This window comes from Magnolia sinica, chromosome 15, assembly GCF_029962835.1.
Source record: "Magnolia sinica isolate HGM2019 chromosome 15, MsV1, whole genome shotgun sequence".
In the NCBI taxonomy this organism is placed as follows: Eukaryota; Viridiplantae; Streptophyta; class Magnoliopsida; order Magnoliales; family Magnoliaceae; genus Magnolia; species Magnolia sinica.
Genome location: NC_080587.1, coordinates 14,188,618 through 14,260,706, shown reverse-complemented (window position 1 = coordinate 14,260,706; position 72,089 = coordinate 14,188,618). Strand labels below are relative to the sequence as shown.

General features: G+C 40.0%; 3 protein-coding genes and 1 long non-coding RNA gene across 13 annotated transcripts; 3 read left to right on the top strand and 1 right to left on the bottom strand.

Annotated features, from left to right (window-relative positions):
* The first annotated feature begins 14,390 nt into the window (after positions 1–14,390).
* LOC131226740 (uncharacterized) lies at positions 14,391–40,565 on the top strand. Of its 8 annotated transcripts, XR_009162001.1 has the most exons (10): positions 14,409–14,547; positions 14,638–14,705; positions 15,158–15,272; positions 22,740–22,859; positions 26,278–26,351; positions 29,765–29,819; positions 37,679–37,780; positions 37,883–37,991; positions 39,771–40,002; positions 40,398–40,565. XR_009162001.1 is itself a non-coding variant. In XM_058222434.1 (9 exons), exons 1-9 carry the CDS (start codon positions 14,523–14,525, stop codon positions 39,889–39,891), a joined length of 708 nt encoding a protein of 235 aa, XP_058078417.1. In that variant the 5' UTR covers positions 14,409–14,522; the 3' UTR covers positions 39,892–40,565. The 8 variants fall into 8 exon arrangements, 7 of the variants coding, with proteins under 7 accessions (XP_058078418.1, XP_058078420.1, XP_058078416.1 ...); XM_058222434.1 differs by having other exon boundaries at positions 15,252–15,321; positions 22,776–22,859; positions 39,771–40,565; XM_058222432.1 differs by having other exon boundaries at positions 15,252–15,321; positions 39,771–40,565.
* Positions 22,855–26,129, top strand: LOC131226743 (uncharacterized). Its single transcript, XR_009162002.1, has 2 exons — positions 22,855–22,979; positions 23,081–26,129. It is a non-coding gene; the product is annotated as an uncharacterized LOC131226743 (long non-coding RNA).
* On the top strand, positions 31,644–33,779 carry LOC131226742 (uncharacterized). Its single transcript, XM_058222438.1, has 2 exons — positions 31,644–32,217; positions 32,454–33,779. The coding sequence occupies exons 1-2, from the start codon at positions 31,890–31,892 to the stop codon at positions 32,489–32,491; spliced, it is 366 nt and encodes a 121-aa protein (XP_058078421.1). The 5' UTR covers positions 31,644–31,889; the 3' UTR covers positions 32,492–33,779.
* Positions 40,566–43,397: 2,832 nt separating the features above from the next.
* Positions 43,398–69,975, bottom strand: LOC131227275 (Holliday junction resolvase MOC1, chloroplastic). Of its 3 annotated transcripts, none has more exons than XM_058223044.1 (6): positions 69,473–69,973; positions 68,691–68,796; positions 63,747–63,799; positions 46,851–46,982; positions 45,083–45,155; positions 43,616–44,152 (listed from the first exon to the last, which is right to left on the bottom strand). In XM_058223044.1, exons 1-6 carry the CDS (start codon positions 69,827–69,829, stop codon positions 44,079–44,081), a joined length of 795 nt encoding a protein of 264 aa, XP_058079027.1. In that variant the 5' UTR covers positions 69,830–69,973; the 3' UTR covers positions 43,616–44,078. The 3 variants fall into 3 exon arrangements, 2 of the variants coding, with proteins under 2 accessions (XP_058079028.1, XP_058079027.1); XR_009162152.1 differs by having other exon boundaries at positions 44,086–44,152; positions 46,856–46,982; positions 69,473–69,974; XM_058223045.1 differs by lacking the exon at positions 46,851–46,982 and having other exon boundaries at positions 43,398–44,152; positions 69,473–69,975.
* Between the last annotated feature and the right edge of the window lie 2,114 nt (positions 69,976–72,089).

The window sequence follows — 72,089 nt, the reverse complement described above, 5'->3', positions numbered from 1 at the left end:
ATTACTTTGATACTTACTCTCCTGTGACTAGAATTACAACTATTAGGGTCTTAATAGCGATAGCCTCCATATATAAACTAGTGGTACACCAGATGGATGTTAAGACAGCTTTCCTAAATGGAGACTTAGAAGAAGAAATATATATGGAACAACCTGAGGGTTATAAGATATCAGGAAAAGAAAATAAAGTATGTTGACTAATTAAATCATTATATGGTTTAAAACAGGCTCCTAAACAATGGCATGAAAAATTTGATGGTGTTTTAAAATCAAATGGTTATCATATAAATGATGTAGATAGATGTGTATATAGTAAAATTTCTAGAAATGATTATGTTATTATATGCCTTTATGTTGATGACATGCTTATTTTTGGAACTAATAGTAAATTAGTTAATACAACTAAGAAATTCTTGTCATCTAAGTTTGACATGAAAGACTTAGGAGAGGCTAATGTAATCTTTGGTATTGAAGTAACCAGAAAAAAATGATGTTATTATATTATCTCAATCTCATTAGATTGAGAAGATATTGAGAAAGTTTAACCATTTTGACTGTTTACCTGTCAGTACTCCTTATGATTATAGTGTGACTCTCATGAAGAATACAGAAAATAGTGTGTCTCAATTGGAGTATTCCAGAATAATTGGTAGCCTTATGTATCTAACAAACTGCACTAGACCATACATTGCTTTTGCAGTAGGTAGGCTAAGTAGATATACACATAACCCTGGAAAAGAGTATTGGAATGCTTTGTCTAGGATTTTAAGATACCTAAAAGGCAGTATAGCCTATGGTTTACATTATAATGGTTTTCCTGCTGTATTAGAAGGATACAGTGATGCTAATTGGATTAGTGATTCAGATGAGACAAAATCCACGAGTGGATATGTCTTCACTTTAAGTGGAGGAGCAGTCTCTTGGAAGTCTACCAAGCAGACATGTATCGCTCGGTCTACTATGGAATCCGAGTTTATTGCCTTAGAAAAGGCTGGAACAGAAGCCGAGTGGCTTAGAAATCTCTTAGCTGATATACCATTGTGGCCAAAGCCTGTATCGGCCGTATCTATTCATTGTGACTGTCAAGCAGCTATAGCGAAAGCAAAGAGTAAAATATATAATGGAAAGAGCAGACATATTAGACTCAGACACAACATAGTGAAACATATGTTGCGTGATGGAGTCATATCTATTGACTTTGTGAGGTCAGAAAAGAATCTAGCAGATCCTCTGACCAAAGGACTATCTAAAAGGTTAGTCAATGATACATCAAAGGGAATGGGGCTGAGCCTAATATATGAGCTGCCAGTGTCGGCAACCCAACCTATACAAGTGGAGATCCCATGAGATAGGTTCAATGGGTAAATAACAAGACACGAGGTAGACGTTTGCACTGAGTTGTATGAGCCCCTTCTATGGTGTACAGTGCGAGCAGCAACGCAGAAGGATGAGTTGTTAGAACTCTTAATGAATCCATAGCCATATATTTGGTGGTGTATACAGTTGCTGCATACACTTGATGGAATTCACCTATATGGTTGTGGAGGTGGAGGCCGCTTTCTATGAGAATTTAGGCGAATTCTCTAGAGCACTCATGAAATACAGGTAATGGTGTATGGCCGAAACGCACCGAACCGCAGAATCACTTGCAGAGGAAGAGTTGTGTGAGTGGCATGTACTTGCGATCTACATTAAAAGGATTCAGGTTCAAGACTATGGTGTCACCTGATTCCTGTAGACCTGTCTTGCTTATTCTAATGTCAGTTCAAGTCTATGGTGACACCGGCACCATTGCACAACTATTACGCTTTAATCCGAAAGGGTTTTATTTTAAAACATGTGGGAGATTGTTGTATTTTGTTTTAAAATAGTATTAAAATTTGAATTTTCAAATTTTCGGTAATTTCCCTCCAATTTTGAAAAGTTGTAGTACTTTTGAGTTGTGGTTTTGTCCCACATCGGATTTGAAAAGGTAAACTATCTTGTATATAAGATAGTCTTTTTGCCTAGGGCTTGAGCCCCTTTCAGGGGGCATGTGAATTTGGTCCTGTGGGGGGGCTATGCCAATAGCTCTAATCTATGCCATTGACCACACGCGCGCGCTCGCCGAGCCGAGCAAAGCCGAGCCGTGCCGTGCCGTGCCGAGCCGAGCCGAGCCGAGCCGAGTCCGAGTCCGAGTCCGAGTCCGAGTCCGTGTCCGTGTCCGTGTACGTGTGCGCGTGCACGACGCGACGGGATGGGACGGGCTGGGCTGGGCTGGGCATGGGCGCGGGTGCGGTGTGTGTACTCGCGTGGGTGTGTGTATGGGTACTCGCAGGACTGTATATGCGGGAGTGTACTCGCATTTGCGCCTTTTCGTTTTAAACTAGAGAGATGCGTCTCTTCCGGTTGGTCGCCTCTGTTGGGTTTAAACCCAACGGACCTAATCTTTTGAAAAGGGTGCTTATGCACCACTTCGGAGTCTATATAAAGACAACCGATTCCAGTTTCATAAATACGAAAAAAAAAATTCTTCTCTTATAAAACGCTCTCTGATATTCGGTTTTAAGCATTTTTCTACTGAGTTCATCGCTGAGTCAACTCAACACTTTCGGATTAAACTGCAAGTGGTTCGAGCCCGTGTACAGTGAGTGCACCGCTGGGACTGGGTCATAGTCGTTGTATCCTGGAGGTCGATTGCTCTGGAAACCTGTTGCACTTGAGACGCTGTCCAAGGGGAGCAAATTCGATTTCAAGCCGAGTGACTCAGTCACGCTTCGACTCATTCAATAAGTTCTTCTTTCTCAAAATTTATTTTCTTTTTTTTTGGTTCTCGATTTTTAATAGTCTATTTAATTCAACTAAATATTCCAACACTTCATCCATCCAGAATCTATCAATGGGTGGGGCTCGGAATATCAATGGTTTAGATACTGAGTCATGTCCTCCAATTGCCACTATATAAACCTCTGGACCAGTAGACTGAGATCATAGTTTTGAACCTCACAGGGCTACCTTAAAATATTGAAACTGATTGATGAACCTTTCTATCAAATCAGTGCCATACAAAATTGGACAGTTTGGATCCATATCTGATGATCTTCAACGAGATGGTTATCAATATATTCTATGAGGCCTAAGATTTTGATGATCTAAATTTCAAGCACATATGCATGGTTGTATCGTTGATGCACGTTTGTGCCCAGTAGCGATCAGACCATGTAATTAACCAAGTGTGTCCAGCACATTTAGTGATTGTGCTTGAGATATGAGCCCATGTCCAACTAATATAAAACATAAGTGGCTAATCCAACCTCCAGCTCAGCCTCCATAAGAAAATCAGAGAACTTGGCTTGATCCGACCAATTTATTATTCAGCTGAAACTGAGGCTTGGCTGGCCATAAAGGCCAAAATATCAGGCCCATTAGATTGTAGCTAGTTAGGGCCTATTTAGAGGGACACACCCTCAAAAGAGGATTTGACACCTTAATGGTATTTTAAGAAAATTTCAGTTTACATTGTGCATTTAAATGTACTTTTGTAAACTCTATCTCACCCGTCAATCAGCAAAAAATTGCTAAATTTTTGTTTTTATTTTTTCAAGTTGCAGGCGTGAGAACCTCTTTCCCATGAACCCTTTTTTGTAGAAGTGCGTCCAAGCTGCCCTTAGTTTTGAAGGCCTACCGAGGAAGCCCACCCTTTTACCAACCATACAATTTAGTGCTCCATTGCATGTACATATTGCAGTCTTTTTTTTTTCTTCTTTTTTTTTTAACACACCCCACACACTAACGCCAGGGGAATTTCACCACCTATGGGTACTCGAACCCTTGACCGGGAGTTGAAACCCCTGAGAGTCTACCACCCGAGTAAGAGTAAGGACCCATGCACATTGCAGTCTAGCTTGTGGTTTTTTTTGGCCTATTTGTATTTGTGCCAGTGGTGGACCATCAAATGGCACTACAAGAGAGCCATTTGTAGTGCAAAACACTCTCAAAGCTGTACTTTATATCACATTTTTGTTAACTTGCCCTCCTTATGAAGGGGGAGTAATTCAGCTAACGGTCTGATTTTGGCAATTAGCCATCTTAATGAATGCCATTTAAGTACAATGTAGATAAAAGAACATCCAAATGCAAAGTTGCTTAAGTGGTATTATGCTTTTTTGCTGAAATTAATATTGTGTTGTACTTGGAGAAGGTCTCAAGTCCAACCAATTGGACCACAATGTATGGTACACCCAAATGGTAAGTCTAGTATATTGAGTACAACATCCAACTCTTCCAATTGATTCCCTCCACCATGAGGATCACCTAGTGCAGAAATCAGTTGTGTCCACTAATCAGGCGGGCCTCACCATAAAAAATAATTTACAGCCATTTGAAAATAGGAAAATAAAAGTGGGGTCCACTCAATGAGTAGATGTGGAGAAGACCACATTTACATGCCCATTTGGCACTTTTGCTTATCGAATGATGCAATTCAAATTATATAATGCTCCTGCTACATTCCAAAGATGCATGTTTAGTATTTTTTTTTTTCATATATCTCAATTTGATTGTAACCCGAATGCCCATTTAAGAAACAATAGTATAAATAACCAGCTACCATTTCTAAATATTGATTAATAAAAGGTAAGGAAAAGTGATTTTTCCTCGTGACGGTATTCAACTTTCTGAAATTAATGCACATTCTCCAACCAACGATAACTCTAGTCGGCAAGAGTTTATTATTGGCATTGGCTACGATGGTGATTCTAAACTTCTTGAGCTCCACCTGAGTTGGCTCACCCACTGGCTATTAGACATAGAGTAAATGATACCTACTTTCAACAATTTCAACACTCTTCTGCCTTAATCACATCCCTCATATTTAGATTTAATCGGCGTTGTATTTAACTCAATGTTTTTAGATTCTCTTTTAGGTGTGCCAAACCTATTGACGAATTGGATATTACATGCACACCAAATATTGAATGTTACCAACTAAGTGAACCATACATGTGCAACCGATTGGACTTGAGACTCTCTTGTATTATATTGCATGGATATAATATTGTATCATATACTTAATCCTGAATTTCAAAGATAAGTATTTGTGTAATATTTCACTATAGTGCTTTCAATATCCTTGTCATCTCCTAAGAAGTTATTTATTTTTCATAAAATAAAAATCCAACATTTACATATAATCAGTCATTGTACCGGCACCTTCACACTTTTATGTCACATGTTTGTATTTTCTCTCAGTCATTTTACATTTTTTTTCAAATATATTCCCTACCTCATGCATTTTACACTGATTCTTTCTTTGTACTAATCACATGTTATTACTCATTAAAAATATATATACTAGAACATTTGGTTATCTATTTTCAATATGACATTTGTTTGTCTATTTTATTTCAAAGTTATCAGCTCTTCTCGCATTTCTTTTAGAGTACCTAGAATATTGATTAATGACCTCTTGAAATTATTACATTTAATATTATATGATTGAGATGTTGGAGTGGACTGAATGATTTAATTTTTTTTAAAAAAAAAATCTTCCTGTTTTAAGAGTAAGATTGAACAATTTTAGGCGCCGATAAGGGAGCGACTTTGTATAATACATTTAGGTGGTAACTATGGTATCTTTTGTGCGCTTGAGCTAAATATACTTGATATGTATTTGATTTCTTAAACATGTGAAAATATACCCAAGCAAATTGTAATGGCATTGCCAAATTTGCTTCAGTTTGGTCAAAGATGTTGTTGGTTGTCCCTATTAAACAGATTAATTAAATAGTTAGTTATATACATTGCTAACTTCGTAATTTCCGAACATTCATAATGCAATCACTCTGATCTACTTTAGCAAGATACACATGCATGCCGCTTCAAAACATCCAACGTTTGAATTAGGGGTGTACACCGAGTTGAACCGAGTTGAGCTGGCCTCAGCTCAACTTGGCTAGGCCACTAGCTGACCCCAGCTTCAAATTGGCTCGGTCCTCGAGCCTGATTGGCCAGTTCTACCGGAGTTCGCCTGTGCACCATTTTCACAAACGCATAAACTACACCTTCAAAATCTCACTGTATGTAAAACAACAGCAGTGGTTTTACAGGTATTTTATCAAATACCTTCTAAGCAACATAAAAATCAAGAAAAAGAAAAGGTATTTGTTTCATATACATACCTTCCTTGCCACCAGCCACACTTCGTTGAGTCATTTCATCAAACAGTTAGTGAGCAACATCAATATCAAAGTAACCAAGTCACCGAACTAGTTCGATCCGAGTTCGATTCGAGTTGGGTTCGATCCGAGTCAAGTTGAGCTGGGGCCAGCTCGAACTCGGCTCGAACTCAGCTTCGAATTGAGATTTTTTGAGTCGAGTCGAGTGAGCTAACCGAGCTAGCTCGGTTCGTGTACACCTCTAGTTTGAATGGACCACAGCTAAAATAATACAAGTTGAGTGGTCTTTAACCATATGATTTCATTCAGTAATCACTCACTGAAACCATCCATCTTCATGGCTAGAAATGAAAAGCCCAGTTACGTCAATATTATTTTCAAGATTTGCTCTCTCATGATAAGCCCACTATTTTTATTACTTGCAACAACATGGCCCACTCAAGTTGGGTTTCAATGGGTGATTAATCAGGTTAAAAATAAATATCTAAACTTAACACATTTGTAAATTGGGTAATGAGATTTAAGCCCAGTTGGTAGAATGAAAGGAGCTAAAATAGGAAATGTTATCAAACACCTGGCTAAACCATGCCCGTTTACAATACAAGCTCAGCCGTGCTTGCAGGCGACCAAAAATTCATGCCCAAGCCCATGGCTATTAGCCTTTGAAGGTATGTGGAAGTGGATTCCAAGGCTACAATGTTTTGAAAAGAGAAAAGAAAAAAAACAAAAAATAAAATAAAATGAACTCTGAATGCCAAGCTTCTCAACATCATGGACGATATGATTGTTGATTTTGTCATCACGAAGCTAGGAAGAAATGGTTACCTACCTATGATAGTTTATCCCATCTTGAAAATAGTGGTAACTCTTCATCTGTACACAGGTGCAGACATCCCACCCGGACCGGCAAGTTGATTAGATTAGACTAACCCAACACCATCAAATTCAATGGTTGAACCAAAACCCTATTCCAAAACCCTATTCCAAAACCCTAATCCAAAAACCCTAGTCCAAAACCAAAGTTCAAATCCTAATCCTAAACCTAAATCTTAAAGCCCTAAAGGTCTATAACTTAGGAACCCCTAAGCCTAACTCACCAAGTCAACTCACTAAGTCATACCGAGTCAACTCACTAGGTGAAAACCAATCAACTCACCTAATCAAAGTCACACCCTAGATTAATTCAAAACCAAGCCTAAGTATAATCCCTAAGGCCCACTAGAGGTCTGAGGCAAATCTAGCACGTGAACTCTAAAGTAATGAGAGCTCCCGCACACTTGTAAGAGACCACTTGCCAAAGCAGGAGGAGGGTTGTGGCCTTGGCCATGGGTTGCCTGCCGCCTACCACTCAGAATTACAGTTTTACCAACTGATCCAGCTAACTAGATCACGCCATGTGGCAATCTAAATCCCAGCCATTCAAACCTTGAACTTTTCTAAAATTATCCCAAAAAAAAAAAAAACAACGACTAGATTTGGGGGCTATAAATAGCCCCCTCCCCTCCTCATTTCCATCATGGGGTAATTCCAAAAAAACCCAGATCATTTAGTAGAGTAAAAAATCATTAAGCTTCTCCACTTAGCCACATTTATCTCTACACCAAGGAGTAGTGAGAGCAATACAAAAAAATCCAGCCCAGGCCAAGCCCAATCTTCAGCCACTTAAGCCATCCAACATCGATCCAAGCCACTCAACCCAATCCCTGCGACATTACGTCTAGTCTTTGATTAGCTTCATTTATCACAGCATTAGTGCGCATTGTACAACATCCATTCCCTTCTCAACCCATGCTCATCTCATCCATCAGTATCGCATCACATAGCATTGCACACATAAACACCTTGAGCGTATGTTTTATGGCTTGCTGATATAATCAAATCCTACCCATCAAAAACTCTGGCCGATTAGTTTATTCTTCGACAAGTGGAGAAGTCAGGGTAGATATATCCAACCTAAACCAAAGCTTGTCGTAAACGTTGCATCACACACGCCACATCACCTATGTATCGCATCGTATCCCTATCACTCAACACTCAATTAATACAAACATATACTCTGAGGTGTGCCAACATAATCAAACCCTACCCATCAGAACTTTAGGTTGATTTGTTTATTGCTTCAACAAGTGGCGAAGTTGATCAATGCGGATTTATCCATCCTGAACTAAAGCTTGTCATAGGCGTTGTGTTTCACAAAACATTCACTGTTGCATCATCATTATGAAAGAACCAATCTCATCCCTCAAAATTAGTACGATCCTGCGAAATATATACTGTATATTTGTACGAGCAAATTAGGTGTCTAACACCTTCTTTCTCAGTAACCGTAGTCCCTTACCCAAAATATTTAATCATAGATCAAGGAATCACTTTAGGACTGAAATCTTCAAATCCTCTCTCCTAGCATTTGTACAAGGTTTAGCAACTGTAGAGACCTAATAGTTAGTTAGTGGTGACTCTAGTTAGTGGCTATTAGCCTTTGAAGGTATGTGGAAGTGGATTCCAAGGCTACAATGTTTTGAAAAGAGAAAAGAAAAAAAACAAAAAATAAAATAAAATAAACTCTAATGCCAAGCTTCTCAACATCATGGACGATATGATTGTTGATTTCGGCATCACGAAGCTAGGAAGAAATGGTTACCTACCTATGATAGTTTATCCCATTTTGAAAATAGTGGTAACTCTTCATCTGTACACAGGTGCAAACATCCCACCAGGACCGGCAAGTTGATTAGATTAGACTAACCCAACACCATCAAATTCAATGGTTGAACCAAAACCATATTCCAAAACCCTAATCCAAAAACCCTAGTACAAAACCAAAGTTCAAATCCTAATCCTAAACCTAAATCTTGAAGCCCCCTATAACTTAGGAACCCCTAAGCCTAACTCACCAAGTCAACTCACTGTGTCATACCGAGTCAACTCATTAGGTGAAAACTAATCAACTTGCCTAATCAAAGTCAAACCCTAGATTAATTCAAAACCAAGCCCAAGCATAATCGTGTCTGGGCAGTCGGATTAGAAAGGATTGGGTGGGATGGGATTCATCTTGCCAATTCCACTCCACTCCATGTTTGGGAAGAATGGAAAAGCTTAGAATCAGAATAGATGGAATTGCAGTGGTCCTGGCCCGTGCCAATTTCACTCAATTTTAGCAAGTTGTATAGGTCCCACTGTCCACCCATTTTCTGAGATTATTTTAGAGCATGGGCCAAAAAATCAGGTAAATCTAAAGCTCAAGTGGACCCCACCATAGAAAGCAACGGGGATTGAATACTTATTGTTGAAAACTTCTTTGGGGCCACATAAGTTTTGGATCTACCTCATTTTTAGGCTCATGCCATAAAATGAGGTTACAAAACAAATGAACGGTTTAGATATAACACATGTGTGTTATTCTAGTAATTTCAAATGATGGTGGGTATATCTATTCAATGTACCACCGTATTATCAACAAACCATCGAATCAATCTCTTCCCACGACAGACAGGCGACAATCTCTGCCATGGTAATAATTATGTTTTTTTAATCCCATCCCACCTTATCCCTTCTAATCACACGCCCTAAGGCCTACTGGATGTCTGAGGCAACTCTAGCAGGTGAACTCCAAAGTAATCAGAGCTCCCACGCACTTGTAAACGACCACCTGCCAAAGCAGGAGGGTTGTGGCCTCGGCCTTGGGTTGCCCACCGCTACCACTCAAAATTACAGTTTTACCATCTGATCCAGCTAACTAGATCATGCCGCGTGGCAATATAAATCCCGGCCATTCAAACCTTGAACTTTTCTGAAATTACATAAAATAAAAAAAGAAAAAAAAAGATTTGGGGGCTATTTAACCCTCATTTCCATCATGGGGTAATTCCAAATAAAACCCAGATCATTTAGTAGAGTAAAAAATCCTTAAGCTTCTCAACTTAGCCACATCTATCTCTAAGCCAAGGAGTGGTGAGAGCATTAATACGAAAAAATTTAGCCCAGGCCAAGCCCAATCTTCAGTCACTTAAACCATCCAACATCAATCCAAGTCACTCAACCCAATCCTTGCGACATTACCGTCTAGTCTTTGATTAGCTCCATTTATCACAGCATTAGCGTGCATTGTGCAACATCCATTCCCTTCTCAACCTCATGCTCATCTCATCCATCAGCATCGCATCACATAGCATTGCACACCTAAACACCTTGAGCGTATGTTCTATGGCTTGCCGATATAATCAGATCCTACCCATCAAAAACTCTGGCCGATTAGTTTATTATTCGACAAGTGGAGAAGTCAGGATAGATTTATCCAACCCAAATCAAAGCTTGTCATATACGTTGCATCATACACGCCACATCACCTGCGTATCGCATCGCATCGCATCATGTCCCCATCACTCATCACCCAATCAATACAAACGTATACTCTTGAGGCGTACCAACATAATCGGACCTTACCCATCAGAACTTTGGGTTGATTTGTTTATCACTTTGACAAGTGGCGAAGTTGATCAATGCAGATTTATCCAGTATGCGCACGACAAGGGCATCTTGCACAATTATGCCAAAAAGAAAAAGATTTACTTTTGTGAAAACTATGAAGGATTAAGGCAATTAAACGGAAAGTTCATCCAAAATTAGAATAAAATCATATCATAATGGTACAAAAAGTACGAACTTTATTAGGACAACCAATTTAATATATGAGGACCAGTAAGAAAGCCCTAGCATGACCACACCTCTCTAAGACTATATAAGTAGCATTCAACAAATAGCCTTAGGTCCTCCACATACATAATCAATGAATTTTTATAGTGGAACATTGCTTATCTTAGTTTTAAGTTTCTTAGCTTAGATATTTCACTTTTGTCCAACCACGCTACCTAAAGTCTGAAATCTATAAATTTGTTTATATCAGCATTGTCCAACGTCATCATTGCAATACACATATTTTAAATATCCATGAATTCCGTCATCAGATTTTACTGATCACTAACTTCTTACTTGACAGATCACACCAGTCACGTTTTGCAGATTGTTCACTTCAACTATTTTGTCCACACAGTCAGTCATGGATAATTTTTATTTTTTTGTTTATTTTACTTTTCCTTCTATGATTGTAATGTTCATATTCTTTAATAAAAAAAATTAGTAATCAACCTTATTTTTAATCTTGCAAATTCATTATTAATTTACTAAGAAACTTGATACACTATCACCATTGAAATAAAATCCATAATGCAAATTGAAAAGATACCGTTCTAAAGGACTAACCCACCCATTCTTAAATCACCTGATCGCTATGACATCGGTGGGTAAATGGTCAAAACCTTTATGGGTTTGATTCTAATATGGCTAGTTTAGCACGGTGATAAACATTCAATTAATTCAAGTCGAGTATGACTCTAACATGTCCACACTATTCCTAATTGTACATGCTTGACGGAATTTAAGCCATTCATAACATGTGTGACCACATGTCCGCATTAAACATCAACATAGGTGTATTTGATTATGTGGAGTTTAAACATTTGAAAATATACCCAAGCGAATTGTCATAACGTATGCAAAGGTTGTCACTTTAAATATATACTATCAACCCTAATAGCGGGCAATTTGCTTCTGCCATGGAGCATGACCTAAAAATTACACCAAGAAGAGGTTATCGACCATCTTAGTCATTGAAAATTGGGTTATTCACTGTTTTACTTTTTAACCATCAATGGGATATTGGAATCGTTTCTTCATATGCTGGTAACCCTTTTTTCATATCTTCATGATGGAACTTAGGAACGATCAAATCAACAATCATATGGTCCATGATATTGAAATCCATTTTCATGGGGTTTTTTTTTTTTTCCTTTTCTTTTCCAAACATTGCGGCTTTAGAATCCATTTCCACGGCCATTCCTAGGCTAATAGCGATAGAATTGGGCCTGGTTTTTAGCCCCCTGCAAGTTAAGGCGGAGCTTGTATTGCATCCTGAACGGGCCTGGTTTACCCTGTGTTTGATGACATTTCCCATTTTGGCTCGTTTCATGCTACCAAATGGGCTTAAATCTCATGACCCAATTCACAAATGGGTCAGGTTTGGATATGAATTTTTATTTCAATTAATCAATAGACCCATTAAAACCCAACCAGATTAGGCCATGTTGCTGCAACTAGTAAAAATAGTGTACCTTATAGTGGATAGAGCAGATCTTGAAAGTAATATTAATGTAACTAGGCTTTCAGTTTCTATCCATAAAATGGATGGTTTCGGTTGGTGATTATTAAACAAATTCATATGGTTAAGACCACTCAACTTGTCTACTTTTAGTTGTGCTCCATTCACACATTTGATGTTTTGAACCAATATGCATGTCTACCTTGCTAAACTGAGAGATTGCATTATGAATGTTCAACAGTAATAAAGTTAGCAATGTATTCTATTACAATCAATAACCTTTTTTTATCACCCACCAGGTAATCAAGCATTCACGGTTGAAGCAAGCATATTATTAGCAATTAGAGCTGTACATGAGTTGAACCAAGTCTCGGCTTGACCAGTAGCTGACCCTGGCTTGGCTCGGTCCTCGAGCCTGACTGGCCAACTCAACTCAGTTCGGTCAACAGCTCGAGAGCTCGAGCGAGTTTGAGCCTTTGCGACATTCTCAAATACATGAAGTGCACCTTCATTTTATCACAGTATGCAAAACTGCACCAACAATTTACAAGTATTTCATCAAATACTCGATGGGCAACATCAAAATCAAAATATAAGGGCAGTTTTATCATGTAAAGTTTTTTGTTTTTTTCGTAGTGATTTATTTGGCATCATACCTTCCTCGCGCACCAACTCCGTGGAGAATGTATGCACTCGAAACAATACTTCATTGAGTTATTTCATTAAACATGTGGTGAGCAACGTCAATATCAAAATAACCGAGTCACTAAACTAATTCGATTTGAGTTTGATTCGAGTTGAGGTTCAATCGGAGTCGATTCGAGCTTGGACAAGATCGAACTCGACTGGAAATTTTTTCAAGCTCTTAAAATCAACTAGACTCGGCTTAAACTCAGTTTCGAATCGAGTCGAATCGAGTTTTTTCGAGTCGAGTCTAACGTGTTAATCAAGCTAACTCGGTTCGTGTACAGCTCTAGTTTTGGACAGTAATGTACCTCTGCTAGAGGTGTACACAAGTCGAGCCAAGCCGAGCTTTGCCCAGCTCATGCTCGACTCGGGCTGCTTGAGTCTCAGCTCGTGCTTAGTTCGGCTCGGCCTTCGAGCTGGGAATAGCAGCTCGTGCTCGGCTCGGCCAAGTTCGAGAAGAGTTCGAGCCGAGTTTTTGAGTCAAGTTCGAGTTCGAGTCTTCGAGCCTATTTCGAGTCTTCGAGCCAATAGTCACTAGTCGAAACTGATCGAACTTAATATACATTCAATAGGTCCGTCTAGCCAGTGGTCACTGGTCGGATGGGTTTGTCTGGCCAGTGGTCACTGGTCGGATGAGTTCTGCTACTTGGACGGCCGGAAAAAATGAAAAGAGTGGAGGTCGGAGGATAGGACTTACTTTCGAAAGAAATGCCGTTGGACAGACATTGGACGAACGAAATGCTGCCGGACAGATGCTGGGCAAACGAAATGTAGCCAGACGGACGACCGATTTGGACGATTTGGAAGGAGAAATGGGGCGATTTGGGGCGATTTAAGTGAAAGGGAGGGAGAACAGGTAGGGCTCGCTGGTTTGGGCATACGGGTAAGGTCGAGTGACTAGATAAGGTTTTTTTTTAAAAAACTTTATATATAACTTAAAGTCGAGTCAAGTCGAGCCTAGTCGAGCTACGTCAGCTCAAATTCAACTCAAAATGTTCCGAGCACCCAAAATATAGCTCGTCTCAATTAGAACAGCGTTTCGATCCAAGTCGAGTCCAGCTTTTTCGAGCTAAGTCGGGCAGTCACCGAGCTTAGGCTGCTTTAGTTTCCCATCGTTTAAATAATGTTGGTAACTCACCTTCATGTGGCACCGGGCCATAAAAATTGTAGGTCCCACGTCATATCTCTACAATCACATGATCAAGCAATGATGACCATCCAATGAATGTCTATCAAATGAATGGTCGAAAGTAAACTAGAAAGTGCTCCAATTGTAAGGGAAGAAAAATCAAACCGTTAGCATCACGTTCTCAGTGTGGTTTTTGACTACTGCTCCATCCATAGTGGGGCCAGCGATTTGGACGGTCTGGATTACGTTACAACTATGTCATGCGTACGTTTGAAGAGTCACCACCAACAGCCGAGTCTAGCCCCAAGCCCTCATACAATACAGTAACATAGAGAAAACCTTTCAAACCAGAAAAACATGCAGGAAGCGAAAGAAGAAGAAGAGATTGTCTGTCTGGATGAGTCTTTTTTCATCAATTGCGAGTAATAATCATAAAACAACAGAAAAATAGAGAAAACCCATTTTTTGTTTGCAATTTCTCTAATCATATTTTCAATTTTTATTTCTTGCAGTTATCAGCTCACCTCTTTCACATTTGGGTCCCATGTTCTTCAGCTCTTTTGCCTTCAATCTTCTTCTAGTAAGTGTTTCAATACAAGAGGAGTCTTTGTACAGTTTGCTCCTGCTTCCTACCCTGACAAGTGCTGCCTATGTTTTGATAATCCAGACCCTTGGTATTGTGTGTCCAAAAGTTGATGGGCCGTGCCCCCAAAATCTCCCAGATAGGGAGATCCTAGCCACCAATATTGGGGCCTTTTTTAATTTTTTTTTAATTTTTTTAATTTTTTTAAAATTTTTTTAATTTTTTTTTTAAAATACCTGAATGTGGACCCTCGATGTGTTTCTCTTCTTAATATTCCAGTTGTTGTCTGAAAATTGAATGGTTAGGATTGTATCATCAGAGAGGTTTCTGGGGCATTGACTGTCCATGGTGTGGCATACTTGTCAGGATTGAGAACCCATGTATATTTTTAGTAAATGCTAAGAATCTTGATTTGGGTGTTCTTATAGAGGTTATTTTGTATTGATCAGACTCCGCGTTGGGTGATTGGGTCATCCATGTGTGGGGCCCCTGCATGGTTGGATGATCCGACTGACCGTCTGGTGGGTCATGCTGTGGATGCAGATATCCAGACCATCAGAAACAGTAACAATCAACATTCCAAGTTCAATAGACAAGTCTGCTTATTTCTGGAGTAAGATTGTCATGTTGTTAAGATTTGGTAATGTGGGTCGTTCGAGTTCTGGCCTCCAAGATGGATGGCTTGGATCGCGTCACCTTTTCAGCCATGTGGGTACCATCTGCCAGTGGCCCGAGTATCTAACCTTAAGCATGATTAACCGAGAATGACCTCTTTTCCATACAACTTGATCAGTGGTGAGGAAATCTTATTCTGTATTAAGCAGAATTTCTCATTGTAGGTGACAACAACTGTTTGGTTGAAACTGGAAACCTCAAACGAAGGTTTATTTCTAGATCAAGCTAATAAGTGGATAAATCAGCCTAGAGTGAACTTTGACAGATTGACAACCATAAACATAGGAATCTATTTATTCAACTCGCATGATAGAATTTATATGCAGCTCCCGTCTTGTGGTACACATGGAAAGCTATAAGTTGATTGGGATTGTTACTCTGGTGGGCCGCCATGTGGAGTGGGCTATATCCCAAAAGCGAGGGGATTGGTCTATGGCAGCCATCTGATTAGTGTCCTGCAATCAGAATGTTAGATGTTCTAATAGCAAAATGCGCAAACCCTAAACTTGATTGCCAGAGTTGTCCAATCACTGGCATATTTGGCATACAGCCATCCACACCGTGGCCTATCATATAAACAATCCCGATCATCACGCATGTTTCATGGGGATGGAGCTGCGTGGAACTTGAAAACATGAGGTACATGACAGTATTCCTTGAAATAGAGTAGAGTTGGCAAGGGACAAGCGCAAATTATTCCAAGATCTATATCTTGACTAAAATGGAATGTGTCTTCATGATTATGGGCCTTAGTTATAGGAACTCTCCAGTCTCCACCTGAGGTGCCACTGCCGCTCCCTCCTTAGAAACTCCCTCCCAGTTCTTAGGTATCCATGCTTATTGACTTTTTGTGAACTGTCACTTTGTGGCCCCTGCTAATGCTCTCCCTTTGTGTGAGTAAATCATGAGCTCCTTTGGTTTTCTCATGTTGGGGGAGGGGTGCATGACATTGCTGATTGGCAATCTTCCCTTTCTTTACTGGACATCCTTCTTTCTATTTAATAAATTTCAGTTATCAATTAAAGAAAAAGGAACCATGGCCTCTTTTCATAGAGGAGAGAGGATCTATGTTTTACTTGAGTAACACTTATCGGTATCAACTGCGAAGAAATTCATGGGCTCCTTACATAGAGTAGTAAGTCAATCATACGTAAGGTATTGAGACTGGAAAGATGATACATGAGAATCACTCTAAATCCCAAATTCTAGAGATACAAATACAACAAAGATTTGGTTTCAATTTATAGTATAATCATGTCAAAGTACTTTTCCAATGGACTTGTTCCTATCCAATAAAATTCAATCTAAACTTTAAATAATTAGCAGGCATGGAATTCAAAACTCAATCTAAGTTTGGGAAGGAGGATCTGTAATCCTCATCCGAGTAGATACCCAAGTTTCTTAAAGAATCTGAGCATCATTGGCCTTTGATACTCAAATCTTTCAAGTGTTTGGACTATTAGAGAAGGGATTCCCCATCCTTGAAACTTAAGTTCCACATTTACTTTTTTGGTTAAAGAGAACGGTAATTTTATTAAGAAATGTCGAAGTGAAAAGAATAAAAATACAACACCTAAAAAACTCAAAAAGGCATGAGAGTTGAAGCCTCCTTAACGTACACCTCCCATTCAGACGTAAGCTTTTTAATCCTATAGATCACTTCATTCTCCCCTTCTATGATGTTGCGAAAACACCGGTCATTCCTAGACCTTAGATGGCCCACAAGATTGCCATAACAAGCAAACGCCACACAACTTTTTGCACCTTCCCTCCACCCCCACCATGCCAGACCCAGAGAAGCTCCTCCACAGACTTAGGCATTACCCAAGCCGTACCCAACCACGATAGGAAGAAATCCCATATTCTAGAGGCAAAAGGGCAATGGATAAAAATGTGATCGATTGATTCCTCATTTCCCATGCACACAAGGCAAATGTTTGGCAACACAAGCACTCTTCTTTGAAGATTGTCTATGGTTAGGATTCTCTTCCGGCCTACCATCCAAACAAAAGCTGCAACTCTAAGGGGAGCTCTGTAGAACCAATGATGAAATGGGTGATTTGGCAGAAGTTGCAAAGATGAACCTGAAGATTACTTTAACTAAGAGCTGGCATGATTTACTCCCTACTCACACCATATTATCTTCTTGGGAAGGGAGCAACTGAATCAAGAAGCTTCAACAACAATAAAAAGTCTTCCACCTCAGTATCCGACAAGAGGGGCACCAAACAAACTTCCCCCCAACCATTGAGTATCAATCCACCATGCACACATGCCTTTCCGGTGCTAGCCTGGCAAGTCTAGGAAACATGCCCTAAAGCGCTTGCGAGTCACGCTAGATTTTCGCCCAGAATCTTATTCGAGAACCCAATCAGACTTTGAAGGAAATGCCCCTGGTCACCATATGATGCGTTCCGATAATTGCTTTCCAAACACCTGAAGCTTTGTCGAAGGATGAGACCTTAACAAACCAACCTCCCTCCTGCACCCCATACTTGGCTGCAATCAAATTTCTCCATAACCTCCCCTCCTCAACGTTGAATCTCCAAATCCACTTCCCAATCAAAGCCATATTCATAATATGTAGAGGCTTTATACCTGCTATTGGCTTGCAAACCTCCTCCCATCTTAGAAGATGGAACCTTCTCCCTTCACTATCCCCATGCCAAAGGAAATCCCTCCCCATCTTCTCAAGCTTATCCAACATTGATTTTAGGCATTTAAGTAATGACATAAAATATAACGGCATATTGGCAAATGCCGACTTGATCAAAGTAATGTGGGCCCCCAAAGACATATACCTACGTTTCCACGTAGCAAGTTTCCAGTCAATCCTTTCAATCAACTTGTCCTAAAGGTACTTTGCTGGTTTCCCCAAGCGAAGAGGCAAGCCCAAATAAAGAGTCGGGAAGTAATCGGTTTGACATTCGAAAGCAAGAGTCATCCGATGTAGATCCTCAAGATCTATGTGCACACCCAACATTTTTGACTTCGCCGCGTTTATCTTCAACCTTGAGACTGCCTCAAAACACACTAGGATCTTTCTCAAGTTCCAACATAATCCATCTTCGCCTCGCAAAAAAGAAGCGTGTCGTCTACGTATTGGAGATGAGATATGCTGCACATCTACTGCTGTTTTTTAATCATAGACCTATTAACTGTTTAGAATTTATAGGGCACCATACCAATTGGGCTACAAAATCAGCTTACAATATTTTGGGGGAATATTTTGAGTCTTTGACATGATTTTGAGCACATTTGGGAATAGTGCAGTATTCTGGCATGTTTCCTCTACAGCATTTAAAATGTTATTATTAATTTTCCAAGAACATCAGATGGGTGCTTTAAACTTATAAGAAGAAAGGACACATGCAAAGCTGTACTAACTATTGTGGGATTAAACTTATGAGCCATATTATGAAACTTTGGGAAAGAGTGATTGAGCAAAAGGCCAAGGTATGAGACATGTATTAGAATATCAGTTTCCTTCCACGCCAAGAGATCTACCATTGAAGCTATTTTCCTACTTAGGCAATTAATGGAGAAATACAGGGAGAGGAGAAAGGATCCCACATTGTCTTTATTAACTTAGGGAAAGTTCATGATATGGTCCTTAGAGAGTTAATCTGGTGGATGTTGGAAAAGAAAGGAGTCTCAAGAGGATATATTGACATGATTAAGGATATGTATGAGGGAGCGGTGAGAAATGTGAGGACCACTAGTGGAGAGACAAGTGAGTTCCAAATTATTGGAGGCTTAGACCAAGAGTCAATATTAAGCCCGTACCCTTTCACATTGGTTATGGATGAGTTAAGAAGGCATTTGCAGGAAGAGATCCCATGATGTATGTTGTTTGCAGATACAGTTTTGATTAACAAGACGAGGGAGCATAAACACAAAGCCAAATTTATAGAGGGGTGCTTTTAGAATCTAATAATTTGAAATTAGTCAGACTAAAATAGAGTATGTGGAGTGCAATTTTAGTAACAATAGGAGTAGAAAGGAGGAATTAGTTAAGATTTTTTACCAAGAAGTTTTCCAAAATGACCACTTTTGATATCTTGGGTCTATAATTCATGAAAATGGAGAGATTGAAATGGATGTTGCCCATAGAATTCAAGCTGGGTGGAAAAAATGGAGATTTGCCTTTGGATTTTTTTGTGATTGTTGTGTGCCACTCAAACTGAAAGGGAAATTTTATAGGTTAGCTACAAGACAAACCATGCTTTATGGGCAGAATGTTGAGCAATTAAAGAACGAGATGTTTATAGGATGAGAGGCAAGACAATGAAGGCTGGGATTAGAAATAAATGCATTTAAGGGAACTTAGGAGTGGCACTGATATGTAATAAGATGATGAAAGGTAGGCTTACGGGTTGTTTGGCACTGCGGATTTGGGGGGATTTGAAGGTATTCTGAATTCGTTAATCGTTTGGTAGGGTGGATTAGAGGGTATTCCAAATCCAGGGGATTTCAAATCCACACTTTTGGTGAGCTTTGCAATCCCTCCTTTGTGCTTGGATTAACAATCCTCTCCTTTTTTGTGCTCATTTTAAAGGCAAGAGAGTTGCATATATAACATGTGCCACTAGGCTACTAATTTATTGTACACGTGGTTTGATGATGATATCTTAAAACAATCAAGTTATTTACTGCATCACTAACATTGCATCAATAGAATGATCTGAGCAATTCAAACATTGGCCATGTAAATCAACGGTAAAAAAAACATTGGTTAGTCGCTTGGTTGTGATCCTATGCTTGTGGCCCATCCGGGGGTTGGAATTTCATCATTTCTGGCCAAAGTATATATTTCAATGGGCTTATTACAATCACTGTATGAAAATTACATATGTACACTAATTAGGGATATTAAAGTCGATTTAGTAATTAAATTCAAACTCCTGTAAATAGACTATATAATTTAAGCGCATAGCTATTTTTGGATTACAGGGGATTCTGAATCCAGAGTGCCAAAAACAACTAGAGAATTCTGAATCCAAGGTATTCCAAATCTGGGGGATTTCCAATCTAGGTATTCCAAATCCACGGTGGTTTAGTCATGGGCAATGGAGACGAAGAACTCCCTCGGTTGGAAGGAGTGAGTTGGTACAAGTTGAAGGTTGTAAATGCGCAAGGGGAAGGCCTAAAAGGACATGGGTGGAGGTAGAAAGAAAAGAGTTGATGACCTATGGTCTAACTAAAGTTATAGCCCTTGAGAGTTGAATGGCGGAACATGATTCATGTAGCTGACCCCAATATTTGGGCCAAGGCTTAGATGATGATGATGACCAAATGGAGGCTTTAGCAGTGTAAAAAGAAAGATACTACGATTTTTTTAACATCTATCTCAGGGGTAAATATGTTAGCATTTTATTATTTCGGCAGGAATTAGGGCCAACTGAATTCATATAGCATGTCACAAAATAGTTGGGACAAGGCTATAATGACGATAATGATTTTTGCATAAGACAAAAACATTATGGTTCCCAGTATGGTATTAAAAAATCTTTACGTTATGACAACAATGACTGTTATATAATGGCAACGGTGGTGCCAATTATGCGATATGGGGCTGTAATGCCCGATTTGGGAAAAAAAAAAAGAAAGAAAAAAGAGAGATCCCGTAACGGGCTAGTAATGGCTGTTACGGCCTTGTAATGAGCCAGTATGGGTCTATAATGGGCAGATATACTTTTCTCTTTTAAAAGAATTTCAACTGTTATAGGGCCGTAATGGTTGTTACGAGGGCCATAACAACCATTACGGCCCATTTTGTCATGACCGTAAGGCTGGCTGTTACAACCACTGTTACCGTTATTGAATACCTTACTACATGGCTTCAACCAAATTGCCATATGTTTTAATTAATCCTTGAAATTTTGGATTTTGGAGGATCCACCATTTCCAATCCTTGTCAGACTCAATATCTATAACCACACTCAGGTAACATAATAATAAACTACATTTATACAATGTCCAAAACAATATAGGATTAATCCCAGTTAACATCACTTAGGGCTTGTTTGGGAGCGTGGATTTGGAACCCCTTGGATTTGAAAACCCCTGGATTTGGAATCCTCCCATTGTGTTTGGCACCCGGAATTTAGAATCCCATCTAATCCAAAAGTAGCTATGCATAGTATATTTACAGGGGTTTGAATTTAATAACTAAATCAACTTTAATATCTCTAATTAGTGTATGTATGTAATGTTTGACACAATGGTTGTAACAAGCCCATTGAAATATATACTTTGCCTGAAAACAATGAAATTCCAAGTCTTGGATGGGCTACTAGCACAAGATCGCATCTGAGTGACTAACCAACGACTTTTAACTGTTGATTTACATGGATAATGTTTGGACGGCTCAGATCATCGCATTAAAGTAATTATAGTGATGCAATTGATAATCTAATCGTTTTGGGATATCATCAGTGGGCCATGTGCCCAATAGATTAATAGTCTAGTGACACACATGTTACACATGCAACTCTTGGAAGGATTTTAGATGTAATCCAAGCTTTCACCGTGGATTTCGAGGGGATTTGAAACCCCCAGTTACTTTATGGTGTCAAACATACCAGGGGATTTGAAATCCCCTCAAACCCCCCCAAATCCATGGTGCCAAATGACCCCTTAGTGGGTGGACTTCAGAAGCCATTGAAATTACCAAGATGATGAAATAACAGCTGAATTAGGTCCTGTCATTTGGTATAAGTAGCAACAACCCCCACCCCATGATTTAAATAGCGGTTTAGGAATTTAACTACTGGTACAACTTGCCCTGACATGTCTGTATTAGTTCCAAATCTGTGAACATCATCTGTTGACTTCTTTTTTTTTTGCAAACCAAACCATATGATTCAGTCAAAACCAAGTCATACTGCAAAATGTTTTGAACCACATGCCCTTCAATTCTAATTTATGTTTCAATGTTGGCGTGTCAGAGAAATCATAAGGTCTTCATCATCAGAGCTTCAACAGTGTCCTTCATACGCCAATCAATGCATGTGGGGCCCAAGGTTAAATAATAGCTCCTTGGTTAGGTAATCCAGACCATTGATATGATGAGCCCCATGTGGATGGAGGATGCCCTAACAATGTCCAAGGTTGGGAGATCCTAACCTTTGGTTAGGGGGCTACAAATCAATAGCTAGGATCTTTCATCTGGAATATTTTTAGGGCAGCTGCCATCCATCTGAGGTCCCTATAGTTCAATTGCTTGGATCATGTAAACCATGAGCCACTTGCACAGACTGGCACATAGGAATGCTATTCATGTTAGCGTTGCATATGGTTTCTTCTAACACCTTCCTGTTTTATATTGTCTACTAATCATTATTTGTGTGGCAGCTGACTATGATCTCACAGGGCAGTTGGTATGGCCAGGTGCTTTGCTGCTGAACAATTACCTCTCCAAGAATGTCGACATACTTAAAGGATGTTCAGTTGTCGAATTAGGCTCAGGTGTCGGTAAGTTGTATGTAGGTTGTATCTACATCTCTCCTTTATTCCATCAAAATTCATATATGTAACAGTAAGACATGGAGGAATCCATGGTGAATTCAACATTCAACAGGAAAGGTACGAGGAGTTTCAACATGAGGTCTTGGGGTCGAAACCCATAGGTGGTGAAATCCCACTGCGGCGTGCGTGGGTGTGTGTGTAAAAAAAGAAGAAGAAGAAGAAGTGAGAATTGGCAAATTTAAGTTGTTTAGATTCAATGGGTATGCAGTCAAGGAGAAGAAAGGAGGTAAGGGGTAAAAAAGATTTACAATGAAGGTTGTGTGATGGAATGTGAGGGGCTTGGTAACCCCATTTGTTGGTCTGTTCTTAAAAAATTGCTTAGAACGAGAAAAGTTGTTATTGTTTGTTTCAAGAATCAGAATTGGCCAGTGTTAATGGCAATGTGATTTATGAATCTAAATCAATAAAGGTTTCGCATTTTTACTTGCCACCAGGTCTGTGGGGCAATTTTTATGATGTGGAACAATGACACAGTTATGGTCAATGTTTTCAAGATTGGTATTGATGGATGTATTACACCCTTGGGATACGGAAACAGTGAAACATTGGGAAATTTGGTCGAATTTTTCAATGAAACTTCAAGAGATGTTAAAAAATACATAATTACACACTTAAAACTCAAAATATCACAAAAAGCAAGTGCACGCAATAAGTTTCCTTTGTATAAGGTCCTAAACCATTGTGCTATCTCAAAGAAGTGATGCAACTGTATTCAAAATCAATTCGTATCATTTATAAATCTAAGAAATGAATTAAAAGTGGAAGACTTGACATAGAAATGGAATTTTGTAAGTTTTTTTTTTCCTGAAAACCCAAGTGTTACTACTATCAATATCGTTGTATTGACAATACATAATCAATACAATGTGATCCATTGTGATTCATTACAATAATATCGTCGATATCCAAAAATCCCACAACTTCCTGCAAGTTTCATATCACTGAGGTGCGATATCAATAATATCGGCTGATGTATCGGCCAATATTGTTGATATCGCAAACAGTGGGTTATGGTTGAAGACAAACAGGTGGGTTTTAGTTTCCTGTCTCGATTATTTGTGCTGTAGGGGAAATTTTCAGGTAGACGATGATGGTAGTTTACGGCCTTTATAATCCAAGCTTGCAGTCCCAGTTTTGATCAAAGTGCTTATGCTAGATGGAATCTCCTGTGGTGTGTGTAGAGTGATCTTAACACAATCATATTTTCTCCTGGGCAGGAGGGGGGTGTTGGTGGGAGTGGGGGAGGAGGGATCAGGTCTATATGATTCTATTTGAAATGAACAATCTATCTTATTTGCCTTTATGTACTTTGTCAAGAAGGCATTGAGAGATGGGAATTGGGATCTCCAAGTGGTGGTGGATGTTTGAGGAGAAACCGGACACTTTTTGGAGGCATGTGAGTGGGGGAAATATGGTGTTGAAGGGAAGATGGTTTCCCAGGATTGGTGCTAGCTAGTTCAAGAAGTTTCGAGGTGTGGAAAGCTATTAGCTAGGTGGGGCACTAGTCCGATGGCTCCAGCAGAGTTAGTGTGGAAATCAGGAGGGGTGTTCGTTTTCTGTTTGGTAGAGGAGACAAATCTGGTTTTGAATGGATGCTTGGATGGATGATGTGCCGCTTGCAATGTTCTATCAGGCTTTGTTCACTCTTGTGAATATCAACGATGAATCGATGATAAGGTCCAGGACATTAATGGTGGGGGATGTTGTAGTCTAGAATATCCAATTGCATAACATTTTGTTGGACACAATCAATTTGTTTGCTGATCGATTTGGCTGGTTACAAGAAGTTCATATAGATAGTTTGACCAGTGACAGAAAAGTTTGAAGATGGGCTCCAAATGCCAGTATTTTGGCAAGATCATTCTTGTTGGTGTTATTTTTGAGGGTGGTTAATTCTTCTCCTCGTGTAAAGTTTGGAAGGCCCCATTGCTTGGGAATGACTACAAATAAAATTCTAATGTTGGACAACCTAAATGAGTGCAACATGGTCTTACCCAACATGTGTTTCAAATGTACAGAGGAAACTGTTGATTGTCCATTCATTCATTTCTCTTTGGTCCTCATTTGTTGACCAATTTGGGACCTGTTGGGCTTTTAAGAAGTCCATCAATGAAGTGCTGTTGGACTGGTATGGTGGTCTGTTCAAGGGCTGATTAGAGATTTTGTGGAAGATGATCTTCCTTTCTGTACTCTGGGGGTGTAGAAGGAGAGAAGAATGTTCAAAGATGAGGCCATACCGATAGTCTCCTAACAGAATCCTGCTCATGGCGATTAATTGGGCACTGAAGAGACTAGGGTTCAAGGGGGTGCTGATCAGCAGATCTGTTAGCGAGTCTGTCTTTAGTGATGTTGAAGTTTCTAGCTGCAGTTTTTGCTGGTGGGGCTGGCTTTTTTTTTTTTCTTTTTTCTTTTTTCTGTTGTTTCCCTTTTTTGTTGGCCTGATAGCGGAGTGACAAGAGGGTAACTTGCTGGTTTGCTATCTTTGTTTTTGTTTCTCTTTATTATTGGAATCGTCTCCTTTCAAAATAATAATAATAATAGGGGGGATGTTTGGTGGGTCCCTATTTTATGCAAGAGAGAGATTCTTGTCAATTATAGAGCTACAGTTGTTTTAGATGCGTATTCCATTGCTATGAATGTCATTGTGATGCATTGGTACTTGAACTGCTGAGGCTTCTCACAAGAGAAGGATTTTCTGTCCTTCCTCTGAGATCTTACCCATTCACTGGGGGGACTACACCGTGTATTTTTCAAGGCCCGATTAACAGGCCAGACTGGTCATCAGGTGGGCCATGCATGTATGTCGATTGTGGGCTGTTAGTAAGTTCCTTCTAATCATCCATTTGTTTTATACATGTGGCCTACTGGATACCAAACTGAAGTGACTTCCAGGCCACAACACATATGCTATTGGCCCTACCTAATAAATGGCCTAGACGTCATACTGTGTGGGGAGAGTGGGTCTTGAAATCCTACTCTCAGAAGTAGCCTCTGCATTTTCCTGTCTACTACCATAGTGATGTCTATGTGCATCTATATTTCTCCTAAAAAGCTACATGCACATGCATACAGCCAAAGAGGTGTTCTTAAGAATCACATCGGATGGGTTTGGGCCCATAATTCAGTGGTAGACAGCCTGCGTTTCCAGCTTGTAATCTCGGGTTCTATCCTAGCTTCTCCCCAAAAAAGAAAAAAAAGAAAAAAAGAAAAGAAAAGAATGAATGCACTCAAAACATGACCAGATATTCATCACATATGGATGTGCGGAGCTTGTTCTGATAATTAGCACATGCTTTCTCCTAACTGCTGACCTGTTTTTCCATTTTCATAAAATGATGCCTTAGAACTCCATTCTTGTTTTCAGGCATTACAGGTATACTGTGTAGCAGATTTTGTCGTGAGGTGGTCTTGACTGATCATAATGAAGAAGTTCTCAAGGCATGGTCTAATATCATCTAGTCTCTTTCTTCTTTTCATTTCCCATTACTTGTGTTAGGAATGCTTACACATTGTCGAGTTCAAATTTCCATTTCTGGACCAGCAATTGTGAAAGAACTACATGTTGGATTTTTATCCAATGTTGGATGTGTGTAGTATAGGGGTTTATGTATTGGACTACTGGATACAATAACCTATTTGGTGGCTTGTGGAACCCCACACCTACCTAAATTGTGACAACCTGATCACTGTTTCACTGTATATATGGGGATTACTACTGATGGTCAGAATTGTTCATCTGATGGCACCATCATGGACATACCACAGTATAAGAGATCTCATTGGTTAGACTATTCTAACCACTGCACTAACCATCCGATTAGCACCATGCAAAGCCATGCAAGCATGATAGAGCTTTCATCTTCATTTGGATTGGTGGAATCTAAAAAGTAAAATTGGAAAGAAAAATGTATCTGAGAAAAATAGTGGACAAGGAAATATGTGGAAAAGAATCCTTAAATAGTTGTCTGTTTTAGTTTTCCCGATTCCATGGAAATGTGGGATGTTCAATGGTCAAAAATTGAAATGTCTTAAAAAGTGTGTGTGTGTGTGTGTGTGTGTATATATATATATATATATATAAGGAAACTGTAGATAGGAAAGCAAATTTCCACAGATTACTTTATTGTTGCAAGCGGCGGAAAATGTTTTCTTTTCCATGGTTAGCTTTTGGATTCCACCAATCCAAACAGGCTCTTAGTTCTGTCGTTTAGCCTAGTAATGGCAATCCAAGTAGCTCCACTATATCACTGCATGGAATGTAAAATCAACTTACATTCTCAATTATTTGTAAAAGAAGACTGTAACCAGTAAACTCTAATTTGAAGAGAATCCATCTTCGAAAAGTCATTTAGATGGAACCTAGTATCTGTTTTTCATTGTTTCCTAATCTCTTTATATATTGATTACAAGACTCAAATGTATTTTAATCTAGCTACATATGTTTTATACATTTAATGCCTGTGGCTCTAATATAACTAAATAATTAATAATAGATTTTTAAATATTCTCATATAGCAGTATTGAATTATCAGCTTATAAGGTTGTTAAAAGGGCCGTACCCCACACCACATGCACCCACAAAAAATGAAAAGGACTAGCAAGTGATCAGAACCATTTGGACTCTGGGATTGTGGTGATGTTGAAGTGGATCAACAATTTATGTGCCTTGAGCCATTGAAGTTACTGTATGAAAATCCCGAAAAGTGGATAGGTTGATTCTGATTTCGGTGGAGGGGAAGCTCTATCCCACTAGAATTGTGGAGAACATGTTCGCCAATGGGTTGAGGAAGGATGTTAATATTGGGTGCTTGGTTGGAGAGGATGATGCCAATCTATAGGGGATGGTTTTGTTTGATGGAGGGATGTTCTTTCCAGGGAAAAAGACAATGATGCGTCTGAGAGGGGCCCAGGGTGTTGCGGACATTGATCAATTGAAACCCAAGGAAATGGAGAATGCAAGGTTACTCATTCATCAAGAAGAGTGGGGAGCATGTACCAGTGGGACCCAAGAGTATGAGGTCTCTATTCTGCCGGTCTTTTATGGTGGCTCACATGCTTTGGGAGGTGCTCATTACTTGGACATGTTGCTGAAGAGTGACACAATTGAAGCTGATCTTGTTTCACATCATATTTTTACATTAAAAAATCATGTCACTGCAGCAGAGATTGTTTGCCAAAACGACCTTGTAATAATGCAATTTACAATCTGTTCAAATGATGAAGGACCATCTCGCCCTTCTACAATGCTTTATTTTAAAACTGGATTTTGTCATCTTTTGGTACTGAAAATTCCCTCTTTTTTTTTGTTGTCTTTCTTTTTTAACATTCAACACTTTTCATACTAAAAGTGTTCTTTACAGTATCCCCTGTTGTTGCCAAAAGCTATTCTTTTTCCAGAAAAAAAACGCAACATCTTCCAGTATTATTAGAAGGATTTTCTGTTGCTTTTCCTATCGGTAACAGATTGAAAGGAGTCTCTTTTCTGGATTCATTTCTAATGAGAAAATGATATTGGATGGTCATCCTGGCCAATGGGAATCAGTGTCATCTAATCGCACCCAATGTGAATTTAATAATTCATAAATACAAATATATCTTGTTTTATAAATTTGAATGGCTAATGTGGAAGCCAACTCTTGAGCTAAAGGCGTGATGTCAGTCATTCAATTATAATGTCTCCCTACCTCTTTTGTAGCTATGGTTTTTTCTTTTAGTAATCCTATTACTCACCGAAAAAATGAAGATTCAAATTGCTATTATTCAAATCAATAGAGTGAACATAATCAAATTGGGGCTAGCCCACCTGCATTCATAAAGAGGAACCAGCTTCCAAATCATTTTGAATTGCAATTATTGGTTGTTCATCCTCATGAAGTAGAAAGATCCTGCATTCACTTCTGTTTTTACCTCTATATTTAATTGGACTACGGCAATTTAGTTCAAATAAGCATCCAACAAACCCTAAATTGCCCAACTTTCTAGCTTATCTATACTATAGTCTATATGTCATGTGAGCAGCATTTGGCCAATGTTACTACTGTAATTAGTTGTGGGGTGGGTAGAAATATTCAGTTTTATCATCTGCGTAGCCATTCAACCCAAGGGCATGTTTGTCCTTTCAACTCCTTTGGAGTAGCCCACATCAACTCCTCTTCTTTGCTTGTAGCCCACACCAAAGAAATCCCTCCCTCGCCGCACCCTTTCCCTGAGTGTCTCCCCCCTACTCTCTCCACATGCACTGCATTTGCCATACCCATAGTGTCTATATACAACATGCCCATTAATTTCTTACATTTCCTTTCTTTCATTACCCAAATCACAAGTGAATCCACCTTTCTCTGGGGTACAAACCATGTTATGAGCAGTGTGTTTGTGGCTACATGGAAGCTGGATATGGTAGCATAAGGAATTCTATTTTTCTGCCTTTTCCTGCCCCATATTATTACTTGATGCATTTCATGTCTGTCCTAAGATGCATTGTATAATATTTGGGTGAGAAGTAACATCCCCCACCCCAAACAATGAAGGACCTACAAATGGACATGAGTGCATTTTGAAGTTAGTATATTTGTATTGAACAAAATAGCCGTTGACCCAAACGGCACGATTGCTTCATCTGTTTGAGGAAACGAGTTCCCTTCCCATTTGAAGCTGGTTTGACAGACTTTTCCATTCTGCTCCCATGCATTCCAAATGAAGCGCCAGTTTCAATGTGAAGTTGGGCCTGTTTAAATAGGGCACAACTGCCATTTGCACTTCTTCTTTCTTCCAAGCAGTACCCAAGTTTTAGTCAAGTTCTTTAATTTCTTTGTTTACCTTGTGTGTTTTCTTTATACTTTTTCTCTTATCAGATCTTGAACAAAAATATTGAGCTACACCAGCCATCTGAAACTCCGGATTGTGTTGGTAAGAGATTAATTTCTCAAGTTCTGGTCTTTATTGCAATAAACTAATATCTGATTTTATTTATGGGAGTATGGGTGCTTTGCTAAGCCCAAACACATGTACAAGTCGGTTAATGCACACGCCACTAAGGTGAAATGTCCAACCCATCCATCGCATGGACCTCGCCAATCGCCATATTGATGCTAATGCTTAAAGATAAAAGGTGGTCCACTTGGTGTGCCATGATATTAGAAATAACTGGACAGGCTAGAAAACTTTGATCTTCACAACCGTATATTTGTTCGGTTATTGTGGACCGACCTAATTCTTGGGATAGGGAATCTACATAGGGCTACCTTCTGGTGGATGGCTTGGACATTACACCTATTATCCAGGCTGGCATATGTGGCGGCGTATTAGCTGACTTGTACTATAGTACGTGCCTATTGGCATCGAGCCGAGTCGAGTCTATAGAGAATGCTAGTGTATTGTATTTATTGTGTGTCCTTTTAGTGTAAGTGCATGTGCACACTTCCCTATTCCCCTGCAGTGTACTATATGCTTTTTCATAATAAAATATTATGTGTTAGGACATGCAAGCCTAACACATTATCTCTCCCAAACTCTTCTCCTCCTTCTCTCTCAATATTCTCATCTCTTCTTCACATTATTCTCATTAAATCTTTTTCTACTTGGTATCAAAGCAAGTTCCAGGCATTCCGCATCCAACAGGTTGAGAGGCGACACGTCACCTTGCTGACGTCAGCGTTGTACGGACGCATGGGCTCTATTTGAGCTAAAAGTTTAGGGGTTTGATAGATCTTGATTTTAGAAGATTTGTCATGATTTTTTCAGAATTTATTGGACCTCATTTCATGGTATTTTGGGCGAAATAGAGAAATTCGAAAATCGGTTCCAGATTCCGTTTTTCTTCGATCTACCTCAAATCGGTAAGCTTTTCTTTGGTTTCTTTGCTCAAGATGGACCGAAATCTTCCTCCCAAGCTATCCATGGTGGATTTTTTACTTAAGATCAATGTTTGAGAGGTTTTTAACCTCAAATGGGCGTGCGGCTGGGCCGTTTTTCACTCGGTCAGGCCCTATTTGACTGCGTTTCGTGGTATTTTGGATGATTGATATTTGTTTGAGGTTTATCTCTTGTTATGTTGAAGGATTGAGTGAGATAGAGTTGTTTGAATCAATCTTTCTTGGCATAGGGGGTCTCTTGGCATAGGTTTATTTCTCTTGGACTCTATTATGGCTGACAAAGGGCCCTCATCTCTTGGCATAGGGTCTCTTGAATCTAACCCCTTGCAGATTACCTCCATTAAGTTGAATGGTGACAACTATCTTCAATGGGCACAATCTGTAAAAGTATTTTTAGGAGCCCGTGACAAGTTGTCGTATATTTTGGATGATTCCCCAAGCTCTACAGATGTTACCTACAAGTCTTGGACAAAGAAGAATTATCAAGTTATTGCATAGTTGTTGAATAACATGGATTCCTTGATTAGCCACTCAGTGATGTTTTTATCCTCGGCTAAAGGCATTTGGGATACGTCTCATGATATGTTCTCGGAATCTCAGAATTTTTTACGGGTATTCCAGCTTATTCAAGAAATTGGTCGGTTTCAACAAAACTCCAGATCCTTAAAAGACTACTATTCGATGCTTCGGGGTATGTGGGATGAGTTGGATATGTATCAACCTCTTCCTTCCAAATGTAAAGAGGATCATGAACATGCTCATAAGCAACGGAATGATACTCGTATCATGCAGTTTCTCGCTGGGTTGAGTTCTGATTATCTTCACGTTTGCGATCAGGTTGTTATGCAGGATGCTCTTCCCCCATTGACGACAGTCTATGCCATGTGTCAGCGTGCTATAATCTCTACTCTTCCTTCTCATTCATTTGTGCCACCCGAGCGTTCAGCACATCTTGTTGGCGATCAGTCCTCCCTTGGTCTTCGGGTACCATCCTTGAGCTCAGGGCGCATTTCTGGTTTTGGTGGTCGTGGTAGAGGTCGCGATCTAGATCGCAGTCGCGGCGGCTGTAGTCTTCGTGGTCGTGGTAGACGTGGACGAGGACGTGATGGTTCCCGCATTTGTTCACATTGCGGTGGAACTAATCACACTATTGATTATTGCTGGCAGCTACATGGTTGTCCTACGTATGCCGCTGCTTCTGTTACTTCCACTGTTACTTCTGAGACACAGTCTTCCACCCCGACAGCTGAGCAGTCTACTTCAGGGGAGTCTTATTATTTCTCGGGCGGCATATGATGCCCTTATGCGGCTTCACATTCGGGATATTCCTGAGCCTTCTCACGCAGCTTCGGCCCAGTCAGGTACCGCCCTTCTTGCGTCATCCTCTCCTACCTCCTGGGTCATTGACTCTGGAGCTTCCTCCCATATGACTGGTAAGTTGCAATTCTTTTCTTCTTATTCTTCTTCTTCTCCCACTCAGTATGTCACAGTCGCAGATGGAACCCAATCTCCCATCTCTGGGATTGGTTTCATCCATCTCTCTTCTTCCTTGTCTTTGTCCTCCGTATTGCATGTGCCTCGTTTTCCATTAAACTTATTGTCTGTTACCTCTCTTACTAAATCACTCAATTGTTCCATCACCTTCTTTCCTTCTTATTGTTTGTTTTAGGACCTACAGACGAAGAGAGTGATTGGTGGGGGGCATGAGCGAGGAGGCGTTTATCTTCTCGATGATACACCTGTTGCCGCTTCTAGTACCCTTTCTCTAGATCAAGAGTCCATGACTCGGTGGCATTGCCGCTTAGGCCACCCATCCATTGCTAGATTGAGACTTTTATTTCCCTCCTTACCTGTCACTAAACCATTATGCTGTGATATTTGTGAATTGTCTAAATATCATCGTGCTACGTTTCCTCCTAGCTCTTCTGAGAGGAAATCTCAACCTTTTCTTCTAGTTCACTCGGATGTTTGGGGACCAGCTCCGGTTACCTCGACTTTTGGATTTAGATATTTTGTTACCTTTATTGATGGTTATTCCCGCATGACTTGGATTTATCTTTTGAAATCTAAAAGTGAAGTGTTTGACGCGTTTAAAGTGTTTTATCATGAAGTGTGCGCTCAATTTCATTGTTCCATCAAATCCCTCCATTCTGATAATGGGAGAGAATACATGTCTGCTGCCTTTCTGTCCTTCTTGCAGGAACGTGGTATTTTATCTAGGACGTCATGTGCTCGCACTCCTCAACAAAATGGTATTGCAGAACGAAAGAATCGTCATCTTCTTGAAGTTGCTCGCACCCTTCTACTTGGTATGCATCTACCCAAACATTTTTGGGGTGATGCTCTTTTAATTGCTACCTTTCTTATTAATCGTATACCCTCACGTATTCTGTCTTATAAATCTTCATTTACTATTTTGTATCCTCATGATAATCCATTTCATCTACCACCTAAAGTTTTTGGTTGTACATGCTTTGTTTAAATTTTGGATGGGAGTAATGATAAACTTAGTCCCAGGGCGATTAAATGTGTCTTTATAGGGTATACTCGGAGTCAGAAAGGTTATAAATGCTTTGACCCATTGACTCGCAAGAAATATGTCTCTGCCGATGTCACCTTCTTTGAGGATCTTTCTTTTTTCTCCTCTCCAGGCCGATCCCTCTGTGATCCTCTTGCGCGTCAGGGGGAGTATAACTCTTATCCTCTTTCCACTAATGATCATGGGAAAACTCCTCTCCCCTCTATTCAGCATCCTGTTGGTGATATGGGTGAGCCTAAGCCTCTGCGGGTGTATCAGCGTCGAGATAAATCTTCACAAGCTCAGTCATCTACCCTTCCGCTTACTTTGGATGTTGGTTCAGGTGACTCTCCTAACTCGAGTTTAGATCTTCTCATTGCCTTGCGCAAAGGGTCACGATCTTGTACTCAACACCCCATTAGTAATTTCGTTTCATATGATCATCTTTCACCGTCTTTTCAGTCACTTGCAGCTTCCCTTTCATCACAGACTATTCCTAGATCTCTTTCACATGCTCTTCAGAGTCCTGATTGGACAAAGGCGATGATGGAAGAAATGTCTGCTCTTGAGAAGAATCATACCTGGGATCTTGTGCCACTTCCTATAGGCCATAAGCCTGTTGGCTGTCGATGGGTTTATACAATCAAGTTTCTTCCAGATGGCTCAATTGATCGCTATAAAGCCCGTCTTGTTGCTAAAGGTTACACCCAGACTCATGGTGTGGATTACTTCGAGACATTTTCTCCAGTGGCTAAGCTTAATTCAATTCGTGTTGTGCTCTCCTTGGCCGTTAATTTATCATGGCCCTTGTTTCAGCTTGATGTTAAGAATGCATTTCTCCATGGGGATCTTACAGAGGAAGTTTACATGCATCAACCTTCTGGCTTTGTTGCTTCTCACAACCCTGCACTTGTATGTCGGTTGAAGAAGGCTCTTTATGGACTCAAACAATCTCCACGTGCATGGTTCGAAAAATTTAGTCAGGCTCTCTTGAAGTTTGGCTTTGTTCATAGTCATGCTGATCATTCTCTCTTTATATGTCGTTGATCGACGGGCATCATGGCTCTCATTGTCTATGTGGATGATATTGTTTTGTCCAGTAGTGATTCTGCTGGAATGAGGGAGGTCAAAGATTTTTTGAAGACCAAGTTTGAAATCAAGGATCTTGGTCCTCTTCGCTACTTCCTCGGAATTGAAGTTGTTCGCTCATCATCCAAATTGGTCTTGTCACAATGAAAATATGGGCTCGATTTTTTCATGGAGACCGGCATGTTAGGGTGCAAGCCTGTTACTACTCCCATTGATACTTCACAGAAGCTTCGACCAGATGATGGTCCTCTCCTTACTGATCCCGAGATGTATTGATGACTTGTAGGCCGGCTTATTTACCTGACTATTACTCGCCCAGATCTCTCATTTGCAGTGGGGGTTGTTAGCCAATTCATGCAAGCTCCCTGTACTTCTTATCTCACGGCTGTCTACCGCATACTTCAGTATTTAAAATCAGCCCCGGGTCTTGGCCTCTACTTTCAGTTGCATGGTCATCTTCATCTTTCTGGCTATTCCCATGCTGATTGTGCAGGTAGTACTTTTGATCACCGCTCTACATCCGGCTTCTGTACCTTCCTAGGTGGCAATCTTATAACCTGGAAGAGCAAAAAGCAGCCAGTTGTTGCCCGGTCCTCGGCTGAAGCTGAATATCGTGCTATGGCTCATGCGACATGTGAACTTGTGTGGCTTCGCAATCTTCTTGAAGAACTTGGCTATCCTCCTTCGGGTCCTATTCCTCTTCACCGTGACAATCAAGCGGCCATCCGTATTGCTCGTAACCCAGTTTTCCACGAGCGAACCAAGCATATTGAGGTTGACTGTCACTTTATTCGAGAGAAAGTCGCTTCTAAGGAAATTGTCACTCCTTTTGTTCGATCTGGGGATCAACTTGCTGATGTTCTTACAAAATCCTTGAGTCGAGATGCTCTTTATTGTGTTCGTGACAAGTTGGGCATGATCAACATCTATGCTCCAACTTGAGGGGGAGTATAGAGAATGCTAGTGTATTGTATTTATTGTGTGTCCTTTTAGTGTAAGTGCATGTGCACACTTCCCTATTCCCCTGCAGTGTACTATATGCTTTTTCATAATAAAATATTATGTGTTAGGGCATGCAAGCCTAACACATTATCTCTCCCAAACTCTCCTCCTCCTTCTCTCTCAATATTCTCATCTCTTCTTCACATTATCCTCATTAAATCTTTTTCTACTGAGTCGATGTGGGCCAAGCTCGGCTCGGCTTGTCCATGCTTTACTCGAGTTCGAGCTCAAGCTCGAGCTCGGCCTCGAGCTCAACATTGAAGCTTGGCTTGTTTGCCAAAGCTGTCGAGCTAGTGGTTCAAGTCGAGTCAAGTTTACCTCGAGTCGAGCTCGAGCTTGTTGGGTGAGAGAGTGATGGATTCTGTTCTTGATCCTCCTCCATTGATGAAAAATTCAAAAATCTTAGGAGAATCAAAACAAAACCCGATGAAAAAACCAAACAAAGCTTTGAATCAGATGAGGAAACTTGTAAGAACCAATCTGTTCTTGATCTTCTTCCACCAGTAGAAATCCAAGTACTAAAAAAGAAACGGAGTAGAACACAGATCAGAAATCCAAGTAAAGAGCTCTAGCCAATCAGATCATTGGATTTCCTTGAAGCTCTAACAAATCTGAGAAGAACCCATCTCAGATTTCTTGGGTTTCTCGCCCAAGAAGTAGATCTCAAGAAATTGAAATCATACTATTGTGGAGCTGAAATGAAAACTGGTGGTGGTGGTCCTGGCGGGTGTGCGGTCAGGTAGAGACTCTAGGGTTTGTTTTCTTCTTTTTTAAAAGTTAAAACTTAAAACTTATATTAATAATAATAATAATATATATATATATATAATATAATATAATATTTAGCCGAGTTGAGCTCGAGTTCGAGCTTCGAGTCAAGTCGAGTTCGAGTCGAGTCGAGTTGAAATGCCCCCTGGTCGAACTCGGCTCGAACTCAACTCGAGCTTTAAATAATTAACTTGAGTCGGACCGAATCAGCCATTCAAGCCGAGTCAATCCGAGCTGACTTGAGCCGAGTCGAGCGAGTTTTTCGAGCTAGCTTGACTCGTGAACAGCCCTAAGCAAAGCTCTTATTTATGAATATTCAATTATAGTGTAAGACTGGCGATAATTCACCAACAATTTTGAAGTGGTGGTGTGACTCATCCAATGTGCCTTTGGCATGCATGTGGAGGAATCAGGACCATCTAAATCAATGATCCCAATGTGGATGGAGCATAGCCCAAAAATCTCGCTGATCAGATGATCTTAATGATCTGATTTTGCATGTTGGACTTGGACTGTTGACTATTTCCTTTTTTAAGTGTCCATTTGATTGCAGCCAATTGGGGCCAGTGGTTTGGACAATCCAGATTGACTTTGCAAATATGCCATGTGTAGGGTGGATTGCTCCCAACTATTTTAATATTGATGTTGTACTATCACCTTATTCTGCCTCAGTGGTGATATAGGTTTTCTGGTGAGAAGAGAGCGTATGAGATATGGAGAACCTACTGTAGCAGAACAATGCATACTGTCACTTCCAGTTAGAAACCCGTTTCATTGAAGGCGTTTGGATAATTTGATCTGCATTGGATAGCTCATTCAAAGGTGGACCGCATGTCAATTAATTGTAGTTAGAGACTGTTCTTTTAGGCTGCATTTTAATGGCACATGAAAATGGATTTTGGATGCGCATCTAAGCTGCTGTTTTGGATGCACAATTGAATTGATTTCCAAACGCTTGAGTCTAATCAAGTGGATATCATAAAGGTTAATAATTTTTTTCAATGGCAACACAAAATTTTATTAGAGCTAACAGGAAAAAAAAAAAACTTTCCAAAAGGAAAAAAATAAAAAATAAAAAATCCAAAAAAATAATATTTAAGCAGGGCTCAGGCCTAAATTTTAAGCCCGTTTATTAACAGGCCGGGCTCAAGCTGGTGTCTAAGAGCCTGTCAGCCTGGCCCAGGCCAGCCTGTTTATGATTTCAAGGGCTCTTTTGTTGTATAGCATGCATAATGGGGCACAATTGATGAACATCCCAGAACTTTTACACACGAGGGCGGCTGGGCTTGGGCTCAGACCTGTTTCTTTTTGCCTGTCATGCGTTCAGGCCGGGCACAGGCCTAGGTTTTACTTCATGGGCCAGGCTTAGACAGACCTTGGCCTGACCTGAGCCTGGCTTGTTGACAGCCCTACCGAAAGTGCACCCTAGCATCTCTCTCACATGGAATTGTTTTTGGCACATTACTAGGTGATGTTGATGAGAACCCTATTGCATTTCCTTTGATAATTTCTTGCAGGATTAGTAGCTGAGAAGCTGGAGTGGGGAAATGCTGATGACATTAGCCGAATCTTACAAAAATATTCTGGCGGATTTGATCTAGTTCTTGGAGCTGACATCTATATCCTAGTTTACCTTCTTTCTTTCTTTTTTTCCCAAGTTTGTTTTCCTTTGTTAGTCACTAATGCTATTTTGCCTTTTAAACTCCTTGACAGTACTGTAAGCTTTCAACAGTCTAGCATTCCTCCACTTTTTGATACTGTAGAGCAGCTTCTCCGTTTCAGAAAGGGTAGCTGCAAATTCATACTGGGATATGTATCTCGAGCAAAGATGTAAGTGACATAAGCTTCCGTGGACTTGTGATGGTTAAGCTCTAGATTAGCTTGCTTTCTGTTAAGAGAATATGGATAAGCTATCTAAAATCCATCTTCCTATGTGTGAGAAATGGGCTGTTTATTAGGCAGGCCCCACCATGTATGCACCCAAGCCATAAAATCCATCTGGTATGCTTGTCAGGTGCACTGCACATGTATCTTGAAGGTGGATGTTGGTTTCGCTAATCTTCTGGTAACTGTCTGTCTTGGCTTTTGGCTTGAGAAAATATATGGTTGGGCCGGCATAACGAATTTCCTGACCTGACCCATTAGGACACACCCTCCGAAGGGGCGTTTGAGACCTAAATGCAATTTTCATCCAAACAACAGTTGAGCTTGTGCGTTTGGATGGACTTTGCAAACCTGTCTCGTCTCCCACTCGACAAAATAGGTGCCAAAATGCTGTGTCAACAAAACCAACCTGATTGCTTTTTGCCGAGTCGACCAGAAAAAGCTGGGTCGAAACCTCCTTTTTAGGAAAGAAGGTCAAAAATTGGACAGACAGGATAATCCAATTTGGAAAAATTTTAGCCTGAACCCATGGGCCACACTTTTACAGACTTAAAACCTGAGATGAGGATCATATTAAGTCCTCAAGAATGAATGTGCTTTAAAACCCAATGTGGAAGTCTCCTGTAAGAGCATCGATGCAAGAAAACTGGTCATGGATATTGGACATGCATAGACAAAAGCATTACAAGTGCCAACATGTCATAGGTGCTCAAGATAGGACCATCACAGAGTGGTCCCGGTGGTGAATGTTCCTAGACCAAAAAATCTGGTCAGCACATATAAGAGCTGGGCTCCACATTCACAGAGACATGGACTGTTGGAAAATGATCACCAGTGTATAAATTCAACATGCATGTGTCACGCACCTTCTTTTTTTTAAATTAAAACACACAACACCCCATATAGGCACTGGAACCCATGACCTCATTGTTGAAACACAGTCTACCACTGAGCCATGGGTTGGAACATGCATGTGTCACTCATCTGATAAGTGGGCCAGCCTGGTTTTTAGGATAGGATCAGACAGTCATGGAGGGGACTGGTTGATGAACATCAAGGATCCTGCCTATATGTGCCACATTGGGACATGTGGGGCATTTGTATTCAGCACTTGAAGATGTGAGTCTGGAAATAACAGTCCTCATGATACTGAATGTAGGTTAACCCTCTTCCTTGGATTCTACCTGATAATCATTCTGAGTCTTTGTTGGTGGTGCATTTCTTATTTCCTCAAAATTTCACTTTGAGATCAGGGAACAACCATTTAGCAAAGGTGGAAACTATTTGAACCTGCTCATGTACACATGCCAGCATTGTACAAATGTGTGAGATCCTGAACGTTCATCACACGTGCGCTCGGGGAATGTCATAAACCCAAAATCCGCCCAGTACACACATCACATGAACAATGAGTTAGACTGCTGGCTATCCATCTTCTAGTTCTAACTGTCCATTTTTATCCTTGTGTATGGTCAACCTTGTGTGGGTCATCCATATTTTTTTTAGATTAGGAGCATTCACTGTGGATTCCTGGTGAATGGCAACCACTCATACACGCCATGTCTGCATTTGTATTCTTGTACCTGGTGGACACAGTTGCTTGGCTTCAAATGCCACCCCGCAGCAAATTCAGACTCGAAAATAGAATGTGTCTCAACACCAACTGTTCTTTTTGAAAACTTGGATTTCTTATCTAATTGATTTCATTGTTTCCTTTTGGAGCAGTATGGACACAATGGTTGTTGATGAAGCTACACGGCACGGAATGCAGATCAGTGAAGTACATGGGACCAGATCAGTGGTCGGAAACCTTGAAGGAGTCATTTTCGAGGTCTCCCTTCATTAAAGCATGAAATATACTGCAAAGGGGGTCTTTGTTTCTATTCAGGACACAAATTTGGGACCTTCCAATCGTGTGGCTCAAGCCCAAGCGCTGGAAGCACAGCCTTATTACCATGTAAGTTTGAGAAATTATAAGATCCTTTTACCAGAGGATAACAGTTTTGTCTGAGGGAGCCTCATCAGTCTAGACCATAGATCTGTTGGGACCTCCTTGGCTAAAATCATGCCTTTAAAATCTCTTTGATAGGACAATCTTAACCTTTCAATTCATGGCCTGAAAATGGCTGGCAAAGAAGTCCACTTTCAACTGGAAAGGGACCAAAGAAATGGTAGTTGGGTCTTCAAATAGGAAGATTTCTGGGGCAGTAGCATCAAACCAATTATCTGGATTGATGAACCTTGGACCCCAGTTTTCCAAACTGTAAAACAATCACAAAGAGCACATCTGTGGGCCTATGATCTTATAATTCCTCTTGAGTTTCGATTTTGTTGTTTTGCTTACATGGACAGGCATGAAGCTTAAGTCCACTGTTGATGGCTGTGCGGAGAGAGCAAATCTCGAATTTTTCTTTCTTTTTCTTTTTCTTTTTCTTTTAAATTATTATATTTTAATGTGATAATCTGTTATCTCTATCCAGAAATGTATTATATGGAGTTATTAAACCATTTCAAAGTCAAGAGACCTTCCAGGTAGAACAACACATTGATGGGTATGATGATGGCTTGGATTTCCTCTTTGCACAAGGGTTCCATGGTTCAATGATCCAAACAATTCTGTCAATGTCCTTTGATGTGATAAACCAAATATTTCAATTTGTAGCATGTAAATACTAAGGAAGAAAATGCAATAGGGTCACACATGGCTGAATGAAGACCCAAGTCTGGTGGATGTTTCATGGTAATGGTGTCTAGGGGTGTACATGAACTGAGCTCGGTTAGCTCGCTCAACTCGACTCGAAAAAGCTCGATTCAACTCGGTTCGAGCCGAGTCGAGCTGATTTTTTGAGCTCGAAATAATTTCGAACTGAGTTCGAGCTTGCCTGAGTTCGACTCGACTCGGATCGAACCCCAACTTGAATTGAACTTGGATTGAACTAGCTTGGTGACTCGGTTACTTTCATACTGATGCTGCTCACTAAATGTTTGATGAAATGACTCAACGAAGTGTCGGCTAGTGGCAAGGAAGGTATGTATATGAAACAAATACCATTTTTCCTTGATTTTGATGTTGCCTATAAGGTGTTTGATGAAATACTTGTAAATAGCTACTACTATTTTACATATAGTGAGAAATTGAAAGTGCATTGCATGTGTTCGTGAAAATGCCGCAGAGGCTTGATTTTGGCTCGAACTCGGCTCGAACTAGCTCAAGCTGCTGACCAAACCGAGCCGAGCTGGCCAGTCAAGCTCGAGGACTGAGCCGAGCCAAGTTTGAGTTGGGGTCAACTAGTGGCCAAGCCGAGTCGAGTTGAGGCCAGCTCGACTCGGTTCAACTCGGTGTGCACCCCTAATGGTGCCCCCATGTTGGGTCCCAATTGATCAATGGTCCCCACAAACAGGAATCAACAACTTGATACATCAAGAGTATCCTTGAGTAGGGAATCAGTATAGTTTCGTAATTTCGTAATTGCATTACAATTACTTAAAACGATAATATTTCAGGATCGGGCTCCAAATTGCAATTTAGTTAACCAAAAATCATGGGACTAAGACCATGGTTAAAAGATTCTCCGACATGGGTCAACTCGTTTGGTGCTGAGTTGAGTCAGGGCTTGCCTGGGATGGGTGACTTGTGGTATCAGACCAGATCCGGTCATACTGAATCCAAGCTGACTGACGAGTCCTATGAAATTCATTGAGTTTTAAAACGATGCAACAAGACCGTTGAGTGTTCTTCCTTGCTATGCATGCTTGTAAACATCATCAGAAATTTTATTACTTTATTTCTAAGATTAGAAATTTTACTACTCTGTTTGAAGTAAATTTTGAAAACTGCCTTAGGGAACATATCATTTCATTTAAGATGTTGAATCTTTTGTTTTTCTTTGAATCTTCCACCGTAGGTGATCAATCTGCAGTGCCGTGATCTATGCATGATTCGGGTTCATGGTGGATGAACAAATCAAGGCATTTGTCCAAGTAAAAGCTAAAAAGATAATGTAGGCGGAAAAGAATATCCTCTGGCAAATTCTTCCTTGTTTGGCATGTTTGGGATCCAATCTGAATGTTATTGGCTGTGATACACAGCTCCAATAACAAGAGTATAAGCATGCATGGCACGATTGGGTACCCCAGCAAATTTAATTATGATTATTAGTCTAATGAAGGGGAAAATAAGGAAATTGCAGTCTCCTTCCCTAGCATTCATGAATACTAGGAATGCACATGCATGCTGATGGAGCAAGGGAATTCATGCAAGATCCCATTCAGCAGGTGGACCCCATGTGTGTGTGCCTTAGTGCAAAATCAGGATTTTCCAGTGTTGCCTATACTGTTTTATTAGTAGTTGAATTTCTTTGTTTACTAGTCCATCAGATCATGAAAAGACTCACTGTACTCAAACACCTCTAATTAAGAAGAGCAATTAAGTAGAAGAGAGCAAAGAAGAAGGGCTCCCACATCAGTAGCTCATGCTGAAAAAACCCTCTAGCTTGATGATTTTTTAAAAAAAGAAAAAAACCTTTCTCACTTCCCTTGAATAAGCTAAAATTTACAATTCAGCTGACTTGAATGTCCAAACACAGGCATGCATTCTCTTATTCTATAATAGATACTGCAATTATATTTATAGTGTCTGTTTGGTTGGCCCAAATATCGTGAAAGACACCCTTAACCAAAAAAGTATATGTAAAATAATTATAATAATAATAAATAACATTTTGTATTTGATAATCAATAATCATTATCTCAAGCTCATAATATGATTGACTAAAATGAAGTGAACTCATTTTTAGTCATCTACCAAACAAGCTGTTACATTTCATATAAATCAAACCAGAGATCAACCAGGGGTCTGCATTTCATCTTCCAGCTTTATATACCATACATGTGGAGTGTGTATGATGTTCTAAACCATTCACTTAATGGGGCCAGCCATGAATTTCACAGCAACCCAATATCACCATAATCTGACTGTCCTAACCATTCCAAATGCTGATGTTAGCCATCTCAGGTGAATCTTAACCGTTTAAACAGTAGCCATTGGAGAATTTGATTGAATTCTTTCCCCTCAAAGAAATAATAAATAAGATCGAAGGAAGCTGTGGCCTTACAGGGCACATGAACTAGCATAAAAATGGTGCTCAGGTTTTCATTTATAAAAATGGGCCATGGCCTAGTGACACCCATTGATTTGCTTGGCCCCATCAAAAATGCATCATTAGCCAAATACCCAATATCATCGCTCCTTTCAACTTCTATTAGAAAAAGATCAGTTGATCAGGAGAGTAACTCAGCTCTAGTAATCGGGAATCGTGTGGAATCGAACAAGTTAGTGAGGACAAACCTTGCTGAGTTTCAAGTCACCAACTTTTGTAACTTCCTCTAAATACTGTAAAGAAATGGAATGCATCAATGGTCCACATTCAACTCAAACGAGGCCCAAGTTGGTGGCTAAGGTCTTCCAATCAGAGGCATGTGGCTGCATCAGGCCAATGGTTTGGACCACACAACCCAGGGCCCCACTTGTACCTACTGAAAAACGAGTGCAATACACATTCACAGGGTCAGGGATTAGATCACTCCATGCTGATAATCCCTAGCATTTCTTAAGGGAGATGAATTAGACTGTAATGATACAAATTAGCGCCGCAACTCGAAAACTTGAAGTCAATGGAAGAAAAGAAAAGAAAAGAAAAAATCTGAAGCTTGAAACCCACTGAAGGCAACTACCTGAGTGATTGGAATATTTTGGCTGCTTCATTCACTTCACCACTACCTAAGGGTCTATATGGGCTGACAAAAAAGAAATCGAATGGGCCCCGACAGACAAGACCAAGCCAATAAGTTAAATATCCGCATCAAAACCATGGCCCAGCCCATTTATGCCCCATCATGCTTTCCCCAACATGGAACTATCCACTTCTTCCCATGCCTTCTCTTTCCAAGAAACACCTACCATTTGATCAAAAGCTGCTGTGGTGAAGAAAATCCAGGCAACATGCCAAAACCACCATACCAAGATGTCTAGTTCTACGTATTGCAGGTCTCTGGTGGTACTCTAAGGCCTTTCCCATAGGCAGCAATTAGGAGAGCCTCAGCCCTGCCTGTAAATATTAGTAAAAGCAGAAGGTAAGTTGAGGAGAAAACAAGCGACTTGATAAAAGAAAGTTACAGATACAGAGCAGCTTTTTCATCAAATTGGTAAGTTATCAGACATGTCCTTCTGTATGATTCTACCGTAAAATGCTGTTGCTTAAATGGAAACATAAGTTCCACAAGACTAGCCATATTACTCTCCTGGAAATACACAAATATTCAATTCAGAAATTTGCTCAGCCAAACGAACTTGTGGGATACACCTTTTTGAGATCCACAGCATTGATATTGTCAGCGCCAAGGAGGATGATATATCCAAAAAAACATTCCACATCAGATAATCATATCCAGTTGGGCAGCCGTTAAGTGTCAACAATGGCCTGCCACTGTCCATTTGCAAGCCACCAATCTGACGGCAAGGTTGATGCTCACCAGGCTCGAGTGGGGTGGCCTGTGGGATGCAGGGGCATACTCGGGGGTGGGCGGCTTGCATGAGGCGGGTGGCTCATGTTAGGCGGTACCCATGTGATATGGGGCACACGCGGGGGGGGGGGGGGTGTGTGTTTGGCCGAGGTCCTAACCCATGGGATGTGGGGCCTAGGCTATGAGATAAAGGGATTAATTCACCATGCTCTATCAATTCGAGCTTTTAGAGCAAGTAGTTAGTTGTCCTGCATCAAAGGTTCATTTTCAGGAGAGATTATTATGGAATGATTCATCGCAAGGTGGGACCCATTAGATGAACAACTTGGGTAACCGAGGAAGGAGGTCCCCACCAAGTCCATTGCTAGGCCAAACAGAAAGTAAACGTTTTCTTTCAATCAAGCATCATATAAGTATAACACCTCATGAATCTCTACATATTTACAATGTCAATTAAGGATGGAGTGACATTGTTGGTGAATAATGAATCAGTGATCAATGAGGGAAATACATACCATGATCCTTCTTCCTCTTTAAAAGGGGGCTAAGAGATGGAAATAATACGGACGCAGCCTTCCTGCTATCATCCTGCCAAAAACCCATATCCATTATAAATGTAAGCAAATAATGACCAGAAATAGCCCTGAAAATTTTCTTTACAAGTTCAACTATGGATGGGGCTGTTGATGGGTCCAGTTCAGGTTGGATACCTGGAACCGTGGATACCGAAGTATCCTAATACATTGGCCCCATAAGGGTTGGGTTCTGGTGTACCCATATCTGGAACCAACTAAGGGAATCAGATTCAGGTACTATCGGGTTTGGATAGGGATATCATCAAGAGGTATCAGACCTGAATTCAATTGGATTCAGGTATCCCATTCAGGTACACCCAAATATATCGCAATGTATCAATGTATATCATGATATATTCAATGATACGGGACTACTTCGATGTCTCAACAATATCAAGCATTTTATAACAGTGAGAAATTTAATCTATCACAATGTATCGATATATCTTTCATGTTGACCGGCTGTGATATCGATAGTATCAGTCGATAATATCAATATTTAAAGCATGAGTGTGAGTAGATGTTTACCATCAAGCATAAACCCAATGGCGACGTAGAATGCTACAAAGCACGTCTAGCAACTAAAGGGTTTACTCAGACTCATGGAATTGACTTCCGTGAGACATTTTCTCATGCTGCCAAGTTGAATCCAGTACGTGTATTACTCTCCCTCACTGCCAATCAAGGTATTCAATAACGGCAATGGTGGCCGCAACGGCCAACCTTATGGTAGTTATGATACGGACCACAATGGCCATTACAACAGCCGTTACAGCCCTCTAATGGTCGACTTTTTTTAGAAAGAAAAAAAATGCATTGGCCCCAAACAGGCCATCTTTTTCAACTCAGGCATTACGACCCTGTATCGCATTACAAGCACCACAGCCATAACTGTTATTTAATACCATGGTATGTTACACTCTTCTTCAAGAAGACTGAGGGGCTCTCAATTGTCCTTGTCTACGTGGACGATATTATTGGAAGGTTAGTCTCGTCAGGTAAATCTAGGGGTGCAACTTGGGTTGGTTGGGTCGAGTCGAGGGTCAACCCGATCCCAACCTGACCTCAAGAGGACCCAAACCCCAAAGATCCCGACCTGAATTTCTCTATACTCAACCTTAAACCGACCCAACCTGTCCCAAATATATGTGATTATTACCAATCCGGCCTAAGCCAACCTGAATTTGCTCAACCCAAACCCAACCTGATTTCAAATTGGATTGGAGTTTTCCAAACCTAACCCAACTGAGGATCCTGTCAGGTTAGGGTTGACCCAAACCCAAGTTGCAGCCCTATGTAGAACCTCCAAATATTTGGTCCTGAACTTTTCCAGTAAAAACTATATTTATACTCAAACGCATACGTCTCCGATTTTTTGGTGTTTCCATTTTTTGTGACCAAATTTTTAACCATATTTTTTAGTGTCTACATCAAATAATACTTGAGTGGTTGTATGCAGTTTAGCCAGGTGCTGAATTGCTAGCGATGCTCTCCACATTCTCCAATGCACTCAAGAAGATTCCCAGCATAGTAACATTTAAAGAATTATCAGTTAAAGAAAAGCACTTGTTTGATCAAAAAATGCAAAAATATCACTACATTCAGGAGCACTATACCCCATGATTCAAGATTTTTCAGTAAATGGGGGTCATCTATTACCAATTTGCATATTTAGAGAACAACATCAACAGTAAAGGATCAGACGAACCTTACTTGCACAGCTCCCAGAAAGATCAAACCGGTTCTTCCAAAGAAGAGACGGCACAGGAATGACAGAAAATCCCGATGCAACTAGAATCCCAATCCATAACCCATATCCAAATCCTCCACTCCACCACCCCTTGATAAAAAAAAAAAAAATTTAGAGAGAGAGAGAGAGAGAGAGAGAGAGAGAGAGAGAGAGGAAAGGAAAAAAGAAAAGCAGAAAACACCCCCATCAAAATCATGATAAACGGTCATCTTTTGTGGTCAGGCTTCAAAATTGTGATTGAATCAAAAGCATTGCATCTGACGAATAAAACAGCAAACACGCCTTTTTAACATATTCAAAGAAGCAATTAGGTCTTTTTCTTTTCTTTTGGCAGGTAAGCTATGATTGAATCTAGACTTCAAATGCAACACAGAGAACCGTCCATCGGGCCATGGGTGCAAATGCCATTTAACAGCATGTCTATCATACTACTAAAGTAGCATGAAAATAACCAGTGCAAAGAGTTATAGCTAGAGCTAGACTATTATCAGCATTTTCCACATTTCCTAATGGTGGTGGCTCATCCACCATATGCTTGGCATACATGTCAATCAATCATCACTGTCCATATCATGTCCCCATTATGGATGGATCATATCCCAAGAAGCAAAGTTATCAGATGAGCATAACCATTCAATCCGTGCCCACCAAGTGAGCACTTAAAAAAGAAAATGGTCAGTAGTTCAAATCTATTTGCCATATCAGATGTTTAAGGTCACCCAATCAGCATATTTTGGGTTGTGCTCTATTCATAGAGCGGATGCTTTGGATGGTTTGAATGGGCATGCACACATGCTAAGATGAGTCACCACCATTTAAGAGATGGTGGTAAGGCCTATAGAAGTCTAGCCTACCTAGAAACTGCATATGGATGGAACTTTATACTTCAAAGGAAGGGAAGAAAACAGATATGAAGCTTCCACGAACATGATCATGAACAAAATAGTAACCCAAGACATACGATGGGAGATAAATAGCTTGGTCTAATTAAAATACCATTACTTCTAGACATATGCGCATTAAAGCAAATGCATGATTAAACATCTAGTTAAACAAGAGAACACTAGCAGAAGAGAGTTCCCAAGAGCTGTTGGCAGCCATGTTTTGGACGCTCAAATGTTTTAAACATCAATGTTGCACATGATATCACACCTTCAAGAACAGGAAATGTCGGGGGATATATCAGAAAATACTGCATAAGGTTTCAAAGTCTGAGGGAAACTTTGGGCAAACTTTATGACAATGGTGGAATTTTTTAGTGGAACTTTAGTATGTGTTGAAAGACACATGATTACACGCTTAGAACTCAAAACATTACGGGGGGAAAAAAAAGGAAAGAAAGAAGAAAAAAAAAACTATGCATATTTGTTTTCCATTGTTCATGGGACAAAATAATGTGCAGTTGGCCATAAATGATGTAATTATATTCAAAATGAGTTTATATCATTCAAATCCTGTACAATACAAGCAATAAAACAAATAATACAAACAAAAACTAAAAAAGCAAAAAATCTACCTTGGTCTAAGATCCACATGGAGTTAAAAGGCGGCTAAAAGTCATCATTAACTGTTTAGTATCTATTTTTAACTAATAATGTTTAATTATTTAATAGAAATATGGAAGGGGTCACCCACTGCATATTTCTAGTATAATTTTTATTTATTTTTTTGAAAGGAGGTATCAAGTCCAACCAGCTGGACCGCAAGTTATAATCCATCCAATGGATAACTTCCAACCTTGTAAGTACATGTGACATCCAACCCTCCCAATAGGTTGGCCCCAGCATGAGGATAGCCTAGTGCAAAAATCAGTCCCATCTACTCTTCAAGTTGGCCACATCGTAGAAAACAATGTATAGCCATTGATAAATAGCAAATTACAACTGCCGTCCACTGATGAATTGGATGCACCTCATTTTTGCATGAGGTGATCCATGTGGCCAACGTATTAGAGGGATTGGATGTCATAGACACATGAAAAGTTGGAAGTTATCCACTTGGTGGACTGTTAACTTATCAGTCCCATCTACTCTTCAAGTTGGCCATATCATAGAAAACAATGTATAGCCATTGATAAATAGCAAATTACAACTGCCGTCCACTGATGAATTGGATGCACCTCATTTTTGCATGAGGTGATCCATGGGGCCAACGTATTAGAGGGATTGGATGTCACGGACACATGAAAAGTTGGAAGTCATCCACTTGGTGGACTGTTAACTTATAATCCAACCAGTTGGGCTTGAGTCCTCTTTTTTTTTTTTTTTTCTTTTTTATTTACAACTAGATTTTCAAAATGATGGAAGTCTTCAGCCAATCTGTGGATCAGCCCAGCTCATCAACAAAAAAAAAAAAATCTACCCTTATATAACAATTTCAACGCATGGAAGGCATGCATCAACATATTTCTTTTGCCACTCTGTTGAACAAATTGAATTCATAAAAGAAAATTTCATTTTGTCACCTTAAGGTTATGAACCGAAAGCCCTTTCCAGTCATGATTTCTCTGCCAAATCCGTGTTTTGATGCAAAACAAGTCAAGTGGAGTTATTAAAACACAGCAACAAAGGGAATCACAAAAGAGGGGGTACAAACAACCTTGTTCTCATTTTATTTTTTTAATGAATTATGCAAATACTGATCAGAACTTGTATCACAACTTTTGATTGATACCGTGCAACTTTATAACTAAAGCCTTGACGATAGATCGCAATATACCATCAAATATCAACAATAAATTTAATGTCATCAATAACATGTAAAAGACTGATTCTAGAGGACTTCAGTGTTGGGTTCCTGCAGTAACCAGTTGGCCGATATTGTTGACAATTGGCAGAACCCTGCTGTTGGAGCCTTCCCTGAGACCATGCACATTGACTGAGAACCAGGTTAGCATGATATGACTGAAACTTCCAGGGTTGCCATCTATCTCTTTCAGAAGCTGAAAGTCTTGAAAAGCCAATTAAGCAGCTGCATAAATTCATCAGTCTCATCAAGGCTTAGTTCTTAGTTCTTAGTTCTTACCAAGGCTTCCAAAGCACCAAATCCCCAATCAAGCTAGCACATTGAAAGGCCTTAACATCCTTCTGCAAGGCAACTCTATAAAGCATGGCAGACTCATGGCATCAAAGAGTATCCCAAACCAAATATCCTCCCAGAATCTTATCCGCGACCTTAACATCCTTCTGCAAGGCAACTCCATAAAGCATGGCAGACTCATGGCATCGAAGACTATCCCGAACCGAATATCCTCCTAGAATCTTATCAGTGAGCCAACCCCCACCTCAAAGTACACCCCTCCTAGAAAATGAATTTTGCTCCGCGAAAACAGCTCATGAAATGGCTAAGGCTCCCTAAAGGATAGGTCATTAATAAATCAGAGCCCCTCCCTCACCATAATTACACACTATAATATGTTTCTCAGGCATTCTTCTACGTCCCCAAGTCTCCACATCCACTTACATGACAGGGCATGAGTCATAGTCTCAAGCTTCTCAATTCATGCCTGTTGTGAAATATTTTGGAAAAATCAAAAAAATAATAATTAAAGAAAATTATTTCTTTTTAGCACCAGGCTGAATCACGTATGAATACGATGTCTTTAAAGCGTGATTCACCCCCTTATCAATTGCTAATGGGTTACAGGCGAATTGCTTCCAGGATAAGACAAGCCTTCTATCTAGATCCTGCGTGCAGTAATCACGAAAGATCTACTTAGGAACTTTTCAACGCAGCTGATCGTCTGGCAGACTCGATTAGCGGACGTCTTTTCAATATTCTTAGAAGGAGATGGATTTTAGTGAGATTTGATGGTGTGGAAGAGATCTGTTGGAGTTTATTGTTTTGGACCGAAATAGTTTTGTTCATATAGGCACCAGGGGAGTAAATCGTTGCTAGGTGGTCATCAATGGTTCAAAACGTTTGAAAAACATTTTTGACCGTTGATATTGAATTTGGGTCGTTTCAGATCATTGGTTCAAAAGATCTGACCATTGAATCATCAAAGCCTGTCCATTTTTGGACCGTTGTGGCTTTTAAGGCTGTTAGCCGTTCTCAAAACGATTGACCGTTTCGGATCCATAGATCTGACCGTTCTCTATAGCCTATAAAACCCAGGCTTATCTCACACTGTGATCGCACCATCTCGTGATGGTTCATGTAAGGTCACGAGAGAGCGACCACTCTACGACACAATGCGCACGTGCAAAGTGCAAAGGGCGCCATCTAACGCCACTGCAGCCACACTGCCCACACCCACGCCAGGGAGCACGCGTGCGTTCCAATGCTACGCACACAACCTGAGCATCTCAACCTCCAAATCTCCAAGGAAGAATACCACACACACCTCCACATATAAAGCACAAAACATCTTTTCTCATTTCCAATGTGGGACTAAAGAAAACTGCACTTTTCATTTTAAAATTTCAAATCATTTTGGCGGGAAAACAAAATTTTGAAATATTTTGATTTTTTCAAAAACCAAAATTTCAACAATCCCCCACTTGGTGTTTTTTTTTTTTTTTTGAAAAAACAACAGTAAAAATTCTGTCAGAGATAAAAGATAGCTATTATGCATGGAGAAAGATATCTCACGATTTGAATCTTTCCATAGTGTAATTATTTTAAAGTTTTGTCGAAATTTCTGCCTATCACAACTTTGAACCAATTATTCCTAAATGACATAAACGAAGATACCACACACATAATAACATTTGAGTTATGTAAGTTCTTTTACATTACTCGCTTAGCACTTTTAATGACCATATGCTCTCGAGAGAACTCAAACTCTCATGAGAAGCGACACCACTTCTACATTTATATATGTGAAATCCTTTCGGTGTTTTCCGTGACTTAAAACACTTGTCCTATTGACTGGATTTCATTAAGAGTTCCAAGACTCATCCCTCTAGTTGTAACAGCCAACACTTTTCATCCTAGATGAGGTTATTTTAGTGCTGAAACTTTTCATATATCAGTGATTTATTTTTACCCATTGAACCCAATCTTTAGAGATTTTCTAACTTTGGGATGGGTTTCTATCACTGGTTTTGATTGAAGAGCTTCAACCACATCCCTATAGATGTTATCCTTACTAACTCTCTCATTAGAGGTTTAGTAAAGGGATCAACCAAATTATTACATGATTTCATAAATGAGATCGCAATGGTTCCATCTTGAATCAACTGCCTTATATAGTCAGGTCTCAAACTTATGTGTCTGAACTTCCCATTATACGTACCGTTGTAGGCTCTCACTAGAGTGGCTTCACTATCACAATGAAGTGAGATAATCGGCATGGATTTCGCATAGAATGGGATTTCTAATAGAAGATCCCTCAATCACTCAGCCTCTTTGCAGTTGCAGCCAATGCTATGAACTCAGATTCCATTGTTGAGTGCATTATGCAAGTTTGTTTCTTGGATCCCCAAGATACAGATGCACCTCCTAAGATGAATATCCACCCCTGTTGTGAACTTGTTGTCCCCTGCACTCGATATCCAACTTGCATCGGTATATCCTTCCAACACGGACAAAATTTCTAAGTAGAATAGCCCTACTTCTTTAGTTTCTTTTAGATAACCTATAACTCTACTTATAGCTTTCAAGTGTTTTATACTTGGATTACTAGTAAACCTACTTAGTTTACTCACAGTGTATGCTATATCCGATCTTGTGCATTGCATAACATACATAAGGCTCCCTATAGTACTAGCATACTCTACTTGTGCAACTGCTCTTCAATTCTTTTCCTTTAATTTGATACTTGGATCAAATGTAGTTTTTGCCTCTTTGATTTTCAAGTGGTTAAACTTGTTCAATATCTTCCCAATATAATGAGACTGACACAATGCATAACCCCCACTATGCTTTTTAATTTTGATACTTAATATAGTATCCACTTGTCCAAGATCTTTCATTTTAAAACAAAGAAGAGAAACCTCTTTGTTTCAGTTACACCTTCCATTTTGTTGCCGATTATTAACATATCATCTATATATAAACATATGATTACAATATAATCATTACAGACTTTTGAGTATATGCATTATCAGCAATGTTATGTACAAAACCATAAGACAGAACTTTAGAATCAAATTTATCATGCCACTGTTTTGGTGCTTGTTTTAATCCATACAAAGACTTAACAAGTCTACACACTTTTCTTTCATTTCCTGGTAGAACAAACCATTCCGGTTGCTCCATATATACCTCCTCATCAAGGTCACCATTCAAGAATGCTGTCTTCACGTCCATTTGATGGATATGAATATGATGTATGGATGTTAAAGCGAATAAAATCTTAATTGATGTTATTTTAGCTGCTGGTGAAGATGTGTCAAAATAATTGATTCCTTATTTCTGTCGGAAACCCTTGGCAATTAATCTTGCCTTAAAGGTTTGTATTGTACCATCAGTGTGATATTTCTTCTTAAATACCCACTTACAACCTATAGTTAAGTGGAATCCATTTCATCATTTAATAGTTTCTTTCCAAAAAGCGGAGTCTCTTGAAGTCATAGCTTCACTAAAGGTTTTAGGTTCATCTTCTACAGTTAAAACTACAGGTATTTTCCTAATGATATTCTCTCTATCACCCTCTACAAGATGAAAAGAGAGACGCTAAGAGTCTATTTGATCAGGATCAATACTCTTCTCTACTCTTGCTCTATGACTCCTACAAGGTTCACTTGGAGTTTCAACTTCTTGTTGTATTCTTTCTATAGTTTTATTAAGAGATTGAATCTCAATATTCTTTTTCTCCATGAATAAAGAGTACTTAAAGAACTCTGCATCTCTAGATTCTATGATTACATTGGAATCCAATTCCAAAAGTCTATAAGCCTTACTATTTTGCGCATATCCTACAAAGGCATACTTGATATCTCTTGATCCTATCAGGATCAACTATTTCAAATTTTCGTTTTTCTGCTAAAACGATTTGAAACTTTCAAATGAAAAGTGTGGTTTTCTTTAATCCCACATCGAAAATGAGAAAATATGTCTTGTGCTTTATATATAGAGGTGTGTGTAGTATTTTTACTTGGAGATTTGGAGGTTGAGATGCTCGGGTTGCGTATTCCAATGCGTAGCACTGGAACGCACGCGTGCATGCGCTCGGGCACGGGCAGTGTGGTTGTATTGGCGTTAGATGGTGCAATTTGCACTTACGGGCTTTGATGATCCAACGATAAAAAACGGCCCAAATTCAATATCAACGGTCAGAAACGTTTTGCAAACGTTCTGAACCATTGATGAGCACCTAGCAATGGTCCACTCCCCTGGTGCCTATATAAACTGGACCATTCCGGTCCAAAACAATCAACTCCGACAGATCTCTTCTAAACCATTAGATCTCACTAAAAATCCATCTCCTTCTAAGAATATTGCAAAGACGTCCGCTAATCTAATCTGCCAAACAATTAGCTGCGTTAAAAAGTTCCTAAGTAGACCCTTCGTGATTGATGCACGCAAGATCTAAATAGAAGGCTTGTCTTATCCTAGAAGCAATTTGCTTGTAACCCATCAGCAATCGATAAGGGGGTGAATCACGCTTTAAGGACAGCGTATTCATACGTGATTCAACCTAGTGCTAAAAAGAAATAATTTTCTTTAATTTTTATTTTTTCGGTTTTTCCAAAATATCTCACAACAATCTTAAAGCGTGATTATGGATACCGAAAGTGTTCCATCAGTCAAACTAATAAACTAAGATCTTATCACACTAGATCAATTCGACGGTACAAATCTCACCAGGTGGCAAGACAAGCTGGAATTTTTTCTCACTACATTGAAGATATTCTACATCCTGGACCCGAATCTCCAGCCTCTACCAAAAGCAACGGATGTCAACACTCCAAAACAAATCGCTGCCAGAATTAAGTGATAAGAAGACGAACTACTGTGTCATGGCTATATTCTCAATGCACTTTTTGATCGGTTGTACAATCTATGCACAGGAACCACCTCAGCAAAAGAAATCTGGAGTGTACTGGAATACAAGTACAAGGCTGAAGAAGAATGAACACAAAAATTCCTAATCGTCGGGTACTTCGATTTCACGATGTTAGACAATAAGCCCTTACTGGCCCAAATCCATGAATTACGATTAATTATAAACAAAATAAAGGCTTTGAAAATAGACCCACCTGAATCCTTTCAAGTCGGAGCTATTATCGCCTAATTGCCTTCGAGCAAGAAAGACTATATGAAGAAGCTACAACATAAATCTGAAGAGTTCACCCTGGAACAAATTCAAAAGCATCTTCGTATCGAGGAAGAATCTCATAACCGAGACAAGAGGGATGATGCAAATGGTGCATCCTCATCCAAGGTAAATGCAGTAGAAAAACCATCCTATAATAATAACTTTGAGAAAAAAGATTCCCTAAAACCCAACAAAGATCAAAGAAAAATCAAAAAAATCCAAAAGAAGAAAAACGGCAAACCCAATGGTCCTTGCTATATTTGCTGCAAGACTGAACATTTTGCTTAAGTCTGTAAGGACCGAAAAAAGCTTTAAAAAGATGCTAATGCAGTAGACGATGATATCGTAGCAATGGTCACGGAAGTGAACATAATTCAAGAGAAAGTCCTGAGTTGGTAGTATGATACAAGTGCCATAGTACATGTATGCAACGACAGATTTGCCTTCAAAATCTATGAAGACGTAACCAACGGTCAAGAGGTTCAAATGGGAAATGAAGTTCAATCTACGGTCATTGGCAAAGGAACCATGGAATTACAGTGAATCTCTGGAAAGAAGGTAATCTTGACCAACGTACTGCATGTCCCAGACAAGAGGAACTTAGTCTCAGGGGATCTTTTGAGCAAATATGGGATAAGGGTTGTGTTTGAAATTGGCAAGCTGATCTTGTCCGAGAATGAGAACTTTGTGGGAAAGGGTTATACTTGTAATGAGATGATTAAATTTTCTTTGAATGAAATGAATTCTTCTACTTACATGGTTGAGTCTGTATCATCGTGGCATAGTAGGTTAGCACATATTGGTTATAGTACCATAAAACTCATGGCTAAGAACGGCTTAATATCATACAATGATAGTGAGAACGATAAATGTGAAGTATGCATACGGTCTAAAATAACTAAAAAACAATTCCCAAGTGTTGAGAGATCATCTTAGATATTAGACCTATTGCAAACTAACATATGTGAGCTAGATGACGTTCTTACCTGAGAAGGCGAGAGGTACTTCATAACGTTCATAGATGATTGTTCAAGATATGTGAATGTATATCTGCTAAAATTAAAGATGGGGCATTTAATGCATTCAAGGTCCATAAATCCGAAGTAAAAAAATCAATTAGTTAAAAGATTAAAATCCTTCATAGTGACAGAAGAGGAGAATATTTTTCTAATGAATTTTCTACCCATTGTGAAGAACACGACATAATACACCATTGCACAACACCCTATACAACACAACAAAATGGTGTAGCTGAGAGAAAAAATAGGACTTTAATTGAAATGGTCAACTCAATGCTAATACAAGAAAAGTTGCCATTAAACCTATGGGGAAAAGTGATATTAGTTACGTGCCATGTTCTGAATAGAATCCCATTTAAGAAAACCAATACCTCTCCATATGAAATATGGAAAGGAAGAAGACCAAACATACGTATCTTAGAATGTGGGTTGTCTCGCGTATTACAGAACTCTTGAACCCAAAAGAACTAAGTTAGGACCAGGAGCTAAGTGCGTCTTTGTAAGATATGTACAAAATAGTAAGGCCTATAAACTTTTGGACTTAGATTTCAATGTAATCATAGAATCTAGAGACGTAGAGTTCTTTGAGGACTCTTTATTCATGAAGAAAAAGAATACTGAGATTCAATCTCCTAATAAAATTATAGAAAGAACACGCAACCCGAGCATCTCAACCTCTAAATCTCCAAGTAAAAATACTACACACATCTCCACATATGAAGCACAACATCGTTTCTCCTTTCCGATGTGAGACTAAAGAAAACCGCACTTTTCATTTGAAAATTTCAAATCGTTTTGATGGGAAAACGAAAATTTGAAATATTTTGATTTTTTTCAAAAACCAAAATTTCAACAATGCCACCCCTTGCGACGGTACATCTTCTCACTAAACCAAGTGATATTTGTATTTTTCTTCATTTCCCCACTACAGAAGTTTCTTTACAGCCTTCCAACCTCTTAAGCAAACTAACAACAACAGATTTAGGAATGTCGACATGTAGTCCATCGGCATGGTCGACTAAGGCCGCTTTTCTAATCGGTAATGTGGCTGCCAAGAGATAGATATCTACTTTTCCAGCTGAGTGTTTCCTCTCCACTCACTCTATGCATAATGTGGTTGAGAAGAGATATATATCTACTTTTCCAGCTGAGCGTTTCCTCTCCACTCTCTCTAAGCATAATGTGGCTGAGAAAAGATAGATATCTACTTTTCCAGCTGAGCACTTCCTCTCCACTCTCTCGACTGCCTAGTCTCGCAATCTCTTAGTTGGCTTTCACACACATGGTGGGAGGCCAATATAAGTACATGGCCACCTTCCCGCTCTACACCTGAAATATCCATTAACGACCAGACCCCCTCCTCGCTGAAGCATGCCGTTAAATTTTTCATTTATACAAATTCACTTTCTAACTTGATAATGCCTCGAAGCATCTGAAAATTTCATCTAGTTGGTCAACTGAACCAAACTAGCATCATAAAATAGGAGAGAATCAGAAAGGCGACCTTTGTGGAGGTTGTTGGTGACGGATCTCTTAAATTTGTTAAACAAGCTCGATGACATCGAGCAGGCTTTGAGTGAAAAGTTGCGGGGAATTCAGCCAGCCCGAGAAAGTTTGGGTGAAAATCTAGCAACATGTTCTTTTGAAAATCGCGAGAAATTCGACCAACCTAAGGACAAGTTCGGCTAGCCGAAGTGTCAGTCAGCTAGCCCAAGCTCTAGTTCAACCAGCCTAAGGTTACGCAGATTGTGCGCGAATTGGGTAAATTTGAGGCGATTTCTGAATTATTCCAGCTCAATGCGAAAGTTGGAGTTCCTAATCTATAAATAGTTCCTATGATGCTCCATGTGCCATTCTAAAATATTCCAAGGTTTCCTAAACTATTCCAGAGGGTTTCTAAATAGTTCTAGGGTTTCAAACGGTATAGCAAGGGTGAGATTTGAAGATTGCTCAAATCAAGTAAGTCCTTTATCTTTGTAATTTATGCTTTCATAGTGGATTTCTGTCACTTTGTGTCGTGGTTTTATCCCAAAAGGGTTTTACACGTTAAATTATTGTGTTCTCTTTGTATTTGTTTGGTGCTTTTGGATTGCAATCCTAGATTCATCTCTGTGTGATTCCGCCGTTTATCCCAACAAGTGGCATCAAAGCAATCGTTGGGGCTTGAATCTGAAGGATTAGCAATAATGGGAAGCACTAGGTATGATATTCAGAAGTACTCGGGTAAAAATAACTTTGAGTTATGGAAGATCAAGATGATCAGTTCCTTGACCAAGCAAGGTGAAGATGGTGTTCTTGAGGAGCGAAAGCCGACTATGACTAATGATGATTGGAATACTCTTGATAAAAAGGCCTCATCCTCGATCCTTTTCGTGTCTCACGGATGAGGTTCTCTACAATTTTTGAGTAAGAAAACAACAACAAGTTTATGGGCAAAGCTAGAGGATATTTATGAGAATAAATCCACTAAGAATCGCCTATACTTGAAGCTACAGTTGTTCACCTTCAAAATGGCAGAAGGTGGAGATGTGGAAGCCCACATCAGTTACTTTAATAAATTGATTTGCAAGTTGCTGGATATGAAGTGGTCAAAGATGAAGATCAAGCATGCATATTGTTGAATTCTCTTCCGGCATTGTACGAGTCATTCAGAGACCCATTGTGCACAACAAATAAATCCCTAAGTGTGGACACCGTTATCTCAGCCCTTCAAGGGAAGGCCATGAGAAAGATAAACGGTGGCGTAGGGACATCTTCTGATGCACTGTTTACAAGAGGCAGAAATTCTGAGCGAGGTACGACATCTTCAAGGTCAAGATCTAAGTCCATGGACAAAGGCAAAGGTAAGTTAAAGTGCTGGAATTGTGGGATGAGAGGATACATGAAGAAGGATTGTACAAATCATAAATCTAAGAGAGAATAATCTGAGGCTTCGTACAGGGAGGCCAACGCTGTCACATCTGATGAAAGTACACGTGGATGTGAAGGTGATGTTTTGTCTGTCTATGATCGGACACTTATACGATGACCGTAGGGACGAGTGGATTCTAGACACAGGGGCATCTGATCACATGACACCTCATCGAAGTTGGTTCACCAGCTACAGAGAGTGCAACGGTGGGCAGGTCTTTATAAGAAATGATAATGCCTATAATGTTATGGTCGTTAGCACGATGTGCATCAACATGCTTGATGGGACAAAGTGTACCCTGACTGAGGTGAGGCACATTCCCAACATGAAGAAGAGTCTGATTTCTCTCAGTGCACTTGAGGCAATAGGATGCAAGTTCACCGGATTTGATGGTGCCCTTAAAGTTTCCAAGGGGGCACTTGTAATCATGAATGCGCAACGACTCGGTAACATTTACAGGTTGATCAGGAGCACTTCAACAAGTGGAGCTGCAATGGCTGTAGCGGATTCCACCTCTATACATGTGTGGTATGCTGGGCGTGGCCACATTAGCAGGCAGGGCATGAAGGCTGAGACGGGCGAACAGAGATACGGAGCAAGTGGAGCAGCCACCTGTGAGAAAAATCACACCACATAATCGCAGATTGCTGATAAGGTACATGGACGACTCCAATATCGCATATGCTCTTGTTACAGACGAGGGGGATCCGTCTACTATTCAAATGGCTCTAGGTGAGCCTGGAGTTGAGAAGTAGAAGGTGACTATGGACAATGTGATGGACACGCTGTACCAGATCGACACATGAGAGCTGGTGGAGCTTCTAGTGGGCCGGAAAGTGATTAGATGCAAGTGGATCTTCAAAAGGATACAACATAGATACAGAGCAAGGCTTGTAGCGAAGGGTTATGCTCAGAAAAAAGGGATCGACTTCTCAGAGATATTCGCGCTGACGGTATAGCAGGTGTCTATTAGATCCGTATTGGCGCTGGTTGCCTAATGCGATCTCGAGCTGGAACGGATGGATGTGGAGACTACACTTCTGCACGGAAGAGCTGTTCTTCATGAGGCAATCAGAGCGGTTCGAAGTTAAAAGGAACAACACAAAGTTTGCAGGAGGTCGTTGTACGACCCGTCGCCTAGGCAGTGGTATAAAATTTTGATTTCTTCATGGTGAGTCGGAAAATTTCTAGGAGTGAATATGATCACTGTGTCTATTACAAGACATTTTTTTTTTACAAGCAACAAAGAAAATTCACGTTCATCATCCTGGAATTGTATGTTGATGACATGTAAATCGCCAATCATGACATGTCTGAAATCAACGTACTGAAGACTCGGTTAAGAGGGACATTCAAGATGAAGGATCTAAGGGCTGCAAAGATGGTTCTCAGCATTGATATTCATAGAGACTGGAAGAGGAGCAGACTTTGGTTATCTCAGGCAGAATACCTTGAGTGGGTATTGATCAAGTATGCAATGGACCAGGTAAAGCCAGTGAGCGTTCTCTACACGACTAACTTCAAACTTTCCTCAGGACAATGTCCCAAAACAGATGAGGAAAAGCAGGATATGTCGCATAAGCCTTATTCTAATGCAGTTGGCAATGTATGTCATAGTTTGTATTAGACCGGTTATTGCAAAGGCAATCGGTGTTGTAAGCAAATACCCTTGCAAGCAACATTGGGAGGCGGTGAGATGGTTAATTCGATACATTCGAAGTACAAAAGACTACGTTCTACCTTTTGAGAAGACAGGAGCAACGTTGGTAGGGTATGTGGATTCATATTACGCAGGCAGTTTGGATTCCAGAAAGTTGACTTCAGGTTACTTGTTTGTACTAGCAAGTCGAGCAATTAGTTGGATGTCGAAGCTTCAATTTGTAGTGGCTCTTTCCACGACCGAAGCAGAGTATATGGCAGTGACAAAAGCATTTAAGGAAGGTGTTTGGTTAAGAGGGATGATAAATCAGTTGGGGCTTCACAGGAGGTCGTGCCGGTTAATTGTGATAGCGAGAGTGCTATTAATTTGGCCAAAAATTCTGTTTATCACTCACGTACTAAACACATTAATGTTCGTCACCATTTTATCCGACAGATGCTCGAGGAAGGAGGCGTAATACTGAAGAAGATTCACACCAGCGTGAATCCGGCAGACATACTCACCAAGGTCGTTCCTACAGAGAAGTTCAGGTTATTTGCAACTTCTCTGGGCTTGGCGATGGCATAAAAGGAGGACGGAGTGTGCGCGAGAAGCATTGATGAAGCTATGATGCGAGGCAAAAGTAAGAGAATAGGTCAAGAAGCTATACATTTGAAAATTGAAGACATGGTGGAGATTGTTAGTGGCAGATGTCTTAAATCTGTCAAACAGGCTCGATGACATCGAGCAGGCTTTAGGTGAAAAGTTGCAGGAAATTCAACCAGCCCAAGAAAGTTCGGGTGAAAAATCCAACAACATGGTCTTTTGGAAATTGCAGGAAATTCGGCTAGCCTAAGGACAAGTTCGGCTAGCCTAAGTGTCGGTCGACTAGCCCGAGCTTTGGTTCAGCCAGCCTAAGGTTACGCAGATTGTGTGCGGATTGTGTAAATTTGAGACGGTTTCCGGATTATTCCAACTCGGTGTGAAAGTCGGAGTTCCTAATCTATAAATATGAATTCCTAGGATGCTCCATGTGCCATTCTAAGATATTCCAAGGTTTCCTAAACTATTCCAGAGGGTTTCTAAATAGTTCTAGGGTTTCGAAGGGTGTAACAAGGGTGAGATTTAAGGATTGCTCAAATCGGGTAAGTCCTTTCTCTTTGTAATTTATGCTTTCATAGTGGATTTCTGTCGCTTTGTGTCGTGGTTTTTTCCCGAAAGGGTTTTCCACGTTAAATTGTTGTGTTCTGTGTTTGCTTGGTGCTTTTGGATTGCAATCCTAGATTCATCTCTGTGTGATTCCACCGTTTATCCCAACACAGGCTACCCCTGTGGGCCCCGCTTTTGTCAATTTGGCAGGAACATAATAATAGGTCATTTTGTAATGAGTCAAGCCTCCAGTCAGATCAGAGGTTCTTTTAAAAGCAAAATGGGCAAGTGATATCTTGGGCTAAATACTCGTTTTCTATAATGCTCCATTGTATTTGTTTGAGGGATGTTATGTGGTAGGTTCTTTGATATATCATTCCGATTACCCAATGCATCAATTAAATAGTTTCTATCTTGTTCTTTAGAACTTTTCCAATAAAATTTCAATTCAAACAAAAAAAAAAGAAAAAAAAGTGAGAGATTATCATCTAAAAACAGCAAATTAGACACCAAAAAGCTAGCTCTATCAACCTTAAAGCAATTGGTGAGTAAGGCCCTCCTCAGATGCCTTCCTAAGCATTCTACGAAGTGCTTCTGTTAACCATATAATTCAGATGTGAGCATAACTAGCACATTCTGATATCCAGCTTCTCCATCAAACTCCGAATCCCATCCTGCCCTAGCTAGAAGCTTCCAGTCTACATGGTTGTAAGCTTTTGCCACATCAAGTTCCCTCCCTGTATCGAGAATATGTGCACTCATGTACTATGAGGACACCATTCAAGATCTGCCTCCCAAATAATAAAGCCCCTTGCAACTTAGAAACAACATCCTGAGCACCATTCTAAGTTTTGGTCATTAGGATCATGCCAAGTATTTTATACGAATCCTAGACCAATGGGCATGCAATCCTTCCAACTCTCATCTCCTTGGCAATAAGAGTACTAAAAACGCCGATTTCTTTGGATAGTCCTTCCCTCTTTCATGAAATTTAGAACACAATATCAACTAAGTCCCCTTTCAATTCATCCTAAAATACTTGTGATAACACAATCAAGAATCCATCAAGGGCTGCGGCTTTCTCTCCCCAATTCTGAAAGCATTATCTTTAGTTCATCTTTCCAAAATGGTCTCTCCAGCCAATCAGCCCCTTCGCCATTGATCAGATTAGATTGATTATCCATGCTCGGTCTGACCCACACCTCCTCAAACAAAAGATTTGACAGGAACTTTACATTCTCCTCACAGATTTCTTGTCTCTCCTCCAACCTGATTTTGTCAAGTATTCTACAGGTATTTGGACTACCATGGGAAAACTTCTTTTTAAAAAATTAATAATAATAATAAAGGTCGCTAATGCTCCCTTAAGCTAGAGCCTACTAAAGCCTAGTAGAACATTACCCCAGGCCCTCGGGGGGAGAGCGAAGCGAGGGGGTAAACGATCCATTCACTAGAACGTAATGGATCAGAAGTTCAAATAGCCGGTGTTTCCCTCAACTGCTCGATAGCACGGATTAGCCCAAAAGTCAATACAACAACCAATTTCTTCTTAACTGTCTTTTTTATGATTTGCAAACTTTTGCTAGCCCAAAAGAACATATATAGCCTTCAAACTGTTCATTGATGGTCACCAATCAGAAGGTTGCAGTCATCTGAAAGCTGTGAGTTTAGGGTTGCAATCAGTCCTAATTGGGGCTCACAATTTGTTCATGTGTGGGAAAGGTCAGGCTTCCCAGATTTCAACTTTTCCCAAAATCAAAGTTTCATATAATGCCGATTTTGTAGTTTAATGAAGGAAATGAATAAAGTCAATTTTGGCTATTTTATTCATAAATCACACAAGGAACAAATCTTCTCTGGAAATAAGTGAAGATTCTGCAATTAAAGAACCAACATAGAATATTATAAACATGGGGAATTCAGCACAAACCTGCTTGCCATCTTTTGGGAAGGGGTTTGATTGCTCGATGTATGCAGCAGTTCCTAAAATACAACATCTGTTTATTAAGAAAGTGAAGTATAACACTTCCACAAATAAATTTATTACAATTTTTCATCATGTGTACACTTATAAGTTGCCTAGAGTGTTTCAAAATAATAATAATAATAATAATAATAAATAAAATAAAATAAGTTGCCTAAAGTAAGAGAAAATAGAGTTCTCCATAATGTATGGTGGATGGTTTAAATAAAATAAGTTGCCTAAAGTAAGAGAAAATAGAGTTCTCCATAATGTATGGTGGATGGTTTAAAAAAAAAGGAAAATGACAATCTATGGATGTTAGCTTGCTCCGCACATTCCTCTACACAAAGCTACTGGCCAGTGTGTATGAGATCTGACCCGTGCATAAGGCGCGCTTACCGCATAGATGATGTGGCATGAAATCAGACTCACCCGCCAATCAAGGGGGCCATAATTGTATGAAAACAATGGCTGGTTTTTAACATATTGCCAACCGTTGACATCTACCGCAGAAGTGTGGCTTCTTTTCTCTAGGTCATCTAGAAGACCTGGTTAGCTCAGAGTTCTAACATTGCCTGATTGGCCTGTATACTGGGTGCAAATCATGTGTGGCTAGTAGGGTTGTCAATTTTAGCCAGGCTTGGGGTACGCCGGTTTCAACTTACATGGCTGGGCCCGAGCGAGTCTATTTTGGCCCGTTAGGAAACCCAGGCCGGGCTTGGGCTTAAGTCATAAATGTGGGCCAGTCTTCTACTGACCTTGGCCCAGTCTAAACCTGGCCCATTGACAGCCCTAGTGATTAGCGATAATACGATTGTGTGTGGTTAGCAATACAACGATTGTAAGGTTGCAATGTGACCAGAATCAATAGACAACAAAGAAGAAAAGGCTAAAAACTAAAATAAAATAAACAAGTTCAGGAACGATTCTTACAGTGGTGCAAGTTGCACAGTTGTAGGAGAACTACAAAATAAAAAACTGTGTAACCCCACATACAAGCATGAAAAATCATATGAACAAAAAGTAAACCACACGCAGCAAATAACAACTTCACACATTTTCCCCTACGAAGTATTACATGAAAAACCTTAAAAGATCTCTAAATCCATAAAATCTAAGTTGTTTATAGTATCAACAATGTAATCCAAAGATTGGGATGATATATCGCAATAAAACAAATACGCAGCTAATGTTGTCAAATAGCTACACTTATTCTCAACAATCAAGGAAAAGAGTAGCTTTAAACTGCAGAAGCTACCGACCACATAAGGACGTCATCTGGAGTTTACGCTAGCAGGTAATATCAATTTGTGCTTTCAAGATTGTATATGTGTGTGTACTCAGCTCAATGATCTTCCATGAAGCTCATCCAAGTACGTACTAAATGATAACAAGCATATAACATTGAACCGTTTTAAGATTTTAAATCATTGATGTCCAAAATCCAAAGGGATGTCTGGTTTCTCAGCAGCAACACCTTCAATAGTGTCCTGGCAACGTATATTTCGCTAATACTAGTCAAGAGGCATGAAGCTACCATATTCAAGTGTTTGGGCTATCGTTGCACGAAGCATGAAGTGAAACGGCATCAGATTTGGGTGTGGAACTGGGGAACGTCTATTTCAAAATGTCAGCAAGTATAAACAGCTAGGAAGTAGGAGCAGAAGCGCAATTCCAAAGCGTGATTTGAAGCAGGAGTGGCACCCAATTAGAAGGATCGTGCAACTAAGGTTTGGACAACCAACATATGGACTGAAGGATTAAAAAAAATGGCACAAGGATCAATAAAATTTGGAAGTGGATGTGTAATTTGAGACCTGACAACATAGAGAAGGTATTTCTCTAAATTCTCAAGAAGCTAAGAAGAAAAGCCAATTTCTCCTGAAAGTATAGTAACACTTGAGCAAGAGGCAGATGCATATTTCAACCATGCCAAGGGGCTGATTGGGCAAGCAACATCTGTTGATTCTATAAGATGAGGCTGCCATTGTTTGCACAAGGCAATTAAATTGCAAGCATTCAGTTTTATCAAGGGTGTTGCTCGACTGTTGGGGTAAGGTTCAAGCTGAGGTTGGCCTCACTGATCAAGGTGTCCGCTGCAGTTATAAGCTTTGCCCACAACTTTGGTTGAGGATGAAAATTAAGATTTGAATCAGCCATAAAATTAAGGACTGTTAACGGGCAAGGTTGTGTTGGGGAGATCATAAAGGACCGTATAGAACTGTTTATGGTTGAATTTAGAAAGTGGCAGTTGTAAGGTTACGGCAGATTTGGATCTTATGGTTAGGGATTAGGGGCCATTTGATTGCAAGAAAAGATGTGTCCTAGGCACAACTGTCCAGGACATAGACATTGGGTCATTGTCCTGGTTTCGCTGTAAAAAAATTTGGCAAAGCACTAAGAAAAATAAAGAGAAGGGTGCCCATAGAAGTTACTGTTGTGGAAACACTCATCTTAAAAAATATGCCCCACAAACCAAGTAGAGTCTCCGGTGAATCCTTCTACACTTCCCTCAAAATGGGGTGGGGGATAGGAAGGACAGTCTACACTCATGATTTAATTGTATCAGGGTCCGCCCGGTGTCACTGTGTTTGGAGACTGATCGAAAGTACAAGGTTCTTACCGTCAATCATTTAAGGAGCAAATAGTTATAAACAGTTGCATTGTGTTTAAGTTATGTTAAATCTGTGGACAATTAATTTATTCATTGCACCTTCACGACAGAGTTTCAGAGCGGCTTTTTGCAATGTTTGAGACAGCTTTGGCAATGCCATGGTCGATAGCAGCTTTCTTACAAGTTCGGAACTGGGGTAACAGGTGGGGGCTGGTCTTGCAGAGATTGGCTTTATCAGCACAGTTCTAGTCAATTTTAAAAAGGAAGATAATACTAGGACCTTCAACAACAAGTTGGAACTGCCCGAAGAAGTCTTTCAAAGAGCTAGGGGAAAGGCGGTAGATTGGGTGTTGGGTCTCAAAGCTTCTAGCCAAGGTTTTCTATATCGGTAACGGTGGCCGTAACGGTCACCACCGTTACTAATATGGGTATCGGCCATAACAACTATTATAACCCCCGTAATGGTTGGGAAAAAAAAAAAAATTTGCCCGAAATTTTTTTGAAAAATATTTAGAAAATTCATAATAATGTAAATATTCTAATTATGTATTCATTTTATTTTTTTTTGAACATGTTTGTGGTAGCGTAACGGTCCACTCTTTGGTATGAGTGTTGTATCTAGTTGTCTAGTGAATTTATAAACACAATTATGTGTCCCTAATATTTACACATCACAATCAAGCATTAGAAATTTGCTACTGAATAATGTAGAAAAGTTTTTAGAATGAAAAAGGTGAAAAAGTGAATTTAAATAGAAAAATGTGGTCGTTTTTCGACCGTTATGGGGGTAACGGTCGTTATGCCCTGTAACGCCCGTTATGGTCCCAAAAACCAACTGCCCTGTTTCGCCCCTATATCGCATAATGGTCACAACCGTATCATAACAAATACATAATACCTTGCTTCTAGCGGAAGTTTTCTTTTTGTGACGGTATTCTACTAAAAGTTGAGGGCTTGTTTGGGACCTCGGCTAGCACCAAAAGAAAGGGAAAAAGAAAAATGAAACACTTTTCCCACAATAGATGTTTCAGTATATTTTGATATCAATAGTGGCAGATTCCACATAGTAATCATTACAATTTTCCAAATGCAATTACCCCAACACAAGATACGAGGTGAGTATTATCTCACGAAAATGAGATTTCCATTTGATATCTAAACAAGATCCCTAAAAATGGAATCCATGTTTGAATAGTGCTCAAGGAAATCATCATCGTCTTCTTCTTCTTCTTCTTCTTCTTCTTTTTGTGAGATATCATCATCATCATCTAAGCCTTATCCCAGTTCCCAACTAAATGGGATTGGCTACATGGATCCTTTTTCCGCCATTCCACTTCATCATTGGATAATTATTACATTCTTTTCTTTTTCCTTCCCATTATCCAAAAAGGCCCTAAGCGGAGTTTGTAGGATCTTTGGATGTCAACTCTAGCCTTTGATGGTCAAATGATCCTCTTGTTTGTTTTTCCCAAGCATGTATCCTTCCTTTGCTTCATTTCTAATAGATTACCATTAAAGATGGAATGAAAGGATCTGCTCTATAGTTTTTGTTCTCAACACGTGTGTTTGGAAATTGCAATTGTTCTTGTTGTGGTTGATAAGGCACATACAGCTGCTAACAAGCCCATAGAATTTGCCCCGAAACTATGAATATAATACTGAGGATCATTCATGAAATAACTCAGCTTCAATGCACCATCCAACTTGTACATGGAAACTAACATAAGACACTATTAAGTAGTACATGAAATGGGGATAAACTTTCCAATTTCCATGACAAACTTGATAGGTGCAAAGCCTGAATCATATAACCAAAACCCATATGACTCAATCGAGTCACGCTGAGTCAGTCCTAGATTTCAATGTAAACAATCCCCCTTAACTGTTTGTATCATATGAGTTAAACCATGCAACTCATTCGATACAACAGAGTCATAGGCCGACTTGGTCAAGTGGGAATCAGTCAGACAGAACTTGTTTGATTTGACCTGACTCCCTACATCCTTCCTGAATCAGGCCCTCAAATCATCTCGCCTAGAGTTGATAGGCCCAACATGAAGTAGACCATGTATCAGACATGGTTTTTAGACTCGGAGACTTGGATCAACTCATTGGGAACGAGTCCTAAAACCATGCTATCAAATGATGTTTTAAACCATGACATGAAGTCCTCATACCAAGTGGTGACTCGTGGTATTGAACTGGATCAGGTAGTGCCGAATAAAACTAAACTCAGATGAGTCCCAAAACCATGGTATCAAATGATGTTTTCAAACCATGACGTGAATTCCTCATACCAAGTGGTGCCTTGAAACTGCGAAGCAATTCAACAATTGACTTTGCGTCTAGGCGTTTTCGAACTCTTTTGCCAATCAACACTTTCACATGAGGAGTATCAAAAACCTACATGAAAGGAGAATACAAAATTTTAAAGGCCTGCACAAAAACATTTATGAAGAGAAGTTTACAATAATTGAATGGTTGGGATTATCCAATCATGTTAATTTTTACGCAATGGCCCATCTAGGCAGCATCCTACCTGATCAATGGTCCTAATCACAAGAGATGTTTATTATGTGTATGGTGAGGACTGCACATCATAACAGCATTTCTCATTTGAGAATAGCAATAATGACATGTCCATGCTTCATGGAGTCCTTAGAATCACAGAGAAACATATCTACAGTAAATGTGGCATTATTGGGTCTGGTTTACAGTGATCAGGACCATTGATTAGGTGGGCCACTACATGGCTGAGCCACATTCCAAAAATCAAAGCAATCAAAACATGGTAGCCATCTGATGGTAGCCGCAAAAGGGTACAGTTTAAATCAAGAAAACGAGCAACGGTTCAACATTTAACAGGCGAAACTCACAACAATCTGATATTATGGTTATCCAACTCCAATCACTACTCTCTCTTGCAACTGCACCATCCACATTGTGGCCCACCCAATCAACGTTCCTGATCACCATATATCTTCGCCACTTGTAGGACGGAACCACACTACAAAGAAGCATTACTTCTCAATTTATCTAAAGAAAGAGAAGAAAAACAAACGGAGATAAACAACCACACCTGGGCGGAGACACCTGAATCACCGTCGACTTTCAAGAGCGCCAGAGCACCGGAAACATCAGGATCAATCCCGACCACCCATTCGGGGCCCACATCGCTTCCAGGCGTCACCACCCCATCGATTCCCAAATCCCCATCCCTTTCCACAAAGGGGCAAGAAAGGGAATCCAACCACTTCTCCTTGAGCTGAGAATTCGAGACAGGAAGACGGGTCGCCGCAGGCAACCATCTGACATTTCTGCCGTGGAAGGGCAAATGGGTAATTTTCAAATTAGCTAGGAATGTAGAGAAGGGTCTGGAATTGGAGGGGGAAAGAAGGAGGTGCTTTGGTGAGGAGTTGGAAAGGGTTGCGGCCATGGGAAGGGATGGTGAAGCAGAGGTTTGAAATGGGATTTTGGAGTGCTGGGATTCGGGAATTGAATAGATTGGAATTGGGTGGGATTTGACGGTGAGATTTTGCTCTGAGAGAGAGAGAGAGAGAGAGAGAGCTCTACTGCAGGCTGCAGCTTTTGAGAAGGAGAGAGACGATCAGAACTGAGAAGGGGCGATTCGCATGCGTAGAGAATGGAAAAGGTTATTCGCGGCATACGTGTCAACTTAGCCTACGTGTGAGAGATCCGGGCAGTTCATCAGGTGGGAGCGAAACTTTTGATTACCTGGACAGGAAATCATGAAGATCCATTCAACTTGTGATCTAAACTTGTATGAGAAAAGCGGACCATGGCAAACTAGAAAAATCACCACCGTTGATCTATACTCATGGCCCACCTGATGAGAGGACCTTTTTTATTTACTTCTTTCTTTTTTAATGCTAGGGCATGTTAATGGTTGCTTCCATCTAATGGCGTGCATTCCGCACAATTGCGTCCAATGTGCACGTGTGCGCGGCGAATTGGCTCTTCAATCTCTACCCGCGCGAATTGCTCCACTGCCACTGGGGAGAGATTCAAATGAGATCTCGTGGTTAGCCCGATAGGGTCCGTGTCGGGTCCACATTCGCATACGGACAACTCACTTGCGATTCCGAATTCCGAACTAGACGACTGCGTAATCCAAACCATTGAAATGAAGATGATCCCAGCCACATGACAAAAAAGTAGGTTATCAATGGTTGCGGTTGGATGATTGTTTTAAGATTCTGACCAGTCTGATGCCACTCATTCAAGTCAATTCGAACTCAGCCAGACCCGATCCAATTGGACAGAACGAGTCAATCCGGGTCTGTCGTGTTGAATACAAGTATCATATCTAAGCCGTCGGATCCAAATCCAATCATGCTCAGATTCCTTGCATGTCTTACCGGGTCTAGCTAGCTCGCTCACTCGACTCGAAAAGGCTCGATTTGACTCGGTTTGAGTTGAGTTCGAGCCAAGTAAAGATGATTCTTTGAGCTCGAAAATGAGTTCGAGCTGGGGCAGCTCGACTCAACTTGGATTGAACCCAGCTCGAACCAAACTTGGATCAAACCAATTCAGTGACTTGGTTACTTTAATATTGATGTTGCTCACCAAATGTTTGATGAAATGACTCAACGAAGTGTGGCAAGTGGCATAGATGGTATGTATATGAAACAAATACTCTTTTTTTTTTCTTTTTTTTTATGTTGCTTAGAAGGTGTTGATAAAATACCCGAAAAACCTTTGCTGTTATTTTACATACAAATGGGATTTTGAAGGTGCAATCAAGTGTTTGTGGAAATGCTGCATAGGTGAACTCAACTCGAACTAGCCCGAGTTGCTGGCCGAATTGAGCTGAGCTGGCCAGTCAAGTTTGAGGACTGAGCCAAGCCGAGTTCGAGTTAAGATCAGCTAGTGGCCGAGCCAAGTCGAGTTGAGGCCAGCTCGACTCGATTCGACTTGATGTACACCCCTAGGTCTAGCTTTGAGCATTGATTGTAACCGGTAATAGGGTCTAGATCCGAAGTCGGGTCTAAAAATCAGGTTTGGTATTATGTGGGAGTGGATTAGGTGAGTCCCTTATTATTTTTCTGCATCATTATTCTATATCTATGCCGTCCATCAATTTTTTCAAATCAATTTAGAGCATGAGCCTAAAAATGAAGCTGATACAAATCTCAAGTGGACCACGCCATAGGAAACATAGGTGATTTACCATTAACAACTTATAATGAGCCACAAAAGTTTTGGATAAGCTGATATTAGTTTTTTTCATTCATCAAGTTTTATGTGACCTTATTAACAGGTTGGATATCAAATAAACATTACAGTGACCCCTATCCCTACGAAGTTTTAATGGCAGGACAATCACCACAGTTTCCTATGGTACAGTCTACTTTAGATTTGGATTTGCTCCAGCATTTGGTTCATGCCATAAAATGATATGAAAAAATAAATGGATGATATGGATATGAAATACATGCATCAAGGTGGGTCCCATGGTAATGGCCACACCATCTTGGGTAGGGCCAAGGCCTTACCTAATCTGCTCCCATATTATGTTGGGTCCATCCTAGAAACATGTAATTTGCATGGTCAGTTGTTAATATGAGGGGCACTAGCAACATGACCATTTGTATGGCTTAGTACTGACAAACCATTTGACTAGACGACTACAAGGTATGATGGGTGGAGAGGCCCGGTGAGGGACAAAAAGCAGG

Bases quoted from the DNA above. Each gene is read 5' to 3' on its own strand.
- LOC131226742 (XM_058222438.1), top strand. From the start codon at position 31,890: ATGGTTCCCGCATTTGTTCACATTGCGGTGGAACTAATCACACTATTG. The intron at 32,218-32,453 runs GTAAGTTGCAAT...TGTTTGTTTTAG, and splicing joins AGCTTCCTCCCATATGACTG to GACCTACAGACGAAGAGAGT.
- LOC131226740 (XM_058222430.1), top strand. From the start codon at position 14,523: ATGAGTCTTTTTTCATCAATTGCGA. The intron at 14,548-14,637 runs GTAATAATCATA...TATTTCTTGCAG, and splicing joins TCTTTTTTCATCAATTGCGA to TTATCAGCTCACCTCTTTCA. The intron at 29,820-37,678 runs GTAAGAGATTAA...AATTTCTTGCAG, and splicing joins TGAAACTCCGGATTGTGTTG to GATTAGTAGCTGAGAAGCTG.
- LOC131227275 (XM_058223044.1), bottom strand. From the start codon at position 69,829: ATGGCCGCAACCCTTTCCAACTCCTCACCAAAGCACCTCCTTCTTTCC. The intron at 68,797-69,472 runs GTGTGGTTGTTT...CCTTTCATGTAG, and splicing joins ATTCAGGTGTCTCCGCCCAG to GTTTTTGATACTCCTCATGT. The intron at 46,983-63,746 runs GTTTGTGCTGAA...TTTTTTATCAAG, and splicing joins TCCCAAAAGATGGCAAGCAG to GGGTGGTGGAGTGGAGGATT.